The sequence below is a fragment of the Chenopodium album genome, chromosome 6 (assembly GCF_948465745.1).
Source record: "Chenopodium album chromosome 6, dcCheAlbu1.1, whole genome shotgun sequence".
Lineage (NCBI taxonomy): Eukaryota > Viridiplantae > Streptophyta > Magnoliopsida > Caryophyllales > Amaranthaceae > Chenopodium > Chenopodium album.
The window spans coordinates 75,896,482-75,958,072 of record NC_137839.1 but is presented as its reverse complement, the minus strand read 5'-3'; the positions used below and the strand labels follow the sequence as shown (position 1 = coordinate 75,958,072).

At 31.6% G+C, this 61,591-nt stretch overlaps 7 protein-coding genes across 7 annotated transcripts; 3 read left to right on the top strand and 4 right to left on the bottom strand.

Moving 5' to 3' along the window:
* Window positions 1–8,831: 8,831 nt before the first annotated feature.
* Window positions 8,832–14,254, top strand: LOC145635336 ((3S,6E)-nerolidol synthase 1-like). The gene is made up of 6 exons (XM_081686615.1): window positions 8,832–9,201; window positions 11,011–11,278; window positions 11,810–12,218; window positions 13,128–13,485; window positions 13,621–13,869; window positions 13,970–14,254. Exons 1-6 carry the CDS (start codon window positions 9,106–9,108, stop codon window positions 14,246–14,248), a joined length of 1,659 nt encoding a protein of 552 aa, XP_081542741.1. The 5' UTR covers window positions 8,832–9,105; the 3' UTR covers window positions 14,249–14,254.
* Window positions 14,255–16,097: 1,843 nt separating this feature from the next.
* Window positions 16,098–17,619, top strand: LOC145637280 ((3S,6E)-nerolidol synthase 1-like). Its single transcript, XM_081688748.1, has 4 exons — window positions 16,098–16,110; window positions 16,594–16,877; window positions 16,998–17,139; window positions 17,378–17,619. The coding sequence occupies exons 1-4, from the start codon at window positions 16,098–16,100 to the stop codon at window positions 17,617–17,619; spliced, it is 681 nt and encodes a 226-aa protein (XP_081544874.1).
* Window positions 17,620–26,218: 8,599 nt separating this feature from the next.
* On the top strand, window positions 26,219–28,832 carry LOC145635335 (putative terpene synthase 13). The gene is made up of 5 exons (XM_081686614.1): window positions 26,219–26,682; window positions 26,875–27,283; window positions 27,354–27,711; window positions 27,816–28,064; window positions 28,291–28,832. The coding sequence occupies exons 1-5, from the start codon at window positions 26,508–26,510 to the stop codon at window positions 28,570–28,572; spliced, it is 1,473 nt and encodes a 490-aa protein (XP_081542740.1). The 5' UTR covers window positions 26,219–26,507; the 3' UTR covers window positions 28,573–28,832.
* A 104-nt stretch (window positions 28,833–28,936) lies between these two features.
* LOC145635334 (uncharacterized) lies at window positions 28,937–30,520 on the bottom strand. Its single transcript, XM_081686613.1, has 2 exons — window positions 29,265–30,520; window positions 28,937–29,228 (listed from the first exon to the last, which is right to left on the bottom strand). Exon 1 carries the CDS (start codon window positions 30,491–30,493, stop codon window positions 29,291–29,293), a length of 1,203 nt encoding a protein of 400 aa, XP_081542739.1. The 5' UTR covers window positions 30,494–30,520; the 3' UTR covers window positions 28,937–29,228; window positions 29,265–29,290.
* Window positions 30,521–33,709: 3,189 nt separating this feature from the next.
* On the bottom strand, window positions 33,710–37,419 carry LOC145637278 ((3S,6E)-nerolidol synthase 1-like). The gene is made up of 7 exons (XM_081688747.1): window positions 37,195–37,419; window positions 36,515–36,776; window positions 35,700–36,105; window positions 35,201–35,419; window positions 34,772–34,910; window positions 34,377–34,625; window positions 33,710–33,970 (listed from the first exon to the last, which is right to left on the bottom strand). The coding sequence occupies exons 1-7, from the start codon at window positions 37,417–37,419 to the stop codon at window positions 33,710–33,712; spliced, it is 1,761 nt and encodes a 586-aa protein (XP_081544873.1).
* Window positions 37,420–45,442: 8,023 nt separating this feature from the next.
* LOC145637277 (putative terpene synthase 13) lies at window positions 45,443–47,988 on the bottom strand. Its single transcript, XM_081688746.1, has 3 exons — window positions 47,758–47,988; window positions 47,202–47,466; window positions 45,443–45,961 (listed from the first exon to the last, which is right to left on the bottom strand). The coding sequence occupies exons 1-3, from the start codon at window positions 47,986–47,988 to the stop codon at window positions 45,510–45,512; spliced, it is 948 nt and encodes a 315-aa protein (XP_081544872.1). The 3' UTR covers window positions 45,443–45,509.
* A 5,594-nt stretch (window positions 47,989–53,582) lies between these two features.
* On the bottom strand, window positions 53,583–55,529 carry LOC145637276 ((3S,6E)-nerolidol synthase 1-like). The gene is made up of 4 exons (XM_081688745.1): window positions 55,310–55,529; window positions 54,724–54,862; window positions 54,236–54,484; window positions 53,583–53,843 (listed from the first exon to the last, which is right to left on the bottom strand). Exons 1-4 carry the CDS (start codon window positions 55,459–55,461, stop codon window positions 53,583–53,585), a joined length of 801 nt encoding a protein of 266 aa, XP_081544871.1. The 5' UTR covers window positions 55,462–55,529.
* Window positions 55,530–61,591: the final 6,062 nt, after the last annotated feature.

Here is a 61,591-nt window from a genome sequence, read left to right as displayed (position 1 = left end):
GTTGGTGGTGGCGTTTGGTTAGGGTGTTTTTTTTTAATTGTTTATAAAATAATTTTTTAATAGTAAAAAAAAAATCAAAGGTTAACCATTTTTTTCATTAAGGTTAGCCATATTTTTCATTAAGGTTAAACATTTTTTTAATTGTTTATAAAATAATTTTTTAACAGTAAGAATTGCAATCTTGTCACGTGCCGCAAATTTCGTCATGTGGCACTATGCCATGTTATAATTGATCATTAATAATGTTTTCTCTGAAAAAAAAGTATAATTTATTAGCATTAATATTTGAACTCATGACCTCATATTCTTCATTTAATTTAAAATTTAACCACCACTCTAATAAACACATCTTATTGTAATTAAGTTATTCTAAAATGAGTTTCCCTAAAAAAAAAAGTTATTTTAAAATGAATTATTCATATTCATTAATTCTAAATTTTTAATTGTATTATATGTGTGTATTTTAACAGCAATATAATACGATTACAAAATCAATCAATCAATATACATTATTATTAAAACTCAATGGCAAGAATTACAATCTTGCCACGTGTCGCAAATTTTGTCATGTGGCACCATGCCATGTTATTATTGATCATTAATAATTATTTTTATCAAAAAAAAAAATAAAAAAAATTATTAGCATTAATTTTTAACTCATGACCTCATATTCTTCATTTAATTTAAAATTTAACCACCACTCTAATAAACACATCTTATTGTAATTAAGTTATTCTAAAATGAGTTTCCCTAAAAAAAAGTTATTTTAAAATGAGTTATTCATATTCATTAATTCTAAATTTTTAATTGTATTATATGTGTGTATTTTAACAACAATATAATAAGATTACAAAATTAATTTTATTTATTTCAATTACTCATTTATAATTCATACATGTTATAGCTATTTAAAATATGTTACCCAAAATAGTATAGCAAAATTTTGGTATTTTCTTTTAATCACAAAAGGAGTTTTTTTTTATGACAACTGAAGAATAAAAATCTGTTTAACAAATAAAAAAAAAAAAACTAATATATATGATAAAGTATTTAGGTTACCACATATTATTAAATAAAGAATTTTGATGTTCAATGATATTTGCAAAAATTAACAAATGTTTTTTTTTTAATAAAACCACCAATCCATTTCACTTTATTTTATTATAGTTTTTTTTATATATATGACCCGGAGTATCGCCCGAGCCAAAAGCTACTTTGGTTTCAAATAATAATCAAATGCCTGCCATCAAAGCTATGGAGGGACCCTATAGGTCAATAGTGTTCGTACAAAAATCAATTTTTACTTTGTTAGAAGTTTAGAAAATCACAAATTTTTGTATAGCCACAATTTCTATTATTTTTATTTTTTTAAAATACCACAAGTCTTCTCACTCCTCTTTTCTTAACTTGTTCTCCAAGCCAAACTACACCATACATCACCAACAACATATCTCTACTCCACCCATTTTCTCATCTTCTTCTTCAAGTCACACCACACATCACCAACAACCATATCTTTACTCTACCTATTTTCTCTCTCATCTTTGCCAAATTGCTGCAATTAAAGCCCGAAACTGTAGGAATTGGGTGTCAAATTACTGTGAAAACTTGCGATTAATTAACCTTAAGATCATCAACAACATTTGAAGTAGTGAAATTGATGAGAATCGGAGAAATGTGAGCTTGTTTTCTTTGTGAAATCTTAGATCGAACATTCTTCGTCAAAAATTCAGCAACATAAACAACAATAGTAATATGAGTAAATTGTAGAATCTTTGTGGGGTGCGACTGGTTTGGTCAGGGGTTACTTGTAGGGTGTTACCGGTTTGGTGAAGGGTTATTTGTATGGTATTACTAGTTTTGATCAGGGATTACTTGTATGGTGTTACTGGTTTGGGATAGGGCCTACAAGTAACCCTTGAATAAGTAACTCATATAAGTAACCCCCTGAAACAACTCATATATGTAACCCTTGAATAAGTAACTCATACAAGTAAACCCTTGAATAAGTAACTCATACAAGTAACCCTTGAATAAGTAACTCTTGAATTAACCAATACAAGTAACCCTTGAATAAGTAATCCATATAAGTAACCCCTAAAAAAAAAAATACAAGTAACCCATGAATAAATAATCCATACTTACAAGTAACCTCAAAAAAAAAAATACAAGTAACCCCTGAAAAATATAAGCAACCCCGAAATAAGTAATCCATACAAGTAACCCCTGAAAAAAAAATACAAGTAACCCCTGAAAAATACAAGTAACCTTTGAATAAATAATCCATACTTACAAGTAACCTCTTAAAAAAAAATACAAGTAACCCCGAAATAAGTAATCCATACACGTAACCCCTAAAAAAAAATACAAGTAACCCCTGAAAAAAAAATACAAGTAACCTCTGAAAAATACAAGTAACCCCTGAAAAATACAAGTAACCCTGACAAAACCAGTAACCCCGTTATACGCGTGAATAGTAACCCCGTTATGCACGTCTGTGTCTGTTATTTTCGCTGACTTGGTAGCAGGCGACACTATGTGGCCCGCTGCACTAAAAAAGCTCTATTAGAAAATTTATATTTCGTACTTGGTATATCTGAACTAATTCAACTAGAACGGAGTAATTTTTAGAACATTTGGTTTCAAATAACAACTAAATTCCCGTAATCAATGCTATGAAGGGATCTTATAGGCCAATAGTGTTTGTATCAAATTCTATATTGGTGTCGTTATTCTTGAATCTGATTGCCAAATTCTTGTTAATCGTCTCTCGAAGGCTGCGGTATTCTTTTCTGACTTGGATGGGGGTGATTGAAGATATATTGGTGTTGAGTAGTGCCTTTAATTCCTTTTCCTGGTCGCATGTGAAACGTGATGGAAACTTTGTTGCTCATCACTTAGCTAGATTATTGCCGTTTGGTGTCGAATAAGTTTGGATTAATCATTGTCCAAACGAGATCGCTCCCTATGTACTCTCTGATTCTTTACTGATTGATTAATAATTGCTCGATGCTTTTCTCAAAAAAAAAAAAAAAAAAAAAATCTATTTTTTCTTTGTTAGAAACTTAGAAAAAATATACTCCGTATTTTGCAAGTTTGCACTAGAAGTTGAATAATCAACGAATAATTTTCAATTTCTTCAAAAAAAAAAAAAAAAAAAAAAAAAAAAAAAAGCGGAGTAATTTTCAAAACATTTGGTTTTAAATTATAACCAAATGCCCGCAATCAAAGCGACGGAGGGACGCAATAGGGCAATAGTGTTCGTATCAAATTCTATTTTTTCTTTGTTAGAAACTTGGAAAAAAATTACATTTCGTATATCTGAATTGACTCAACACTCAAGTAGTAATTTTTAGAAAATTTGGTTTCATATAATAATCAAATGTCTGCAATCAAAGCTATAGAGGGACCCAATAGGTCATTAGTGTTCGTATCAAATTCTATTTTTTCTTAGTTAACTGACTCAACTCTCAAGTATATATATATATATATATATATATATATATATATATATATATATATATATATATATATATATATATATATATATATATATATATATATATACTTCTTCCGTTTTTTTTAGTTGACACCGTTTGACTTTTACACTATTCACACAACACACTTTGACTCGTTTTTATGGTTTATAGATACGATAAAACATGTTCATGTGCGATCTTGTTTGAATCGTTTCAATGTATATTTTATTAATATTTTCTTTTTATAATTTTACAATGTTAATAATTAGAGATATTAATAGTTAAAAACATACGTTGGCAAGTGTGATAATAGAAAGGTGTAAAAAAAAAAAGAGAAAGTATATATTTAAGGCGTATTTGTTTGAAACTTTTAAGGTTTGGTTGGGTTTGATTGTTTGAATGGAATTGTTATGGTTTTTCATACCAATTTGATATTATCTGTGTAAATTTATTAAATAAAGTTTGATTTACAAATAAATAATCATCCAACAACTACAGAAATATTTAGGGTTGAACATGGGACGAGTACATACCCGTAGATGGGCGGGAACCTAAAATCTACCCCGTCCCATCACCCATGATGGGTCCGCATCCAAGTCCCACCACCCGCCAAACCGAGATCTATTTGGGACTGGGATAGGGCGGGTCTCCTACTTAACCCTCTACCTAAATAATACCAGTAATATGCTATCTTGTCACTTGTGTAATCAATTAGTAATATCGTGGGAAGTCACTACTCCCTTTGTCCCTTTTTTTTTTATTGTTTCGTTTGTTATAAATGGATGTTCCTTATTAATTGCTCCATTCTATTTTGGACCATGGTCCCAATTCGTTTAACCTTTGTTTAAATTTTACTCTCTCCCAATGGTCCCAACCGTTTATCCAACTTATTATAACAAGTTACCCGACACGTGTCAGAACTTGGTTGGTAAAAAAACAATTTAAAAAAAATGTTTTTTTAAAAAAAAATTAACTAAGAGCTCACCAACCCCTACTCGACAGCTCAATCGCCCTCTCTAGCACCACACTCCCGCACAACCTAGAGTCCCCTGCCGCCCCCGGACTCACCTCCCTCGCGCCGATAATGACGTTGCCCTTTCTAGCAGCATTAACTTAACAACCACAATGTAAGCCAAAAACGCCGCAACCCCTAAATCAAAATTGAATTGAACCTCGTAATTGGCAGACGAAAGAGTCGATCGAAGAGACTGACATATAGCACGGCAGCAATTGCACCCGTATGCTTCATTTGATTGATGATTCGGTGAGTTGACTCAGTGGACCGGTGGACCGTTGCCTCAGTTGCAAAGGTTATTCAGCGAATGTCTGTAGATGAGTCTGGGGGCAGGCTAGGGGGGCCTGAAAACGGGGGTAGGGGCACAGGGGAGTGAGTCTGGCCCTCCGGGCTTAGTGGCCTGGGATGGGCGGTTGGTAGGAATTCGGGGAGGTGGCTGGCGCAGAGGTGTTGCTTTTTTTTTTTCTATACTGCTACCTCAGTTTCATATTATTTGCAACAATTAGACATTTTTCCTCTCTACTTTATGTCAAATCGTTGCAAATAATATGAAACGAAGGTAATAATAGTTTTTTGTACTACCCTTGTTTCACATTTTTTGCAACTACGGATTCCTAGGCAAAATTTGTTTGTGAGTGTAAGATAAAGAGAGAAAAATAGGAATGCGTGTGATGATGAGGAGAGAGATAGAGAGAAATGACAACCTTAAAAGAAAAGAAAACATTAGTTGCAAATAATGTGTAACATCCATTTTTGGCAAAAGTTGCAAAAAATATGAAACGGAGGTAGTAAAAAAATTAAAATGGTAACATAGTTAAATATATTTAGTTAAGATTTAATTAATAACTAAATTAAAATTTAAACTTATTTTAACCATTCATGTCGTGACACATGTACATAAAATTATATATATAAAAAAATTACCTATTCAATAGGTTATAGGTTACTTGAGACAATTGAAAGTAATTTTATTAAAGATCAGATCATTAAAAAACAATCAAGAGTTGACATTATTTTGCGAGTGAGGCAAAGTTGGGATAATTCCTGTCGATTTTTCCTTATTTAAATTTATAAAAAGTTTTGAGTTTCATAGAGTTTTAGAAAAATTAGTTAAATTTATTAAAATAATCGAGAGTGGAGTATAAGTTTAGTGGACTTGTGGTGATAAATAATGAAAGAAGAAAAAGAGGAGTGTTGAACCTATTGTAACTCACTTGTGAGTGTCCTACACTAGAGAAAGAAGAGAGATGGTTCCACTTTATAAGGAAGAGGAGTTACTCCTACTATTCCCAATTGGTTTAGTATGGAAGCTCACGAGCCTTGTTTGTGGATAAAACTCTCTTCCTCCTTGTTCGGGTTGTTAATGCCCATTTTACATTGTCTCAAAATTTAAAATGGTATCAGAGCTCGGGTTATGGGTTTTCTTCTAAACTGGGTAAAATAATCGCTACTGGATAAGGATTTACCTCGACAGGATATCCAGCCCCTAAGAGGATTATTGATGTTAGAAGAGTTACTCTTACTATTGCCAATGGATTTTAGTAATGGAAGCTCCTAAATCTTGTTTGTGGACCACAAACTCTCCTTAAAGGATGGTGGATAGTGAAGGTTAGAGTTGAAAGTTAGTGGTGGTGGTGGTGGCGATCAGAGCCGAATGTTGTTGTTGGTGGTGGTAGAGGTGATCAAAGTTGAACGGTGGTGGTGGTGGTCGGAGAAGAGGATGAGAAGGAGATGACATTTTCTAGGAGATTAAATAAAGAATGATGTTGGGCGAAAGTAATATTTTAGGGTATATTGGATGGAATCATTAGTTAAATTATAGTAGTAGTTGAAAACTTAATATTGTTGATTTGATGTGTTAGGTCCTGTTCACTTCACCTTAAAAAAATAAAATTCAGTAAATATAATTTCAGTTCAGTAAAAATAATTTCAATTTAATAAAAATCAGTAAATGTAAAGAAGAAATATAATAGAGATTCAATAAAAATAATTTCAGATCGACAAAAATAATTTCAGTTTAGTAAAATTAATTTCAGTTCTGTAAAAATAATTTAAGTTCAGCAAAAATAATTTAAGTTCAGTAAAAATAATTTCATTTCAACAAAAATAAGGTGAAGTGAATGGGGCCTTGAGTTTGAGAAATTTTAAGTAGAGTTAATGAAGTAATTTTTACTAAAAAAATTACAATAAATGTAAAGGTTTTTTTTTTTTTTTTTTTTTTTTTTTTCACATAACTTAAAACACCTCAAAATGACAAAACGTGCACAAAATAAGAAACGAAGGTAGTAGATAATAATTTCCTCCTCTTCATACTAAATGACACATTTTATTTAGACACATTTACCAATGCATAAAGTTACTCAATAAATTAATTACTATATAAGGAATTTTTTGTTGCAAATATATATAATTTAAAACCCCGTACCACCAATTTCAACTCCATTTGCAATTCGAAAATCACCACCAACAGTGGTGGCACACTATCTTTACATCGTATGCAAGGTTACTTCAACAATCGAGGGCCAACTGGAAAAGAATCTACTACCTTCATAGTTACTAGATATAAGCCCGTGCGATGCACGGTTCTAGTAAATCTTTTTAATTAATTTAAGATTTTTTTTATATGAAGATCATTCATCGGATATTTGAATAAAATTTCTAATATCATAAGATAATTTTTTTTTAAATTTTAAAACTAAAGTTATCTTTCGTAGGTTTATTTATTTTACGTGGTGCTTGAATTTAAAATTCCAAATCTTATTCTTTAATTTTGCTTGATAAGAAATAAATGACAAATCATTTTATTTATTGATTAAAATAAGTCCTTTGCAAATGCGTTTTTTTATATACTCGTTCTGTTTCAAAATCTTTTAACTATTAAAAAAATTATGGGGAATCTTCTAAATTTCTCTTTGTATATAAGGAAAAACATAGTGATATGAGATTTAGTTATATTCGTTTCGATGAGTACATTTTTAAAATCTAATTTTTATAATATTTGCTAGGGAAAGATTAAAGATATTTACGATCAAATTAAAGATTTACATCCATATATGTAAAAAAGATAATTATTAGTTTTTTAAATAATTTAAATTTTAATTGTTCACTATTCGTTATTTTTACCTATGTGGCAAAATTCTTAAATCTTATTCGTCACTTTTTCTTAGGTGGCGAGTGAATTTTTTAATTCTAAAATAATTAAATTATTAATCTAAAATTTTATTGGAAAAAATAATACATTTTCTTATGTGGCGCGTTAAATGCTCCCGAAAAATGCCTACTTTATTTATATATATTAGATTTGTATTTCATTTTTAAAAGGGTTTGTGACTTATGTAAGGGGTTTATTTAGCCTCAATAGTTTAGGTTGCCTTATGTTGTATTTGGTTACCTGTTTTTAATTAAATGCATTCTGTCGTCGTCGTAAAAAAAAAAAAAAAAAAAAAAACTGTACCACAAGATGACAAAAGTTGCACAAAATAAGAATTGAAAGTAGTAGATAATACTTGCTTTGTCTCATATTTAATACAATAGATTAAATTTTCAAGAGTTACTTCTAACTTCAAAAGCTAATAATTCTAACTTTTCATAAAAGCTACTTTCACCACTAAAAGCTACTCTAACCATTAATTTTCCAAACGCTTACTCCCTCCGTCCCCGAATGAACGACCCTTTTGGGTTGATTTTGCGGGTATTAATAAAGTTAAATAAAAGAAGTAAAAGTGTATTGGAAAGATAAATTTACATGGGGTTTACAAAAAAGTAAGGAGAGATAGTAATAAAAGTATATGGAAAAACAAAATTTTATATAGAAAAGCTAATTTTGCACAAATATTATTGCAAATTGGTGGGTACTTTAATGCTAATGGGTCATTATTTTTTGGACTAAAATTAGGCCAAATGAGTCGTTCTTTCGGGGACGGAGGGAGTACATTTTTTGTTAAATTGTGGTTTGACTAAGTCAAATTACTAAAACCTACATAAAAGCTACTCAAACTCTAGCGCTGAACACGCTCTACATATTAGCAAAAATTATAAACATTTTACATTTGATGTATAAAAAATAAATACTCCGTGTAAATGTGTAATGTTGAGACAAATCTAACAAGACTCAATATAAACTTACTTTTTCTCAACACAAAATAAAAAACGAAGTCAAAATAAATTATATGAATAATTGAATAGAATACAAATTCAAATAATATCATCTAATTTGGAACAGAAAAAGTGGTAAACTCAATACGGAGTACTGATTTTAGCCCCAACCTGATGGACCCATTAGATATGGACGTATGAGTGATTAATTATTAAACGGAGTATTTTAAACAGCTGGGACACCTTTCGTATGGGATCTAAAATGGTCAAAGGCATCAGGCTTAACAACCATTTAATAATTGACTAGTACTTTGTAATAGACTAGGATTGTCATTCTCATAATATTTGCTTCATTACTATAAACTATAAATAAGGCTGTCTCCTCTTCGTATTTTACAAACTAAAACAAAGAGAAGAAGAAAAGAAGTTATAATTTTTTTTCTTTTTTTTTTTAAATATAACCTTTATTATATTACTCTTAAAAATCCCATATTAATTAGCCACTTAAATTTCATTATGACGACCCAAATACAAGAAATTACATCATTTAAGGGAAAATCTGCCCTTGCAAACCAGAGCTTTTTCGATCAGTCCGATAATATTTCCTTTCCAGTTAAGTCAGCTAATCTTTTTTACTGTTTCTTCGAATATTAAACGGCAATGCAAATTACAAATGAGGCTAATCATTGCAACTTTGATATTCTATTATTGTATTTTACCACCCTCGTATATTATGAGAGTGAGGAATACCTCAAGTGGTTAGAGCTTCCCTCTCGATCCTAGGAGGTCCTAGAATCGATTCTCACCCCTGCCCTTGTTACTCTCTAAACACACAAAAAAAAAAAAAAAAAAAAACTTCGTATATTATAAATTGCAACAAATTTGAAATTATTTGTAAGAAATAAATAATTTCGGTCTTGCATGTCTAAATATATACTAAAATAACAACTGCTAATGTCATCATTTCCTACATGTCACTTATTTATTTAATTTTTTCCCTCCAAAAAGCAAGGATGATGTCATATTTTTTTCGTTTTTAAGCTACCCTATTTAACATACCTTTGAAAATATATTCCATTCGAATTTTTAAATTTTAAAATTTGGTTTTTCTATACATATTATGCTATTTAGTTATTTACGAGTTGTTAATAATAGTTGATAATATAATTTAATTGAAATTTCTTAATTAAATATGAAAATTATGCAGTTTCGGAAATTATTTATTCATATTTAATTATAAATTAGTTAGGAAAAATGAGGAAGTTATTTTCTTTCTGTACGTGTTAAAGTCTATAATTCAATTATTATTTTAAAACCGTGTATCACACGGAGTTAATCTAATTTTATTATTGTATTTTTCTCCTTTTATGATTCCATTTTTTTTATATTGTTATTATTATTAGGCAAAAGCTAACGGACGCCCCGGGGACGTTGGATAAGCTAGCAAAACGTAGGAAGATTAAATTAAAATAAACATTAATTACACCGATCGACGTGTGATTTTTTCATGCTTTCCCAAATTAATACCACTTTAGGCAATATTTTAAATGCTTATCCAATGCTTCGGGGGCGTTTGTTAGCAAGATCCTTTATTATTATTATTATTATTATTATTATTATTATTATTATTATTATTATTATTATTATTATTATTATTATTATTATTATTTATTTATTTATTTATTTCCTCTCATATTCATTATTTTTCAATAAATTATTAACCCATTATTTTTCTTTTACAATTTTTTACTACTTTAACTACACCATTACCTCTTATTTTATTTAATTCAATTAAATTGGCTAAAACTATGTACTAATCAAAGTGCAATACTTATTAAAATTAAATATGGTTAGAATAGCTCTAGAGCTACCTCAGTTTCATCTTAATAAGGATTTAACAAATACTTCCTTCATCTCAAAATATCTAAAACATTGGAATTTTTTCACTATTTATGTAGTTTTTGTTAAAGTAGAGAAGATGTGGAGAAAACGGCTTAAGCTTTTGTATTGATAATAACCACATATATATACACAATACAATAGAAGACCTAATTAACTTGCCTAAAACTCCTAACAAGATAAACTTAACATAAATAAAATATTAACATAAATACACCAAACCGACTCTAATTGTTTTGACTACAATTTTTTACTAACATATAATAAAAACATATTTTATCATAAAATATGTTTTTTTTTTTAAAGAACATAAAATATGTTGCTAGATAAGTATTAATATAAAGTTTAGTAAAAGTATAATTTTTAAAATAAATTTTTTTTATATTTAATTATAGAAAAATAAAGTCAAACTTGTGTATTGACGTGTGTGCTATGTTGACTATGTTAGATATTTTAGGACAGAGAGAGTATACAACTAATACAGGTTGTGAAACTGTCAATTTTTTTCCCCATTGTTTACAGCAAGAGTATAAGTTACAGCAGTTGGTCAAAAAGTTACAGGAAACAATGGCAAACAAATCAAGTGAAGGCAGTGTTGATCACGTAGAAGAGTTGGTTATGATTGATGCCATACAGAGGTTAGGACTCGAATGTTACTTTGGAGATGATATTGATCGTGTACTCAGAAAATGTAGCGAAACCGGTAGTGATGGTGGTGGTGGTGATGACCTTCATGGTGTTGCTCTTCGCTTTCGGCTACTAAGACAAGGAGGATACAATGTACAAGCAGGTTGATTGTCTTACATTTCATGCTATATATCTTAATCTTATTTGTGTTTAATTTGCAACGGTTATTTCATAGTTTTTGTTTTTTTTTTTGAGCCAAATTCATCAATTGTTCAACATTAAACTGTGGTAAATTATAATAAAATTTTTAAAATTGGTGATCTTTTGCAACATTTTTTTTAAAAAGGGATTATATGCAAGAAAAAAAGAAGAAAGATAATGGCTAGGTCAGTGACAATATGTAAAATTTTATCGACTTATTCTAACGTTATATGCAGAATGTTATCGACTTATTCTAAACGGTAGATACGTACAATTTGATAATGGCTAGGTCAATGATGGGTTACTTACGACTGTACAAGTGTACAACTATATACAAGTAGTACATTATGGATTAGAGAGCAGAATAAAACAATTATAAAAACAATTATACTTGTATATTGGTGATATTATGATATATGATTATTATCTCTACATTTAGAAATTATGACGACTAATAGTCTAATATGTAAAATTTTTGTGTCGTTTTACACAGACAATTTCAGAAAGTTCAAGGACGATAATGGGAGGTTCAAACATGAGCTTGAGAAAGACACAAAAGGGCTAATGAGTCTTTTCGAGGCATCCGAGCTGAGCATACCAGGGGATCAAATACTTGATGAAGCTAGTGAATTTACAAGGAATCACCTAAAGACGTCTTTGAAGAACGTCGAAAGATCTGATGAGACCGCGATAATAACAAATACGCTTAACAATACATTTCATAAAAGCCTTCCTAGACTTACTGCAAAAAACCAAATACACAATTTTGAGACTTTGCTAAATTCTCTACATGATGATTGTTATAGTACGAATGAGTGGATCGAAGATATACAAGAACTGGCTAAAATTGATGTCAAAATGTCTCAAACCACCCTTAAAAATGAAATTAATCAAGTTTCTAGGTATGTAACATAATTTCAAACAATTACCCAAATTAAATGTAGGAAAAATTGTCAAAAATAATACAAACCTTTACCCGTCCGCTATAAACAAGTTGAAATTTCAATTTTTTTCTAAATAATACAAACTTTGGGGTATTTGCTTTAAACAAGTTATAACTGGTTAGTGACTTGATTAACAAGTTATGACTGGTTTGATAATTTAATTTGATTTTTTTATTTGTTCTAACCCCCTACCCCCCGCACCAGCGACCCATTTCCAATATCCCTACCCTCTCGCTCCCTTCCCTGACTTCCACCCACCACATAAACCCACGAAATCCCCCTCCATCTCTACGAAGACCCACGAAAATCCCAAACTACCCCTTCGTCCACCACCGAAACCCTACCATCTAGGGTTTTCGAGGTTGGGCGAAGAGATAATCGGGGGTTTTCATGGATTTTCGTAGGGAGGGATATCGGGGGAGGGGCTTCGGTGATGGTGGTTTGGGGGTGAGGGAAGGGGACGACAGGGTTGTCGCCACTGGGGGTTAAAGTGGGGGAGGCCAGGGAAGCTGCAGGTAGGGGAAAGGAGGGATGGCTGGTGGTAGGGAGGAGGAGTGGCTGTGGGGAAAAGTGGTTGTTTTTAATTGTTAATTAATAATGGTTTGAGTGTTGATTATGAGTTAACTAAATTGTTAAATGAATTTTTAAAAAAAAGTATATTGGTCATTTAGGTTGTAGGTATAATGTCTTGTTTAAAGTGGATAATCCAAAAATTTATTATTATGAAAAAATAGAAAGTTCAACTTGTTATTAGCGGATGGGTGATAATTTGTATTATTGTTGACAATTTTTTCTTAAATAAATAGTTATTCATCATCACTAAATCACTAATGATAAATGATTGGAATTCTATGTTAAATCTATTAGGTGGTGGAACGAACTTCGCATGGCCGAAGTTTTGGAGCATGCAAGAAACCAACCAGAAAAATGGCATATGTGGTCTTCAGTCGCCCTCCCTGGCCCGGATAAGGCAGATTTAAGAACAGAACTCACAAAATCGATATCTTTTGTTTATATCATCGACGACATTTTTGATGTGTATGGGAAACTCGAGGAGCTCACTCTCTTCACCGATGCTGTCAATAAATGGGATTACGCCAACATCAAAGGCTTACCGGAGTACATGAAAATTTGCCTTGATGCACTTTTTGACACTACAACGGAGATGAGCCACAAAATTTACATTAAACATGGATGGAACCCTAAAGAGTTTTTACAAAATGCGGTATGTCCATGAATCTCTTACTAATCTTTTTGTTGATTGCGGTCATTATTATTAATTGTACGTACCTCCTTTCGAAATCCTACGTGCAATATTGTTACATAGGGGATAATATGTGTTGTATTTGTTGATAAACAGTGGGCAGAATTATGCAATGCTTTCTTAGTAGAAGCAAGATGGTTTGCTTCCGAGCATTTGCCAACAACTAAAGAGTATTTGAAGAATGGAGTGGTTAGTTCTGGTGTTTATATTGTTTTTGCAACCCTCTTCTCACTTTTGGGTGAAGCAAGAAACATTAAAAACACAAATCTTAGGAACAACCAACCTAGAATTGCATCTATGACGGGTACACTTCTTCGTCTTTGGGATGACCTAGGGAGCGCCAAGGTATGTACGGCTTTAATAAATTTTGTAGTTATTTATATTTAACTGTCTCATACGAGATTTTGTGTTTCGAACCTAGCTTATATGTTACATTTAATTTTAGGATGAGGATCAAGATGGTTACGATGGATCATTTGTAGCGTGTTACATGAATGAGTACCAAGAAAGCTCAGATGAAAGTGCACGCGAACAAGTTCTAGGAATGATTTCGGAAGCATGGAAGTACCTCAATGAAGAGTGCCTATCTCAGTCTCCATTTTCAATAGATATGAAAAATGCTTTGCTTAATTTAGCAAGGATGATTCCGATTATGTACAAATATGATGACAACCATCGTCTGCCAAGCCTTGAGAAACATATGAACTCATTGCTTAATGAGTAAACCAATTAAGATCGAAAATCTAGTCATTTAATCAATCTTAAAAGATTGATCTTTATAAGTAATTAAACCAAATTAGTTACAATCTTTTTCTTTTATCCATGCATTGTGGAGCAAAAATATTGCTATATAAGTGTTGTGTTTAGCAATAAGGTGTAATTCACTGCATGTATAGCTGGTGATTACAATGATGCGATTCCAAGACATCAATATCATAATTTTTTTATATTTATTTATTTTTGTCGAGTCATCTATTAATCATGAGATTGAGTGGCGTCAATCCAAAAGTTGCGCATGATTAATTGAATTAGGCCAGGTTGTAGTAGAATTAGTAGATTGATAAGATATTATTTTCTAATACTATTAGAAGATTCATTGTTTTAATAGGATTAGTTGTTTAGTATTTATATCTTATACGATTATATATTATTGTAGCTTTTAGCTATCCTGACGGCATGAGATGTTTGACTATAAATATAGTCTATATTTTCATTGAAGAAGGTAGAGCAGTTTTGGGTTATTTTTGATCAATTTGTACGAATTTTTTTAGCAAAAGAATTGCATATGATATTTGCTGAGAAAGTTACCAATTTAGTTGCTAATTAGTATTGCTTGGATTTAGCCATTTAGGTGTGTCTATTATCTAGATAAAAATCGAAATCCAATCCAATCCAAACCGAATTATTAATTCGGATCAGATACAAATATAAATGGATCGGATTTAAATTTTTTTAAAATTCTGATTTTTGGATCGGATTGGATTGACCGTGTTTGGATCCAAAAAAGAATTAACCGATATATAAAACCATGCTTTTACAAATAAGGATACTTTATATTAATAATGTAAAATTAAGTTGATAATTACATTAATATAAATTATGTAAAATTATGTTTATAATATTTATATTAATCATGTACAACTATGTATTTAAGACTACGCTTTTTATAATTGCATTTTTATTTTTATAATCACTTTAGTCCCTACAAATTTGCAATGTATTTTAATTTGGATTTTCGGATCGGATCCAAATAACCGAATTTTAATTCGGATTGGATTCATGAGAAATACGGATTGGATTGGATTTAAAAATAAATAATCAAATTTTATTTCGGATTGGATTGGATTTGACATAAATCCAAACCGAAAACCGAATAGACACCCTTTAGCTTCATATCTTTGAATTTCATGAAATTTTCTGAAGAGCCCATTAAATTACACATCATATAATGAATTGAAGTTTACTTATCTCACCTAGATTCTTGATTTTCCTAACTTTTTATAAGTTTAATATAATTATTAATAGTGTTTGGACAATTATACCTTATAAAATATCCTACCCTATTAAATTACACATCGTATTATGAATAGTGTTTGGACAATTATACAGTACCATATCATATATAATTAATTTACTTATTATTATCTCTTATTAATGTTAATTGCCTCCTTTTTTTTTTACTCTTTAGAACAATGTGTGGGAATCTATATCCCTTACAATATTTATCACCTTTTTTCTTCATTAATTTAGCCAACAACTAAATTTGTGTGAAATTTGTTCCATGGAGGCGAATGAACGATGCTCCATGCATTCGTGTTTTTTTAAAAAGGCGAAATGAACATTTAGTTGTTCAGCAAAGAACATACAGTTGTTTTGTAAAGAACATATAGCTATTTTATAAAGAACATCACATATAGTTGTATTGTAATGAACATATATTTGTTTTGTAAAGAACATATAGCTATTTTGTAAAAAAAAAAAAAAAAAAAAAAAAAAAAAAAAAAAAAAAAAAAAAAACCAACTTTATGTTCTTTATATATATCTAAAGAACATCCGTAATATTAATAAAAAACATGATAACTACAGGTGATCAACTTCGGCTTGGCCCGATTCGATGCGAAAATAGGGTGGGTTTGGGCAAACCTAAAAATGCATTTTTAGTTAAAAATCCAAACTCGACCCAAAAAGCCCGCTACATTTTCCGGGTTTGGGCACGTGATATTAAGTTAAGGATCGCCCCGACCCGAATTTTTTATCACCTCAAATGATAATATAATGTAATGAACATTATTTTTATTCAACCATCATAATTTAAATACAAAATGCAAAGAACATTTCAAAATAAACAATTAACATTATGTAACAAATAAAAGTACATTACAACTGAAATACTGAAATTCAAAGAACATGAAGATAAAGAACATTATTTAACAGCATGTTATGTTCTTTAAATTCTATAACATGTTCTTTTCACTTTAACTAAATGTTCTTTACAATTCTATACAATGTTTTTTAATTTACAATTCTATAGTATGTTCTTTTCACTTTAACTAAATGTTCTAAGAACAGAATTCAGTCACCCTCCCTGGCCAGATAAGGCGGATCTAAGGACAGAACTCACAAAATCAATATCTTTTGTTTATGTCATTGATGACATTTTTGATGTGTATGGAAAACTCGAGGAGCTCATTCTCTTCACCGAAGCTGTCAATAAATGGGAATATGCTAACATCAAAGGTTTGCAGGACTACATGAAAACTTGCCTTAATGCACTTTTTGACACTACAACGGAGATGAGCCACAAAATCTACATTAAACATGGATGGAACTCTAAAGAGTTTTTACCAAACGCGGTATGTCCATGAATCTCTTACTAATCTTTCATTTGTTAATGGCATAGTCATTATAAATAATCGTACCTCCTTTCGAAATCCTATGTGCATTATTGTTATATAGGAAATAATATGTTGTAGTGGGCAGAGTTATGCAATGCTTTCTTAGTAGAAGCAAGATGGTTTGCTTCCGAGCATTTGCCAACAACTAAGGAGTATTTGAAGAATGGAGTGGTTAGTTCCGGTGTTTATGTTGTTTTTGCAACCCTCTTCTCACTCTTGGGTGAAGCAAAAAATGTTAAAAACACAAATATTTGGATTAACCATCCTAGAATGCTACTATGACGGGTACACTTCTTCGTCTTTGGGATGACCTAGGGAGCGCCAAAGTATGTACGGCTTTAATTTTGTAGTTATTTATATTAAACTGTCTCATATAAGATTTTGTGTTTCGAACCTTACTAAAGTATGTTACATTTAATTTGTAGGATGAGGATCAAGATGGTTTGGATCATTTGTAGCGTGTTACATGAATGAGTACCAAGAGAGCTTGGATGGAAGTGTACGCGAACAAGTTCTAGAGATGATTTCGGAAGCATGGAAGTACCTCAATGAAGAGTGCCTATCTCAGTCTCCATTTTCAATAGAAATAAAAAATGCTTTGCTAAATTTAGCAAGGATGATTCCGATCATGTACAATTATGATGACAACCATCGTCTGCCAAGCCTTGAGAAACACATGAACTCATTGCTTAATGAATAAACCAATTAAGATAAAAAATCTAGTCACTAATCAATCTTAAACGATTGATCTTTGTAAGTAATTACACCAAATTAATTGGGTCATTTTCTTGATTATGGACCAAATTAATTATGGAGCAAATCTATTTTGTTAGTTGAGACGATTAATACAAGAGGGGGGGGGTGAATTGTATAGAGTTCCTAATATAATGACTACTTTTTGCGGATAAATAAACAATGCGTATAGGAACTTAAGAAAACACACAGATTTTACGAGGAAACCTTCCAGGGCCCAACTGGAAGTAAAACCTCGACCCTACCTTAGGGATTTCAAACACAAAACACTTTACTATAATAGGGCAAACACCAGGTTACAACCTATTAGACACAGACCTTTATTTCACAAGTTCCTCACTGGACTTGCTACTTGATAGGACCCTATCCTACCCAATCTAAGCACCACACTTAGATTCACTCGTACCACCAAAGCACTACACATCCTGCAAAGCACAAAACACTCGTACCACCCCAATACAAAACTCACAGCCTCACCAAGAAGCTAACACAAAACTGTATGTAATACAAACTATAGATATCACCCAAATAACCCAACCAATACAAATATAAGACGCCTATTATGATAGGTAAGCAATGCACAAAATCCGAAACTAATATGATAAGTTAAAAGCTTGGTAAACTTACTCAATTAAAGCACTGTGATTTCTCCACGCATAAACTCACAAAAAACCTAAATCATTTTGTTCTCTACTATTTATACAAGTAACACTTGTATAGAAAGTAGGTTTTCTAAAAAGATAAATATGTTAACTTAACTTATCTTTTAAACACGGTTTTAGCAAATCAAGTGAAATAAAATCTTTTCCGAAAATAAGTATAAAAAGATATTTATTAAGAAGACTTGTCTTTCTTAATAAACCGACTTTAGAGAAAAATAATCTTTTTAGAAAATCTTTTCCTAAAATCTATCTTTTATTTTTTTCCATATTTATTTTATTTACCAAGCAAACTTATCACGTTTCTAATAAATTTCGTGCACTAACCTACTTACCATATTAACAATAATTTCTAAGAATAAAACCTTGACCAGGTAAATTACTTGGGCTCCAAGCATATCAAGTTCCACCAAAGAACTTAACTGTCAGTCTTCAAGTTCCTGTTAGGGAACTTAGCTCTTGTTAGAGAACTCTTCCTCTGATTTGTTTAACTTCTTCAATAAAGATCTTCTTCATGTCTTCTTAGATTCAGATGGTTCTTCAATCACCAAGATTATTCTGCACCTTGACTAATCACACACTAGAGAATCTTTATTAGTTGAGTTTGCTTTTAGTTCAAGTTCCTCATCATCAAAACCATTATGCTTCAACATATTTGATAAAAAAAAACTGTGTTATGTTAAGCAGTAAGTTGTAATAATTCACTACTTATAAGTAGTGAATTGTAGTCCGGTAAGTAGAATGAATTGAAGTTTACTTATCTCACCAAGATTTCTAATTCAACATGGTAAGGTTTAGCCCTTTTTGGATTGACAAAAGTAGTGCTCGATCAAACTAAAACTAATTTCATACAGAATCACAAGGTCATATACCTTAATTTGCTTTAGGTTAAATGCAACTATATATTTAAATTGCAAAAATAACTTAGCTTAGGTGCATAAGCATGGCACGATCCGACATAGTGGCATATGATGATATGAGCTTGGAGTAGGCATATATGTATTGACCCTTGAAATTTTCAACACGACAAGATATTTAGATCATGAACCGGACCTAGCTAATCCCATTGTTCATAGTTTTGTTAAGAGACAACACGATCCATAACTATTTTAAGGGGCCGTTTGGTTGGGGTTAATAATCAAAGGGAATCGGAATGATCTGATATCATTCCCTTTGTTGTTGTTTGTTTGTCACTTTTTTGATTCCCTTTACCCATTTTTATTTTTGAGTTCACCCATTTTTAGTCTACATTGATTCCACACCCCCCTAGACTTTCCCATTCCCTTTCCCTAGCCACCATACCCACCACCGTTGTACTTGCCGGAACTAGCCCAACCACCTCACCGCGGACCTAGTTCCCACCGCCGGACTCGCCGCACTTTCCCCCACACCTCGCCCGCGCACCTCCCCCGCCTCTCCCCTCGAAAATTCCTCCCCTCCCCGGAAAAACTTCCACCACCCACGCAAAAACCCTAGAAAACACCATCCCTCCCCTTAAAACGCCGGCCGACCTTTCCCCCACCCTCGAAACCCTAGCGGCTAGGGTTTCAAGGGTGGGGGGAAGGTCGGGCGGCGTGTTTTTAAGGGGAGGGATGGTGTTTTCTAGGGTTTTGCGTGGGTGGTGGAAGTTTTTTTTGGGAGGTTAGGGGCTGCGAGGGGTGGGGGAGGTGCGCCCAGGGTTGACGATTCCCGTCGACGTTGTGGCTGGCCGGTGGGGTGGCTCCTGGTGGCTGGAAAAGTGAAGAAAGGGGATGTGTGGTGGTGGTGGTGATTCCCTTTGTTTATTGAAAACCAAACAACATAGTACTTGGAAAGGGTTTCATTCCATTCTCCTACACTCCCTTTGTTCATTCCATTCTGATTCCCTCGCGCGAACCAAACAACCCCTAAGTATAATGATTATATTAAAACACAAAAATATTATAAAGTGTATAATTAAAAATGACTGGTCAAAAGTAACAATATGTTACATACTTCGAATTTAATAATATTGATATATGATTTTATTTACACTTTAAAGAAATATCTTTTGAATTATATATCATATTTAAATAAAACACTACCTCAGTTAATTGTTATTTGTAACTTTAGAATATTTTATATTTCACAAATAATATCCCAGAGTTACAGATAACAATTAACGGAGGTAGTAATATTAATAACACAAATTCTTATATGTAGTATAAAAAAAGAATAAAAAAATTTATACAACATTTTTCAAAAAATTTATACAACATATTTAAGAACATGAATTCCCTGGCCTACCATACAAAGTTAAACTTTGAATTAAAGGTGTAATTGCCTATAATAGAAAAAAGCATCCATCCGACAATCCGATATGGTAATATAACAATGTATGCCCTATGAAAAGTAATATGACCTTATATCCTTATTATATTTCCGCCCAAGAAGTTTCATTTTCACCTTAAAGACCAGACTTGAGAATTTGACAATTATTGGTTGTTTTTTTTCCGTCCAATTCATTCTCTAAACTAACGTTGTCCTAATAATAATAATAATAATAATAATAATAATAATAATAATTAATGATGATGATGATGATGATGATGATGATGATGATGATGATAATAATAATAATAATAATAATAATAATAATAATAATAATAATAATAATATCTATGTGGCTGGCCACCCCGTGTGGCCGGGTGACACACACCAACACACTAATCTTATAACCCTTAATTGAGTAACGCCTAATAGAGTAATCCCTTGCCTCGGCCACACGCGGTGACCAACCATATATGAAACTTTGTAACAATAACAATTTCATATGTCATGTTCATGAGTATCATGACATTATATCTATTGTGTAACATTAGTGACCTACATATTTCCTCTATTACTTGTTTTTTCATAAATAATGGCCATGTTTGGTGGAAAGCTAAAATTGATTTAATTAGCTGATTTTGACTAAATGATTTAATTTGACTAACTTATTGTTTTAATTGATTGTATAAAAGTGTTTGGTAAATAGTTGATTACTTAAGACGTTTAAGTATGGAAAATGACCTATAAGGACATTGACATATTTATTTGAAGGATTAGTTATTTCATAAAAGAAAAATTACATTATAAACTTTGTAATGTTACAATCATTTTTATGATATTAAAAAAAATTGTTTATTAAATCTAACCTATTTCTTCAAAAAAAAAAATTATCTAACATAAAAAATAAAAACAGATAATTAAAAAAAACATGAATGATAATTAAAAAAAAAAAAGATTTATTTGGTTTGGGTTAAGGATTTTGAAAATTTTGGAGGAGATAAGAATTACTTAAAGTTAGATTAAAACAGATATTTTTATAAAAAGATGCATGACCAATAATAAAATATACTAAAATCCTTCAAAAAAAAAATACTTAAAAAAATGAACAAAACTAAGAAAATTAAAGAAAAAGATTTTTTTAAAAAAAATAAGGAAAAGAAATTGAGAAAATTAACAGAATTAGATCTACTATGGAGTATGTGGAGTGGAGGTGGGAAGAAGTGAGAAATGAATTGCAATTGCATGGCTGTATGTCATGGGGCTTAATAAAAAACAAGAGGGCAAATTCCTAATTTAAACTCACCTAACCAAATAAATAAGCTTTTTGGAAACGTTGCTCCCAATAAGCTTGCAACCAAACATTAATATTAGCTTATCTGACAAGTCAATGAGCTAAAATTTATCAAATAAGTTAATTTTCTCCCAAAAAGCTGTTTGCCATGGTCAATATATTTTTTAAAAAAAACTAATTTTATTTGTTTTTACATCTTCCTATTACGATGAAGCATAAAAATTAAAGGAAATGGAAGATTTAGAGGAATATATTTCTTCTAATGTGAGTCTGAACTCACACGACATCAAAAAGGAAAATATGCATATGAAGTGTCCAATTCAATGTTTGGTAGGGGGTGCGAATGAATGAATGCTATCGAATGATTCTTCTTGTGAAATTGACATTTGACAATCCATTTTTGTTGCCCAATTTTTAGCCATATAAAATATGATATTTTCTGGAAATTACATTAAAACTATAGCCTAATATTACTATTACGATGTAGTTTGTAATGTATGAAGTATATCCAATTAAATGTTTGGTGGAGATGGGATAATTGTACACCTATGGTTGTGTGGATAACCTTGATATTAACCATAATTAATGCATAAGTTTTTCTTTCAAAAAAAAAAAAAGAATAAGATTTTACTTTATTTTCAATGTGAGACCATTACACTCATTTACATGTTTTCAATAGGGAATGACATCGATTTTCAAGATAGTTTATTAAGACAAACTAGTTTTTTGCCCGTCCGGACGATGTCCCGGCCTCTCGGATCATTGCTTATTTTTTTAATTATAATTATTATTTTATATTACTCAATGTTGAATGTTTAATCTATCAATCTGATTAGAAATTAGGGGAGGAAACTAATAAATTTATGGTGAGGATATTTGATGCGTTTTCCCATTAATGATTACAATTTTTTTTGGTGCACATTAACATTAATAAATTTCAATGGTGAATGAAGGTTAAAAAGAATTTATGTTTGCTTCTTAATTGAATATGAGTAATAAATAATAAAACAATAACATATTGAGTAGGAACATTGCGGTAAAATAAGAAAGCTACAACGCATAATTTAAATCATTCTGCTAAACACAATAAGAATTAAGAGGCATTGATAATGTGATGGTAAATGTCGTTCTTAAGTTTAAGTTTAATGGTACAAATTATAACTCAATCATTAATTGACATTGATTTTTAGTATGTAGTATAAATGAATAGGTCTTGGACATGTCATTGCTTATGTGCTGCCAAATACATCAAAAAATGCCCTTTGAATTTTAATAATATTTGCTCAATTTCTTCATGCGCGGAGTTTTAGGAGAAATAAGAGAAAGTAATAAAATATAAAGGTAATAGACTAAGGGAAAGAATAAAAAAATGTAAAAAATAAAAGTAGTTGAGAGAATTGAAAGAGAAAGAATATGAAATTAATACTTCGTATAATATGATATATGTTCTAAATGAATTAAATATTGTAAAAGAATTCCAAATAAGAAAATGGAACAAGTATTTAAAAACAGCCGAAAAAGAAGAATAGAGAAAATATTTAAAAATGGAGGGAATAATAGCTTAGCATTCACTCATTTTATCCCTTAGTTTCTTCTGGCAACTTATTAGTCTCACGATTCCATTGTCAATTTTCAATACACAAGCTTATAGCCCCTTTGATAAATATTCCGATCTTATCCTCTTTACACCTTTGAGAAAATTTTAGATATAAACAATCCCAAGATTTAACCTAAGCTGTGATACCATGTCAGATAATCTAAACTCCTTGATTAGAGTGATTTCCATTGATCAATATTTATAGGGTTACAATGAGTAACCTAATGAGAATATTCTATGGATATTCTCTATCAGTAACAATTACATGATCCCATTAAATTGCAATAATATCGATCGTCCCATTAAATTGCAACCCTTAATACTTTTTTGTAACGAGTTTTGTCTTTTTTTTTGTCTCAAATATCTTCTACGGGTGAAAGATAACAATAATAAAGAAAGATAGATTGAAAATAACTAAACATTATTTACATTGATCTATACGTGTGTTTTTGTCGTCTACTCTCAAATAATTAAAGAACTTGTTAAAATAGGAAACTTATACTTCATGTGTATTTATGGAATTATGGACTACATAGTAAGCTATGAAAGCTGACATTGCACTAAATTTTGCATAATCACATGCAAGAAATTAATATACTTGTACTATGTAGCAGTGGGGTATGACTCAGCACTCAGGTGGGGTTCAGAACAATCAAAAAAATTTTGTATACATCCGATATACATAAGACGTAGTATTATTATTTCTATTACAATACTTTTCACAAAAACATCTAGGGTGGGGTATATATGTTGTACGACCAGTTAAGATTCATGAGTTACAACAACCAAATTGTTAGGGGTGTCAATTCGGTTAAACAGTTCGGGTTTGGGTTGGGTTTATCAGTTTCGGGTTATAACGGGTCGGTTTATAACGGATTGAAATAATAAACGGGTTGGTTTGGGTCGGTTTTGAAAATTATCGGGTCAGTTCGGTTTGGTTTTTTTAATTGCAGTTTCTATTCGGATCGGGTCCTTATCGGGTCGGGTTCTAGTCGGTTCGGGTCATAATCAATTTGGGTTGAACTGGGTCGGTTTGAAAACGGGTTTAGCCCATTTAATGTGGGTTTTGGTTAAAAATAGTTCGGGTCTTAATCAGGACGGGTCGTAATTGGTTCGGGTTATAATCAGTTTGGGTTTAACTGGGTCGGTTCGAAAATGGGTTTCGGTTCAAAATAGATCGGGTGAAATCGGGTCCAACCATTATCGTTTCGGTTATAATCGGTTTAGATTGAACTTGGTTGGTTTGAAAACGAGTTTACTCAATTTGAAACGGGTTTCTAATCAAATCATATCGGGTTAAAATTGAGTCGGATGATTACCGAGTCGAATTAGTCATATAATGGGTAGGAACGAGTCATGTTATAATCAATTCAAGTCATAAATAAGTTGGGTTTATCGAGTAGTGGGTTGAAACAGATTAGATCATAAACATATTGGGTAACAGGTTGTAAATGACTCAGTCATAACGGGTTACGGGTTTTAAACGGTTCGGTCATAACGGGCTACGGGTCGTAAACGGTTCGGTCACAACGGGTTACGGATTATAACCGGTTCGGTCACAACGGGTTACGGGTTGGAACGATTTAGGTTTATCGGATTTTTATCGGGTTTTAACGGTTTTCGGTTTAAAACGGGTCGGGTTACTATCGGGTTTAAACGTAATCGGTTTGGGTTGCTTTCAGTTTCGGGTTGTAACGGTTTGGCTTGATAACGGGTCGGGTTAGTAACGGTTTGCACAAATTCGGTTTAGTTCAGTTTCGGTTTGGAAAAAATTGGGTCGGGTCAGTTTTCGGTTTCCAAAAAACGGGTTTTAAACAGTTCAATTCCTTTTCGGATCGGTTCGAAACAGTCGGATTTAACGGTTCGGGTCAGAAACTGACAGCTCTACAAATTGTACATACTGTGGCTGTACGTAAGTATTGCCAGAAGCATTTTCCAGATGGTCCCAAAATCTCAATTCAAGCAAGGCACCACGAGATACTGAAAAACTTAAGTCTATTTGTTTTGCTAATTATTAAGTAAGATTAATCAGCTTTCCAACCACCAAAGAGAAACTAGGCTAGCCTTATCAATGAGCGTTAAATACCACATACTCCGTAGTTGGAAGTGCAAAGAAAGAAAACTCCACACTATGTTTGCTTGTTATGGTGCCCTTCCCCTTAACGTGTTTCCCGTGTTGTCGTTCCTCACGAAAAAGGAAACTCGAATAGCCATGGATACTTCTGTTGTCATCTCTAGTTATAATTCCATGAGAAATATTAGCAATATAAAAAATAAGGGATTCAAAGATTTTCATTGTATTGTGCATGCCATTACAAAGGATAGCTTCATCGATGATCAAATCTCTTGTACAGTTGAGTCTTCATTTAATACATATTTAACGTATGTTTAGTACTTCCTTTGGATGTTGTTTTTCATTTTTGTTTTTACACACTTTTATACAAGTACACAATAATATTGGCAGTTCCACTAGAGTGAGTCTAGGCTGGGCGAGCTATGTAAATAGGAGGGTAAGCAAGTAATTTTTGCTGATTCAATTTTTGCTTCTAGAAAAGTTGACTCTCTAATGGTACATTATAATGTATCATTATGCATGTATAATATACCACTAAAGTATAAGTTGTCTGAATAGTACTCTTTGTGGACTATTACGAGTGTAGTGGTACTTTTTAACATCCTATAAGTTTCAACTTCTGGAAAAAGTTGACTCTCTAGTGGTACATTATAATGTACCATTATGCATATATAATGTACCACTAAAATATAAGTTATCTGAATAGTTTTTTTAATTGCAAGATTGTCATCCTATATAAGCTGAAATTAATAGGTGCTATGCGCCGAGACTTAACCTGTTATTTGCATCATTTAACAAGTATTCTGTATGAGGTTTTATGTTCTTCCATTAGCAGCAGGAATATCAGCTTCAGCACACGGTGAAAAAGATTAAGAAGATACTAAGAAGCAAATTGAGCAGTTATAGTCAGGTAGAAGAGTTGATCATGATTGATGCCATCCAGCGACTAGGCCTTGAACATTACTTTCACGACGATATACATGATGTGCTAGAAAGGCATCATGTGCATTGTATCACTATGGTTGAAGATGGTTCTAATCTTCATGATGTTGCTCTTCGCTTTCGACTGCTGAGACAAGCAGGATACAATGTGTCTGCAGGTAAGCAGATTGACTACATACAGCCAATATACAAAGTATGCAGTTCTTAATACCAAACCCCCTCTAAAGTCATTTGGCCTCTGATATGGTTGATTACCTGTGCTGTAGAAAGATTATTTTTGTCTGTGTTGTTCTTTACCTCTTGTGAAATACTGTAAGCTTAATTGAATCAAGCTCGATTCTCTAAAACAGAAATTCTCAATAGATTCAAAAACAAAGACGGGAAGTTCAGCAAAGAACTTGACAGGGACATGAAGGGACTGATGAGTCTCTTTGAAGCTTCTCAGCTGAGTACTCCAGGGGATCACATAATGGATGATGCCATTGAATTTTGTGAGAGTCTCCTGAAATCCAACTTGATGAATGGAAGTGGACAATCTGATGAGGCAAGAGTAATACGAACAACATTGCACAATCCGTATCACAAAAGCCTGCCAAGACTTCTAAGACAGAATGAAGTTAACAATTTTGAAATTTCGATGAAAAATCTTCACGATTGCTGTGGTATTACTGACTGGATAAAGGAGGTACAATATCTAGCAATGATTGATGTCAACGAGTCTCAAATAATTCACAGAGAAGAAATAATTCAGGTTACAAGGTAATTGCAAAAGAATTTTTGTAACATAGTAATCCAATTCAGACACTAACTTTCTGCTGTATTCTATCAGATGGTGGAAAGAGCTTTGCTTGGCGGAGAGGCTGAAGTTTGCAAGAAATCAACCAGCCAAATGGCATATGTGGTCATTGGTCATTCTCCCAGCCCCCAATATGACAGAGTTAAGGACAGAACTCACAAAAGCAATATCATTCATTTATATCATTGATGATATCTTTGATGTGTATGGATCACTCGAGGAGCTCACTCTCTTCACAGAAGCCGTCAACAGATGGGACTATACCAATATCAAGGGATTACCAGACTGCATGTCAATGTGCCTCAAGGCTCTCTATGACACTACAGATAGCATAAGTGCCAAAGTATACAATAAACATGGATGGAACCCCAGAGACTGTCTTAGAAAAGCGGTATGTAAGCAGAATCTGTTAACGAGTAAGAACTGATTGTTGACAGCAAGTCTGGATAAGGAAATCAATTAATCCTTAACTGGATGGTTTATATGTTGTTTCAGTGGGCCGAGTTATGTAATGCTTTCCTAGTGGAGATGAGATGGTTTTCTTTGGGATACTTGCCTACCACTGAGGAGTATTTGGAGAATGGAAAAATTAGTTCAGGAGTCTATGTTGTTTATGCAAACGTCTTCTCTCTCTTAGGTGAAGCTGTAAACCATAGAAGCACAAACCTATTCAACAGCCATCACAGCATTGTATCTTCAGCGGCTGAAATTCTTCGACTCTGGGACGATTTAGGGACTTCTAAGGTACTCACTCTGGTTGCTGGATTCCTTTTCTAGTTTAGGTGCTGAGAATATTTCTAACTGCCTGTATAACTAATAGCAATTTCTATAGTTGACACCCTACGTACCAAGCTCGAATCCTAATTGAACCATAAAACTCAAACGGAAAAAGACAGTGGCAGAAGTTATCATTGTATATGGAATTGAAAGGCTAATTTTCATTACTTGTAATTTCAATCTTATTCTGCAGGACGAGAACCAAGATGGGTATGACGGGTCATTTATAGAATGCTACATGAACCAATATAAAGGTAGCTCAGCTGAAAGTGCACACGAATGTGTTCATTTGATGATTTCAGATGCATGGAAGTGCCTCAATAAGGAATGCCTGTCTCATTCTCCAATTTCAGCAGAATTCAAGGTTGCTTTCCTTAATTTAGCAAGGATGATTCCAATAATGTACAACTACGATGAGAATCAACGTCTTCCAAGCCTAGAGAAACACATGAAGTCAGTGCTTCATGTGCAATAGAGCATAGATATCCTATTACGACAATATTGCACGGTGTTGTCTTGTACATTTTCGTGGCCCAAAGCGAAAACTAAATAAGGGCCTCAAAACTATGGAGTCGTATATCATAAATAATACATTTATCGACAAAATTTTCATGAATTTTATGTTACAAAGTTCATCAAAATTATAAATAAATGATAGTCATTTGAGATTTGACTAACTCTTCTTTCTATTTTTTTTCATTTTAATCTTTTCACAACCCAACTAGGCACCAAACCCTTTACTCTTATTGTTCATGATTTTAAAAGAAAAAAGAACTTATGAAAAGTAAAGTGAAGAAATTTAAGAGACAAAATTATAAAAATTGGGAGGTAGTGAGAAATTGGAAAGTAAATAAAAATTGGGAAGTGATTATCATTCAATTAAGATACCACCCAAAAAGTTCTCCAAGGTTAGCAAATAATTCTGGTCTACACGATCAATTTAAATGCTAAACTTCATAGAGGAATGATTATAAAACTAAAAAAACAAATATAAACTACTAAGTCATGAAGCAATCGAAAATCAAACATTCTAATTAAGCATTATACTTCAAGTAAAATGACCACCAAAAGGAAAAGCTGTAGCACATCAAGCACTGTAAAGAAGATGGAGAATCAGTAGCACATCAAGCACTGTAAAGAAGATGGAGAATCAGTTTCAGTACTCACAAAATAGCCACGGCAAGGTGCTAACTTCACGGCGAGTTGTTCTGTTCTTGCTTCTCTGTGTTATCTGACGGCATCACCAAATCATATTGAACAAAGCTATTGGACTTCCCTAGCTCTACAAGTTCCTCAGCTTCTTGAATCTTCGATTCCTTCACCAACCCATTGACAACAAGCTGCAACAGAGCCTCATCAACCACAAACTGCCTCTTGAACATCTTCTTGCACAAATCCAATGCCAATTCATATTCTCCATCATCACATAACTTCGGAACAAGGTAAGAAAATGTAATGCTATTCGGGGTAATACAACTTTCACACAACTTATAGTACAACCTTTTAGCTTCTTCTATATCTCCTTCATCACAATATTTCTTTATGAACACATTAAAAGTACCCACATCCGGTTTTAACCCTTTAGTCTCCAATGATTCAAACAAAGCAACCGCCTTTTCAAGCTCGCCTTCATCAACCAAACCCTGCAACTTCAAATTATAACTTCGAATATCCCGAACCACATCATACTCATCCATAATACCCCAAATCAATTCACCTCCCTCGAAACCCCTCTTCCTATAAAACGCACCAAGAAGCGTATTAAACGTAACCACACTCGGGTTCACACCCTTCGCCTTCATCTCATCAATCATCAACAACCCCTCTTCAAGCTTCCCCACTTCACAAAGAGCATGAATCAAAGTATTATACGAAACAACATCACAACAAATCCCCAAATCAGCCGGAACCTCTTGAAAAAGAGTGAAAACCTCATCAAATCTCTTAGATTCAACCGCAGCCTTCAAAAGGGCATTAAAAGATTTAACAGTTCTAGGACAACCTAGTTCAGGCAATTCGTCGAACAGCTTGTGTGCATGATCAAACATCCCAGCTTTCGCATACAGCGAAATGAGACGAAGCGCGTAGCCTTCGCGGGAAATATCCTCAAAGTGTTTATGTTTATCGAGTACATATTCAACCAAATTATATCGCTCTGCATTGGAAAAACGAGCAATCGTAAAGTCGTAAATGTTGTGACGACTACGGAACTTGGAGGATATACTTGCATTGTGGTTAATCTTTTTCGCAAGCTCGTCGAGGTCGGGTTCCTCGGCGAGCTCCTTGATTGAAATTGGTTTAATGGGAGTGATTGGGGTTGGAGTATTTTGTGGAGAGAGTTTTGGTGTTTTGTGGGTTTTGAGTATCTTGCGAAGACGAGCTGCGGAGTTTGACATTTTTTGGGAGAAAGAATTTGGTTTGGTTTTTGGCGCTAATGTGTGAAAAATGAATGTGGAGTTTGAAATGGGTTATTTATACTTCACAAACTATTTGTTGGGCTGGGCTTATTATGTGTGAAAAATGAATGTTTTGTCTTTACATATTTTCCTAAATAAATAATTTTTGGATTGTATCTTTTAGTAATTGAGTAATTTTCTTACCAGGGTATAGTTTTATTTGATTCAAATTGATGACAATGATGATGAAATGTATATAAGTTTTCCAATGTAATATCAATTTAACTTGGTATGTAATATAATCTAACATAATTAAAAAGATCTTGAAGTATTGTGAATTAAACTGTCCATAGTTGTAATAAAGTATGGTGAACATTATTGACAGAGGTGTCAAAAGTTGAACTGCTACAAAACAATTAACCTAACTTAACGTGATCTGGTCAAAAGTTGGCATTTTCAAGAATTTGATCTGCATCGCCACAATAATTTAGTATGATCAAATTGAAATAATTTATCCCAATGTAAAACCGACATGTAACCCAAGTTGACCTCTATCTACTATGCAGTATAAGTAGGGGTGTCAGTTCAAATGATCGGATCGGGTCTGATAAGGTCGGGTCAGGTCGGATCGGGTCAATTTTTAAAGTTGAGTTATACTTAATTATTATATTATGTCCATGAAAGTCTAAATCTGAATCGGATATTTTTCTGGCCGGGTATGCTTTTGACACCTCTAAATATAAGTATAACATTCAGATTTCATATTCATTTTTTTTTCTAATTTACAAAAAAATGGCCCTTCAATAAGCCAGGATCAACCTAACCATCCTTTTCGGATGATAGTGTATATCATAGCTTTTAATGAAAAATCAGATAGTGCATGAAGCATGATAATTTCAAAGCGTGGTAATAACAAAAATTCACTGAAAATTTTGATAAAGTATAACGTATAAAAGTTAAAGTTGCCCTCTACACCAATGCAATTTCATTATCTTTCTTTTTTAAAGCATTTCCACAAGATTTGGTTAACTTTTTCTTTTTTGTTTAAGACTAAAGGTTGTTATAAAAACCTAGAGGTGATTAACTATGAAACGACCGCAAGCCCGGCCAATCCTCCCGAAGAATAGGCGGATTAGCCAAAATACACAATTTTAGTTAAAAAAAGCCCAACCAGGCCCAAAAAGTCCGTTTAAGCCCGACACTTTTTAACGGGTTTAGGCATGAGTTTTCTTAGTAAAGCCCGGCCCGGCCCGAATTTTGATCACCTCTATAAAACCCCCCTTGTTACATATTTGCTCCACATAAGCTTACACTATCTTAAGCATTATCATATACTACGTATATCATGGCTCACTCCTTGCTCACTCTTGTGTTTTTCTTGCTCCTCCCAAACTTAGCACAACCTACAACTAATCTAGACCGTCAACAACGGAGTAATCCCGGCCTAAAGTCGGTCCATTTCACCGTCTACCTTCACGAAACCTTCAACAAAACTGCCTACATCATAGTCAAAGGTGTAAAGAGTCCAAAACACATGATCCCTAAAGTATCATACCCCTTTGGCTCTATGTTCGCCGTAAATGACCCCCTCACTGAGACACCAAACCCGTCATCTAAACTCTTAGGCTACATGGAGGCATTCGCGGTCACCACAAACTTTGATGGCGAAAGAATGATTTGCACTTGTAGGACTACTTTGAACCTGAAAGGTTACAAAGGTGAGCTATTGAATGTAGGGAGTTGTCACTTTACCCAAGTTACGGAACTTCCTCTTGTTGGAGGTACGGGGGACTTTCGATTTGTTTATCATAATAAAAATATGTTTATCATAAAATATGTTTTGTTTTGTTTTGTTTTGTTATTTTAATTTTAATTTTTTTTTTATGAGATATCATAAAATATGTTATTAGATAAGTTTTAATATAAAGTTTTATAATATAATTTTTAAAATAATTTTCATTAATATTTAACTTATAAAAATAAAGTCAAAGTAGTGCATTGACATGTGTGCAATGTTTGACCGTGTCAAATAGTATAGGACAAAGAGAGCATATACTATTATGGAGGAACAAAGAAGATCAGAGGCTAGTTAAATAATGATAGTATATTACTATAGTAATATATTATAGGTGCATAGAGTGCACTTATCAACACGCATGTCACATGCGCCATGTAAATAAGGGATGCTAACAAGCTAATTAAGCACAACGAACTGTTTTTGCAGTGGCTTGTTTCGATCATTCCTTCTTTAAACAATATTTACAAAAAATAAAATAAAATTATAAATTTATTCTATGACTAGTTTTGGTCATACTAAGGAGTCACAAGAAATTAAGAATGATACAAAGAGGACGAGCTTCAAGCCTGGGTCTTATATATGCTCTTTAAATAATTGTTGTCCACTAAAAACCTTATTTTAGCTGAACTAGTTAACGCAACAACATATATCTATATACGAGCACTTCATGATAGAGATTAGATCAATGTACGAGTATGTATTTTGTGTAAATGTATCTATATAACGAACTAAATTAGGTTTCCAAACAAAGTTAGGAATGTAATTTTTATATATAAACCTTATTATATATTACAAGTATATATAAATGTAAATTAATTCGACCAAGGAGATTTATACAATCCAAGATGATTATATGTGAAAGTTACGTAGCATATCATTTTTCAATGAACTAAATCATGAATAACCATGCTACTTTCTCGCATTTCCCTAACTTTGTTATATGCTTTATTGAGAGCAAGTTTTAGCAACACTCCGATTTATCATTCAATTTTAGGCAATTTAACTCACTTCTTATTCCATTAGTAATCAATAGTAGAGTATGGAGTATTTTTTGTAAGCTTATTTTTTCTCTTAATAATATCATTAACATCTTATATGATTGATAATAAATTATTTTCCTACATATATACATTCTCATTACGATAATTAATTAATTAAGTAATTAAATTGTTTTTGACTTTATATTGACATAAAATAAATAATTTAATTTTATTCCATGGCATATATAAGTCAAAAAAATTTTGACTAAGTAAACTATTGTGTCCTAGGAACAATCCATTTGTTATCTCTAGGAAGTCATATAATTTTTCTTTTTTTACCCATCGGTCTTACTTTACTTTTTCCATCTAATTTCTTTTGTGAGAACTTTTTTAATCGAGTGGGTATGTAGAGTAACTTTAATCATGGGATTACAAATTTTAGGGTTCCACCATGAATTGAAAATGATCACTCTCATCCTGGCTATACATAATGGGAACCGTCCTCGCTAAATTAAGGCAGGCTTCCTTGAACTCTTTTGAGAACGGAGATGTAGACGACATGTACTCCTTATTGAGACACTTCCATGCATCTGAAATCTTTCGACTAACATGCTTCCTCGCGATATCATATGAGCTTATTTTATGTTCTTTCATGTACCAATCTACGTAGGAACCATCTTCACCATTTGGAGTCTTATCCTACAAAAATCATATTTCGAAAAGTTGTTACATGTATATACTTAGGGCCTGTTCTCATTGACTGAATTGAGCTGAACTGAACTGAACTTATTAGAGCTGAACTGAACTGAAATGAATATTTTTATAAGAGAAGGAAATTAGGAGTTGAACTGAACTGAACTTATTAGAGCTGAACTGAACTGAACTTATTAGAGCTGAACCGAACTGAACTTATTAGAGCTGAACTGAACTGAACTGAACCAAAAATAATCGTATGAGAACAGACCCTTAGTAATAATTAAAAGTATATTAGGAACTTACAATATACAAGTATGTGTCAATTAAAAGATAAACAAGGGACGAAAAAACCAGGTAGGATTTTTTATCGTGTTTAAAAAAGGGCAAAGCAAGAAACTAGTGTGCATACCATATGGTTCCCTACATCATTCCATAGGCGAAGAATGGTGGCTGTAGAAGATATAATTGAAGGAAGGCTACACAACTCTTCCAAACTCTTCTTGTTGATTTCTTTGCCTAGAAGGAAAAATGCATGTGCCATAACTACATGGGTTCCCGAACTAACTATCCCGTTGTTTAGATACTCCTTAGGGTTAGGTGAGTACTCGTTAACACTCCATTTCAACTCAATAAAGAACGCATTGCATTGCTCTGTCCACTGCATCATTAATTAATAGACTTAATAGCATAGTTTGAATTAATAACTTGACAATTAAATCTGAATATAACAATCTATCATCCTATTAATCTGTTCAAAAAAATGCATGTGTCACGTTGATAATATAATTTAACTTTTAATTGTACCAATTTTCGTAAGAATTGTTCTGGATTCCATCCATGCTTTGTTTGAATTTTGGAGCTAAAATCATTTGTGGTTTCTAGAAGAGACTTGAAGCAAACTTTCATGCAATTGGGTAATTGTGTAACATCAGCGGTTTCCCATCTGTAATAATGTAATATTAACATATAGTAAATAGTATGTTCAACATACAATAATGTACATACAACAATAACAATAATGTCGTATTATATGTTGAAGAAAGTTTAATTGTTGCAAAATAAGTTCATGATATGCGAAATATGTTCCATTTCAAATTAGTACATTAGGTTTAATTATTTAGATCTGGATTCAGTCAAAATTGGATCACCTAGCTTAAGGTAGGTAAAGTTATTATAAGTTGTATTTAATTATTCAAGTCGAGTCAGTTTTACATTCATGCATATAAAGCGTACCTGTTAATGGCTTCTGTGAATAAATAGAGCTCATCGTACGTTCCATAACCATCAAATATGTCATCAATCATGTAGCTAAATGATATTGCTTTCATAATCTCTAATCTCTCTTCGGACATATCGAGCCCAGGAAGAATTCCCATTGACCACATATACCACTTTAATGGCTCAATTCTTGCAAATTGCAATTCCTCCTTCAAATTAAGCTCGTTTACCCATCTAGCAAAATCCACAATTTGTTCTGTAATTAGATAAACATAGTAAATCACAAAAAAAAAACAAAAAAAAAAAAAAAAAAATCATTACTGTGCTTTTTTGGCTAATAAATGAAAATCTTAATCTCTTACTCCACTACACATACCCTAACCTTTCACTGATCTAAAAGTTTTTCTTATTTAGACATTAATTGTCTCGATGAAGAAAAAAAAAAGTCAAAATAGGAATAAGGAATCTAATTAAGGAATGGAGGGAGTACTACTTTATGATATAAATCATATACCTCGAAACTTGGGTTAGTTCCAATTGTTGTGATATTTGAGCCAAGTTGACGTCGATTCTTGCTAGATCGTGTACCTCATTTATCCAATCGTTGATATGATTGAAATCGTGGAGAAACATTAGGGATGATTTGAAACAAGGAAGAAACTTTTTGGCCATTAGTCTTGGCAAGCTTTTATGATAGGGATAACGAAGTGTGTTTCCTATTACCAAACCCTCATATTGTTCAACATTCTTCAACAACGAGGCCTTCAATAGTTTGCGACTAAATTTATTTGCATCATCAAGAACATAGTCACTTCTAGTTCTAAATTGTGACGCTTCAAATAGGCTCATCAACCCTTTTATGTCTTTTGCAAGTTCTTGATTGAAATTCCCATTTTTGTCCTTGAATTTTGCCAAAGCATCTACATTGGGGATTAAAAAATGGATAAGACTAGCTACCGATCTAATTTGGTACGTTATATGTTTGATTTGTACGCAACATATACAAAGAACAAAATATATGACATGGATTTAAGAAATTAAAGTAAAGAGATGAACAAAATGTAGGAAGCTTTGCTTGTTGATCCGTACTAAGTTGACCTGTGCGACTGGAAGGATCTTCATTGAGGTTTATAAGGGCCTGACACCGGTAATTTTTTTTATAAAAAAAAAATAGTAGGCATATATAGAGATGTAAAGCTATCATACAAAAGTTTAAACCTCAATCTTTTGTACTTTTTAGTCTAAAATCCGCCACTACATCAAGGTTTTAAGTCGTTGTAATTTTTTTTATCTAATCTTAAAGTATAAATAAAAATTAAAATAAAATACCTGAAGATACATAGTATCCTTGTTGTCTCAACAGGCGAAAAGGAAGAGCTAGATCATGAAGATTATCAGTACCTTCTTCGATTGTACTATAATATAAATTATAATGCTTTTCTAAAGTAGCACTGATTTCATCTCGAAAATAATATTCAAGACCTATTCGTTGTATAGCATCAATTATAACCAATTCTTCTATATTATTATATTTTTTGCTTGCCATTATTTTCTTAATCTTTTTCACCAACTCTTCAAGCTGATTTTCATCCTGAAAAAAGAAGAAAAATTGATTATTTGACTATAGATGTTATAAACACTAGGCAAAAATTATTCCATCTTCTGTAGAATGTATTGCCCTAATAGATAAGCAAAAATGTTGCAAGTGTACTGCATGCACTACATACATAGCTAGAAGCCTAGAAATTGAAGACAAAAACATCCATTTGTTCTTTTTTATTTGAAATCTTCAGTTTGAGATTTTTTCAAATGTGTTGTACCAATTATATATAAGAAAAAAACATATTCACTCTCAATATCCAATATATATTTTTTCAAATGTGTTGTACCAATTATGTCTTGATGAAATATAACATGTGCAATGTGTGTATAAAATTGTGTAAAAAACACAAATGAAACAAACAAACAAAGGAAGCACTAAACATGCGCTAAATAAGTTAAGACTCAACTGATGTAGAAGAGATTTGATCATCGACGAAGGTGATGTCCTTTGAAATGGCATGCACAATACAATGAAAATCTTTAAATCCCTTATTTTTTATATTACCAATATTTCTCTTTGAATTATAAGTAGAGATGACAACAGAAGTATCCATGGCTATTCGAATTTCCTTCTTTGTGAGGAACGGCGACACAGGAAACACGTTGAGGGGAAGGGCACCATAAGCAACCATAGTGTGGAGTTTTCTTTCTTTGTACTTCCAACTATGGTATTTAAGCTAATAATTCATAAGCCTGGCCAAGTTCCTCTATCTTTTGTGGTTGGAAAGCTAATTGATGGTACTTAATGATAGCAAAATAAATAGACTTAAGTTTTCTAATATCTCATGGAAAATGATTTTGCCAATTTTGGCAATACAAAGGTAATTAACTACAGCCACGTACAGTACAGTTTGATTGTGGTAACTTGTAAATTAACTGGTCGGATAATAAAAACCGGTAACTTGAAAGAATAAATATAATAGTTAATCAATTTAAATGAGTTTCATGTCATATCATATTCTATATACTATGTTAATTTTTATTTTATTTATTTTTTATTTTTATTTTTTTTGTATTTTGAGGAAAATGTGTATTCATTAAAATAAAAACTGTTGAAATCATCAATACTAGAGAATGAGTAAAAATTAAATAACTTTATATATATATATATATATATATATATATATATATATATATATATATATATATATATATATATATATATATATATATATATATATATATATTGAATGATGAAGTGAGTATTAATTGATCAGTATTATTATTAATTTACTACTTTATAATACTAAAATTTTACATTGAATAATTAGTAGAGATGATAGAAGAAGTACCCATAAATGTCTAATTTGTTGTAAAGCTAGGCAAATAAACTCAAGTGTTTTGTAGAGAGAAGTGTTCTACTGTACATAGTTTTTGTGATATTTCTCATTAATGCAAATAGCAATTAAATACAATTACGTTACAAACTTCTAACTACTAAATAATCCTAATTATTAGGAAATTAATATATGTCATTAAGGCACTAACTATTAGAAGTCAGTTAGTTATACTCCGTATATGTTAATATTTTATTTATGCCAGGTTTATCTAGTAAGGACTTTTAGGCATGTTCGGTTTCCTTTTAATTTGTATTGTGTATATATATTGTTGATTTGTTGTTATAAGCAATGTAAGAGTTAAGCCATTTTCTCCAATTGTTTTTGAGTTTATCATGGTATCACTTTTTCCTAGAGGATTTTTCGATCCTGATTTGCTCTTCCGCTTTGTTTTCTATTTCGCAAATTTGTGAGATTAGGGCTTCAAAATTCTTAGATTAGGAGTTTTAGGCATGTTAGGTTTCCTTTTTTATTGTTTATATATATTGTCGTTATAATCGATGCAATGGCTAAGCTATTTTCTCCAATTGTTCTTGAGCTTATCACTAACAACTTACCACTTTAGTTCATATATTTTGAGCAATAGTTGTTGTTTACACCCGATTTACAATAAGGGCATGTTCAGATTTATTGAACTAAGTTGAATTGAAATGAACCGAATTGTTTATATATGAGAGAAAGAAATTAGGAACTGAATTGAACTGATTTGAGCTGAACTGATTTGAGCTGAATTGAATGAAACTGAAATTAAGCTGAAGAGAAAGAGCTTTAACTAGCTTTTGGACCCGTTCTACACACGGTTTGTGCTTAAGTTATTAGTTTTATTTAAAACTACGTACTTTACAAATTACTTGAATAAAATCATTTCGTCGTGTTTTGATGTGTTATAAGATTTTATGAATTAGTAGTAACAGTTGTAAAAGATGGCTTAAAATTGTAAAATCAAATCTCTACCCTTTATAATTTTACATTTTTCCATGCATCAAACAAGCCAAAGAGCTAGTTATTATAGATGAAATAACTTACCAGCAATTGTATGATATCCATTTTGTCTCAGTAAATAAAATCTATGAATACCATCTTCCAATTCATAATATTTTGCTGGTTGCTTTTGTTGTAATTATTCCTTCATGCTAATAACGTAGATCCTTGCTTTGCTTGTCATTCCCGTAATCTTTTGCTGTGGGATCCGATTTTCGATAAATAACATGACCAATATTCGTAATTATTAAACTTTTACACATTAATTATGGTTGTTATGAATTATGATATAAAGAGATCGTATTCCTTTTTTTTATTTTTTTTTTTATTTTGGAGTTGGATATACTTTATTTTCATAGAATAAAACAAATTCAACCATATATGTCATATTGTCATATCACCTCCATTTAGAGTGATGATGTAGCAATTTGTTGTAGCCGCGAGACTGATAGATTTTGTTTTGATTTATAAGATTGTATAGTAAGATAAATAATTGTTGCAATCTCGGATAATTCTTAACCAACGATCCGAACCAATTTCATGATACTCAATATTATCTTTAGATTAAACTCACAAAAGCTAATTAAAAAATCTCATAGTAGAAACTCATTATATTATTTATATAATACATCCTATATTATATTAAAGTAGATTTTTTTTTTTTGAGGTTTTCCCTCCTAAACTCAATTTTACTTATTTTTTTTGTTGCAAGATTAATTTTATTAATTTATCTACAAACTTCATTATTTATGGTTGACAATTAGCTTACATTCGGTATTAATTTTAAAAATCGAGCATGCTCAGACATTATCTAGAAAAATTATATTCTATATTTTTTTAAATCCAAAAGTACAACACAAGCTTATATAATAAGTGAAAGGGTTGATCTTTCAAAAAAAAAAAAAAAGTGAAAGGGTTGACAAAATAGCCTAGAAAATTTGGCTATTTCTGGGCTAGAAAATCATGAACTTAAAATTGTAGAAAGATTATTGACTTGTTTAGTGGATTTGGAGGTGGGAATTAATATACTACCTCCATTTCAAATTATCTGCAACAATTTGATATTAAGAAAAAAGACTTTTTTTTTGTGAAAAACTACCCTATATACATAATTTTTTGTGAAAAACTACCTTATAAAAAAAATATTGTAAGAAACAACCTTATAAAAGCTACACGTGCTTTAAGACACGTGCTTTAAACGTGGTTTTTTTTGGCCGAAAATAAAAAAGTCAACGCCAGAAAATGGTCTAAGGACCCTCCTCACAACCCAAACATAATATAAAAACCTTTTGTGCCACCATTTTTGTAAAAAGGCATTTGTCACAAAAAGGTCTACTTAAAAGACCTTCTTCACAAATTTTCCTACTCTAAGATAAAATGCAAAGTTTCTAACTGCATATAATTTTCTTATTTTAACATAAAGAAACTAATATATATAAATAAAGTAGGCATTTTTGGAGAGCATTGGGAGCGCCACATAAGAAAATGTATATTTTCGACCAATTAAAAATTAGATGTCTATTTTATTTTAGAATTAAAAAAATCACTCGCCACTTAAACAAAAGTGACGAGTGAAATTTTAAATTTTTGCCACGTAGGTAAAAACGACGAATAGTAATTTATTAAGATTTTAATTATTTAAGAATACTAAATTTTATCATTTTTATTTGTTACAAAACTAACAATTATCTTTAGATATTAGGATTTATATTATTTAAAAAACTAAAAATTATATTTTGATATTTAAAAAATATAAATTATCATTTGATGTTAATGGTTTTATGTAAATATTTGATGATATGATATTTTCATACAAAATTTTAAAACTTATAATGCAAGAAAAAAAATTAAGAGATCACCAAAAAAATCTAATCTAATAAATATAAATAAAGTAGGCATTTTTGTATATAAAATAAGTCACAAATAAATATAAATAAAGAGCATTTGACGCGCCACATAAGAAAAGGTATTATTTTGTCCAATGAAAAATTAGATTAATAATTTATTTTAGAATAAAAAATTTATTCGCCACCTAAGTAAAAGTGACGAATAAGATTTAAGAATTTTGACACATAGGTAAAAACAACGAATAGTGAATAATTAAAATTTAAATTACTTTTAAAAACCAATAGTTATCTTCTCTAAAAAAAACAATAAAAAAAACTAAGTAATAATTATCTTTTTTTTACATATATGGATGCAAATTTTTGATCTCGAATATCTTTAATCTCTCTTTAGAAAATGTTGTAAAAGTCTAATTTTAATAATGTACTCATTGAGACGAATAAAACTAAATCTCATATACTAATTTCCCACAATATTTTATAGTTAAACGATTATAAATGAGACTAACATTTTAAACAGAATGAGTATATTAAATAAACACATAGGCAAAAGACTTATTTTGATCAATTAAAAAACGAGATTTGTCATTTCTTTTTTGAATTAAAAATTTAAATTGTCACATAAGCAGAATTAGTGAATAAGGTTCGGGATTTTAAATTCATGCGTAAGTGCGTCACATAAAATAAATAAAACAACAAAAAATAACTTTAGTGTTAAAATTAAAAAAGTATCTTATGATATTAGGAATTTTATCCATATAACTACTAAATGATCTTCATAAATATACACAATTTTAAATTAAATAAAATAATTACTAGAACCGTGCATTAAATTTTGAATTACTAGAACCGTGCATTACTAGAACCGGGCTTACATCTAGTAATTAAATTAAATTTTGAAGAATAGTGATACTTAACTTTATTTGAAGTGTGAATTCCACTGAAAAAATTCTCCCTTAAGGAAGTAGGAATGTAATGTGGAATACTTTTAATCTTTTATACATCTTGTGAGTAATATTTTGCATAAATCTAGCATTTGAAACAATAGCAACAACATTATTATTCATCTCTAATATTTTAATTCTTGTTTTTGGAATGGCTCTGGACATGAACATGGCTGATTTAATTAGAGCTGTAAAAATGGCAGTTGGATGTCTTTGTTTTGATATTTTTTTTCTATGAGATATTTATATTTTGAGGTGCTTATGTTGTTGACAACGAGCAAAGGAATATGCTAAGCCAGATACATTATAATAGTCCATCACCATTCATAATAATTTTTCACAAACTAATAGTCACCACACAACAAAAATCTACATTATTTACCACATGCAACAAATTAATAAAGAGCCGGGGAGAGGGCCAGGCCTTCACCAGCCCCAAACACTGTATTCCTTTATTTTGATTTAAAGATCTATCATTTCCTCTTCTCAATTTCTTAACACTAATATTCAAATATACTATTAAGAAATTTCTCAAAATATTCAAACTGTATTTTATTTAAGAAATCTCCTTCCAATAAATTTATGACAAAATTGAAAAGGTTCATAGTATATACAAGTTCTATGCTATAATTTTTTTTTATATTAAAACCATGCATCGCACGGCGATAATCTAGTATATAATACTAAAATGTAAGCTTTTCACAATGGCCCTGTTTGGGAGAAAGCTGAAACTGATTGAGTTAGCTGATTTTGACTGGCTGATTTTGTTAACTGATTTGACTAACTTATTGTATTAACTGATTATATAAAAGTGTTTGGTAAATAGCTGATAGCTTAAAAGTGATTGAGTATGTGAAATGACCAATAAGCTAATTGTGGGGTAGGTAGTTTAGATAGAATTTTAAATTAAATGAGGTTTTAAGTGTCATTTCACAATAATTAATGAATAAGCTAATTGATAAAGCTCCTAAAATGAGATTTTTCAAAAAGAGCTTATTTAGTGGAATAAGCTCTTTCAATAAGCTTACTACCAAACACTTGTATTAGCTTGTTTGACTAGTCAATCAGCCAAAGTTAGTCAAAAAGCTAATATACCCCCAATAAGCTAACTACCAAACATGGCCAATATAAAAATAATAACACTTAAAAAAAAATACAGAGAAATAAGTATAATAATTTAACAATTTTTTGTTTTTTCAACTTTCAATCACAAGCTTTGAAACTTAAGAAATTCAAAATCCAAGCACACTTATCACACTGCCCGAGTTACCCCTGTAAGGTTGTAACACTAATGAATTAACCTCAACCACAGATAAAAGTTGATGTTTTGAAAATTAATTATCATAATTTTTGTTTTTTTTTTTTTTTTTTTTTTTTTTTTGTTTTTTGGACTTTACACTGACGCAAGCTAAGTCGAATAATTTTTATTCCATGACATATATAAGTCAAATTGTTTGTTTTTGAGTTTATGTAACGTGTACTAGGATCAATCCATTTGCTATCTCTATGAAGTCCTATTCATTAATATTTTCTCGGACTTAATTTACTTTTCCCATCTTTTTTTTTTTAATCATGCGACACTAATTTTTTGGTTCCACAATGAATTAATGAAGATGATGACTCTCATCCTGGCTATACATAATGGTAACCATCCTAGCTAAATTAAGGCAGGCTGCCTTGAAGTCATTTGAGAACGGAGATGTAGACGACATGTACTCCTTATTGAGACACTTCCATGCATCTGAAATCTTTTGACTAACATGTTGCCTCGCGATATTATATGACCTTATTTTATGCTCTTTCATATACCAATCTACATAGGAACTGTCTTCTCCATTTGGAGTCTTATCCTGTAAAACAAATATAATTTAAATTTGCATTAATTTGATCTCAAATATACGAGCATATTTTTTATTTTTTTCTGTTATGTAAAAGATTGTACGCAATCGAATTAAGTTGTTACATAGTAATAATTGAAAGTATGCTATGATATATGATAGAGTATAAAACATATTTCTAGGCATCAACCATCAGCTTAAGCTTTTGGTTGATTTGGTCCTCTAACATGATATCAGAGCTAGCGTGACACAAAGGTCACGGGTTCGAATCTCATCCGCCCCTCCTTTAAAGTGGAATGTGAGGGGGAGTGATAGAGTTTAAAACACATTTATTATGTTAAGAAAGGGCAAAGCAAGAAACTAGTGTGCATACCGTATGGTCACCTACATCATTCCATAGGCGAAGAATGGTGGACGTGGAAGATATAATTGAAGGAAGGCTAATTAACTCCTCAATACTCTTCTTGTTGATTTTTTTGCCCAAAAGAAAAAATGCGTGTGCCAAAACTACATGGGTTCCACAAGTAACAATACCGTTGTTTAGATACTCTTCAGAGTTAGGTGAGTAATTGTCAACTCTCCATTTCAACTCAATAAAGCGTGCATTGCACTGCTTTGCCCACTGCATCATCAATATCGAGTTAATAGTGTAGTTTGAACTAATAAATTAACAAATAAATTTATAAATATGACAATAAATTGACAAATAAATATATAAATATGATAATCGTCCTATTAATTTGTTCAAAAATATGCATGTGTAAAGCATAGGTATAAATAAATAGTATGGGGCAGTGGGGCATACTGTCACGTTGATAATATAATGAACTAGTAAGGTGACTATACGGTCAGGGATGGGGATTATTCCTCAACCGTCCATTGATAATATATAGTGGTTAATAAGATGAATTCATATACGAAGTATATACATTTTTTTTGATAATGTGAATGATAAAGAGTTATATATGTAGGTAGTTGTACCAATTTTTGTAAGCATCGTCCTGGGTTCCATCCATGCTTTGTTTGAATTTTGGAGCTAAATTCATTTGTGGCCTCCTTGAGAGCCTTGAAGCAAAGTTTCATGCAATTGGGTAATTGTGTAACATCAGCGGATTCCCAACTGTATGAAATGTTAACATATCGTAAATAGTATGATCAACAATAATAATAATGCCTTAAATGTTAGTTGAAGAAAGTTTAATTATTGTAAATTATATTAAATAAGTTCATGATGCAAAAATGGATCACCTTGCTTAAGGTAATAATGTTAGAAGCTGAATAAGACTATTCAAGTCGGGTTAGTTTTATATTCATGTATATGGAGTACCTGTTAACGGCGTTTTTGAATAAATAGAGCTCATCATACGTTCCATAAGCATCAAATATGTCATCAATCATATAGATAAATGATACTGCTTTTGCAAGCTCTAATCTTTCTTCGGACAAGTCTAGCCCAGGAAGAATTCCCATTGACCACTTACACCACTTATATGGCTCAATTCTTGCAAAGTGCAATTCCTCGTCCAAATTAAGCTCGTTCACCCATCTTGCAAAATCCACAATTTGTTTTGTAATCAGGTAAACATGGTAAATCACTAAAAGGAAAGATATTTGTGCGTGACAAATAAACATTAAATAATATCTTTTCTTTTATAGTACTCCATATTAGTTTAGATATACATAACAAATTAATACTTCTCTTTTAGCTTCGTAAATATAGTCCTTAGAGTTATGAATAGCGTTTCCTTTACAAAAATATGAAGATATACATGGTATTTCTATGATATGTGCCTTATAAATATTAGACGTACATGTATATTTATATACCTCGAAACTTGAGATATTTCCAATTGTTGTGAGATTTGAGCCAAGTTGATGTCGATTCTTGCAAGATCATATACCTCGTTTATCCAATCGTTGATATGATTGGATTTGTGGAGAAACATTAGGGATGATTTGAAATAAGGAAGAAACTTTTTGGCCATAACTCTTGGCAAGCTTTTATGATATGGATAACGAAGTGTGTTTCCTATTACCATACCCTCATGTTGTTCAACATTCTTCAACGAGGCCTTCAATAGTTTGCGACTAAATTTATTTGCGTCATCAAGGACATATTCACTTCTAGTGCTAAATTGAGACGCTTCAAATAGACTCATCAACCCTTTTATGTTTTTTGCAAGTTCTTGATTGAAATTCCCATTTTTGTCCTTGAATTTTTCCAAAGCATCTACATTGGGAATTTAAAAAATGGATAAGACAATCTAGCGATACAATTTGGTTACGCAATATATATATGTTTGATTTGTGCACAACATATATATGAACAACATATAGACATAGATATATATAAGAAAGTAACGTATATACATGGTTTAGTGAACATGATTTACTCCTTGGGACAATGAATTAAAATTTTTCTAGTTTAAAGAGAGATACCATAAAAATGGACCAAGGGTGTCAAAAACAAAAAGGGTCAAAAAAAAAAAAAAAAAAAAAAAAAAAAAAAAAAAAAAAAGGACCACAATACAAATTCTTCTCTGAAATTGCTTTTTCTCTGATATATAAGCTAAGTGGAGTTATGACTTTGACTTAATTAAGTTAGAATTGAGAATTGACTGAAATAGCTTTGACAATTATGTGCACAACATAAATTAAAAATATTTTATATCAGAGGAGGAGTTACACAAGATATATAGGTCTAGCCGCCTAATTACAGGTGATCATTGGATAGGCCAGGCCTAGCCTGAGCCTTAAAAGGGAGCCTATCAAGTTGGGTCGGGCTAAAGTTTGGACTGAAAATGCTTTTTCAAACCCGTAGATTTTGATCGGGCCTGCTTCACAGGCCAATTCAAAGTAGGCCAAAAAAACAACTTAAAATGTGTGAAATGCACGTTCCAGGCCCGCCCAAAAAATAATTTCGGGCCGAAATTCATACCCATGGCCTGCCCGAAACCAGGTCGGGCCTTGCCTATGCTCATCAGGTCTAATGCATAGGTGCCGCTGCATGCCCGCCAAATTTAAGGCATAAGAAAAAACATAGGTGTTAATGCACAATTAAGGTAGCTGGCATATTATATCGACATGATTATGAGGGGTGCAAATAAAATTAAGGTCAGTACTAAGAACATGAATTGAGAACTCAATATAATGCATAATGGTTTTTGGTCCTTTATGGAGGCTTTGCTCGTTGTAATTAGTTGACCTATGCGACATGGAAGGATTTTCATTGAGGTTTATAAGGGTCTGAGACCGTAAATTTGTAAAAAAATTAGTAGACATAGAGTTGTAAAGGTAGCATAAAAGGTTGTCACAATAGTTTAGTCGATATACTTTAAATAAAGGTTAAAAGTTTAAATCTTAATCCTCTGTACTTTTTAGTCTAATCCGCCACTACATACCATACCAGGTTTCAACTTATTATAATCTTATTTTTACCTTATCTCAGATAAATATAAAAAATTAAGTACCTGAAGATACATAGTATCCTTGTTGTCTCAACAGGCGAAAGCGAAGAGCTAGATCATGAAGATTATCAGTACCTTCTCCGATCGTACTATAATATAAATCATAATGCTTTTCTAAAGCAGCACCGATTTCATCCCGAAAATAATATTCAAGACCTATTCGTTGTATAGCATCAATTATAATTGATTCATCTATATCACCATTTCTTTTACTTGCCATTATTTTCATCTTAATCTTTTTCACCAACTCTTCAAGCTGATTTTCATCCTGAAAAAAAAAGAAAGAAAAGAATTAAATATTTGACTATATTTGTTATAAACACTAGGCAAAAATTAATCCACTTTATGTAGAATGTATTCTCCTAATGGATATGCAAAAACATAAAAAATTGCAAGCAAGCGGTTCTACAATACATACATATATAGTTTTTATATATGGAAAAACATATTCATGTAGGATTTTTAATATCCATTTATGTATATAAAATCGTGTAAAAAAAATGAAAAAAAAAGTACTAATTAAACATGCGCTAAATATGTATTAAAGTGAAGACTCAACTGATGTAGAAGAGATTTGATCATCGACGAAGCTGATATCTTTTGAAATGGCATGCACAATACAATGAATATCTTTAAATCCCTTATTTTTTATATCACCAATAATATATCTCTTTGAATTATAAGTAGAGATGACAACAGAAGTAGCCATATTGGGTATTCGAGTTTCCTTATTTGTGATGAACGACGACACTGAAAGCACGTTGAGCGGAAGGGCACTATAAGCAACCATAGTGTGGAGTTTTCTTTCTTTGTACCTCCAACTATGGTACAAGTATATAAAACGTATGCAGGCATTATAGAAGCGATAAGGCTGGCCTAGTTCCTCTTTAATTTTGTACATAATTAGCAGAACAAATAAAAGGACATTAGTTTTCTAATACCTCGTGGTGCCTTGCTTGAGAGATTGGGAATAGGACCATGTGGAAAATACTTTTGGCAACATAAAGGTACGTATATTTTGGTTGTTGTGGTCACTGATGAATCTTAACTGGTCCTACAACATATATACCCGCGATATTTTGGCAAGTGTACAAGGGTCATTTTATGGGAACTACTACTACTAAATTTTAACTCCTAAAAAGTAGGATGTTAACGGGACGGGAGAAACAGATGGTTTTTCCATTTTATTCCCGCCTAACATTCTCATTCTCATCCCCATCCCCATCCCCGCAGGCCGCGACGGGCTCTAAATTCATCCATATTCGTGCTCCAACGGGTACTATTCTAAAACAAACAAAAAAAAGTACAAAAGTAATTTATATTCAACCAAAAAAAATTGAAGTGATGAAGTGAGCATTAATTAGTATGATGATTAATTTACTACTTAATGGTGCTAAAATTTTACATTGAATAACTAGCTTAGTACAGATGTAGAAGTACCCATGGCTAGGGTTGTACAGAGTGCGGTTTACAGATTGAAAATTGCGGTGTAGTTTTTGAAAATGATCAAACCGCGATTTTCGGTTTGGTGCGGTTTCCAAAAATATTTAGAGCTTAATGCGGTTTGGGTTTTTTTTTACTGTTTTTTAATAAAAAAAAATATATAAAGGAACTAAAATATATGAGCTAATCTTTGACTATTAGTTAATTAAAGGTTAAAAATAAAGTGTTTAATATATGAATTATAAATTAATAATTACAAAATAAAATAAAAGTTTTGTTTTACCAAAAAATATTACAGAGTATTATTTTTAATAAAATATGGTTAAACCGCAAACCACACCACACCGTATTTTACGGTGCGATTTGAAAAAACTATAAACCTCACCGCAAACACTCCTACCCATGGTTAATTTGTTGTAAAGCTAGGCAAATAAACTCAAGTGTTTTGAAGAGAGACGTGTTCTACATAATTTTTGTGATATTTCTCATTAATGCAACTAGAAATTAAATACGGTTACAATGCAAACTTCTAACTACTACAAAATTCTAATTTAAAATGCTATTTTTATTAGGGAATTAATATATATGCCATTATGGCACTAACAACTAACCACTTTAGTCGTCCATTAATTTTGAGCAAAATTTTTGTTTACATCCAATTTATAATAATACTCCGTATTAGTGTACATCAAATAGTCCTAGGATTTGTCCTAAGTCATATACTTCCTTCGTTCTTTTTTTTATTGCACCATAAGAGGTTTCACGCTTATCAATGCATTACTATTGCTATTAATATCTTTAATTATACTTTTGTACGGAGTAAAAATTATAAAAAAAAATTGATATTTGAATAGTAGATTTCAAGAATACGAATCCAACTAGATCCAGGCCACATAACTATGTTTTTCCTGATAGATAAATCACAAAAGATGGTCAAAGAAGATTAAGTGAATAGTATAAAAGTCCTTATGGTGCAATAAAAGAAAAACGGAGGAAGTATATTCAATGATAGTGGCAATAATGAATTTTAATTTTCTTTTTTTTTTTGATTAAATCTGATATTTGGATTTTATTAAAAAGTGATTTTAATAAAATAATTATGAAAATAAAAAAAGTTCAAAAAAATGAGAAAATAATTTTCAAATAAAAGAAAACTAATTAAAAAAAATAAAAAACACTCAAAAAAGAGGTTTGACCAAGCATTTAAAATAAAAGAAAATTCAGTCAATAAGATTTAAAAATAGTGATGGTCCATTTAAGCTAGGGGTGTCAATCGGGTTTTCGGTTCAGTTTTGGGTTCGATTTATCGGTTTTCGGTTTGTAACGGGTCGGTTTTTAACGGGTTGAAATTATTAACGGGTCAGTTCGGGTCGGTTTTAAATAATTTCTGGTCGATTCGGTTTGGTTTATTTTTATTACAGTTTCTTTTCGGGTCGGATTCTAATCGGGTCGGGTTATAATTGGTTCGGGTCATAATCGGTTCGGGTTAAATTGGGTCGGTTTAAAAATGGGGTTTGTCAGTTTAAAGCGGGTTTTGGATCAACACATATCGGGTCCTAATCGGGTCGGGTTGTAATCGGTTCAAGTTGAACTTAGTCGGCTTGACAACTAGTTTTTCCAGTTTTAAACAGGCTTCGTTAATGTATATCGTCTATTATATCCTCAATACTCTTTAATTATTATTTAGTAGGTCATACGGAGTATTAATTAGTTGTTTAACTTTATGTCTCTTTTTGTATAATGATTTTAAGGATCAAATAATAATAACAAATCTAGAGCTAGCTTTTTATTTAGATTTTTAATTTTTTTTTAATACAATATAGTGTTCCATAAGCCATTACTCGTTAGAGGACAATAATATTGTAGCATAAGAGTTTCAATGACATCAAAATTCCAAACCTTTTCAATATAAATACTTTATAATTCAAATTAAACCTTTTGTTTTACTATTGATAAAATATACCAAAAAAAAGAGAAAAAAAAATTATACGATCATAACGGGTTACGGACTTACGGATTATAAACGGTTCAGTTATATCCGATTACGGTTTGTAAACGGTTCGTTCATAACTAATTACGGGTTATAAACGGTTCAATCCTAACCAGTTACAGGTTGTAAACGATTTGGGTTTATCGGGTTTTTGTTGGGTTTAAACGGTTTCGGTTTACAATGCGCCGGGTTGCTATCGGGTTCAAAAGTACTCGGTTCGGGTTGTTCTTGGTTTCGGGTTGTATCAGTTCGGCTTGATATTGGGTACGGTTCATTAACAGTTCTCAAACATTCGGATCGGTTCTGTATCTGGTTTTTTAAAAATCGGGTCGGGTTGGTTTACGATTTTAAAATATCAGGTTCTTAGTGGTTCGGTTTACAATTGATATGCTTGGGAGATCTGGTTTATTGGAAGGATGGAGCGGAAGGTCGATTTACAATTAGATCAGCAATAAGCTAGAATCATGAAGCATGGCACAGACACAATTGATGATGAGTGCTAGGATGTGGTGTGGAAGGCTCTAGTGCAGCATCGAATTAGATCATTCATGTGGCTTGCTTGCCATGAGCATTTGCTTGGTAACTTGAATAGATTTAAGAGAAAAATAGCTCCAGACCTAAATGTTTTATTTGCGGGGCTGAAGAGGAGACTAATTTGCATATGCTAAGGGATCGCCTGGCTGCAAAAGTGGTATGGAGGAAAACTCTTCCACCTTTGGTTTATCACCAATTTTACAGTGATAACATAAAGGAATGGATAGTCTAAAACATGAAGGACCCTGATCAAGATGATGCCGAGAGCTGGGTAGTCTACTTTGGGGTCACTCTATATGTTGGATGTTTAATAGAAGGGATGGACTTCCTCTTTATTTTGTGCTTTTCTTCAAGTACGATATGAGGAAGCAAGGAGAGCTCTGATGAGCAACCTGGAAAAAAGTAGCAGCAGTAATCAACCGAGGGTACAAACCAATGTCAGTTGGATCAAGTCTGGATTTAATTGGGTGGCCGATATGCTTTGAATTGTGATGGCGCCGCAAAGGGGTGCCCTAGACTAGCAAGTGGTGGAGCAATAATCAGGAATTATACAGGGAAGTGTGTCTTAACCTTCGCCAGTAACGAACTTTAGCTATTGCACAGTGTTTCGAGCAGAGGTAATAGCATTAACTAGAGGCTTAGAAATTGCTCGAAATTTGCAAATTTCGAAGCTAGAAGTTCATATGGACAACTTGGCGGCCTGTGTTCAAGCATTGCAAAAACAAGAAGTGCCAAGAGGGGAGAACATCCATGACATTATCTATTGTCGTAATATGCTTAATGATTCAAGGTGGGAGGTAAAGGTGACACATGTGTATCGCGAAGGAAATCGAGCAGCGTATTGCTTGGCCAATCGCGGAGTAATTATATAAGACTCTCAACTTGGTTTCTTTAATAATATTCTGGTAGAACTTAGTCGTATTTTAGAGGAGGATACTAGGGGTGTGGCATTACCACGCTTTGTCCCTTCGTAATTAGGTGTCTTTTTTTTCCTATAGCTGCTAGCTAGTTGTTCTTTGTTTTTCGTTTTTTTCTCAGTTTGGTAATGTACCTCATTCGAATTTAAAAAAAATCTAACATTTTTGTAAGTGTTATATTCTGTTATATTTCCTTTGAAATAAGTCATAACCCCCTCAGTTATATAGAAGTTGATTTTTTTTTTGGAAAATGGCATCTATAAGTAAAATTGTTTTTTACTTTACGTAAACTAACGTTTCCGTCCTAGGATCAATCAATTTTTTATCTCTAGCAATTTCTTAATGATTTTCTCGGGCAAAGAGACGTTCAAAACCCGGAAATCCTATGTGCCCTATCGGGCATGGCCACGCCCAACGGGCAAGCAAGCTCAGCCAAATGATGTTGCTCGCGCTCGACTGGACAAGCTTGTCCGGTCTATCCGAGCACTTGGGAGTTCCCCATTTTCTTGAAATTGTACTTTTTCCCCCTCCTTTGCCCCTTGGCAACTAGAGCAAGTGGGATATTCACCAAAATACTCCTTTTTCTTGATGTTTAAAAATGTAATATTTGTTTTCTTTTCTTTAACACAACAAAATATATGTGTGTGTGTATATATATATATATATATATATATATATATATATATATATATATATATATATATATATAAAAGGTGAAATTACTATATGAGTCATGATCAATACTTTTTAAGATGAAATTCATGAAGTGGTAGCAAAACAATTGATAAAAATGATAGCTAGTTAAATAAAATAAAACTTTTTTGAAAGGAGTACTCTAATAAACTAATGAAAGAGAAGTTGTTAAACCCAAATTTCCCTTATTTGTAAGAAAAAAGGGTGGAAAATAATTCAATTTATATCTATTAACAATTAACATGATTGATATTAAATTATCTTACTACGTTTTTAGTCGTTGATAATTTGGTCCAAAATAAAACAAATTAAAATGTGTGGATCATTGGCAGATCTATGAAGGGGCCTGTATGGCAACGCCCCCCCCCCCCCCCCCCCCCCTCCCAAATTTTATTTTTTTTATTTTTTTATTGAAATAAATATGTAAATTTATAGGTTAAATATAATTTTAATGCAAAAAATAACATCAAATTTGCTTTGTCATAGTGGTAATGCATTGATTTTGGACTAAAAGTCTTAGGTTCAAGCCCTTATACAAGCATTTTTTTTATTTAGTGCCCCTCCACACTAAATATTCTACATCCGCCACTGGTGTGGATGGTCATCAGGATGCAAGTCAAATTGTTTTTTACTTTACTCTGATCTGTAGTCCTTTTGAACTAAACAGTACATTTGCTATCTCTAGGAAGTCCTATTATTTATTTTATCGGTTCTAATTACTTGTCCCATCTAATTTTTTGCGAGGACTTTTTGAATCAATTGGGCATCTAGACTAAGTAAATTTCATCATGGGCGCGGCAACAAATTTTAGGGTTCCACCATGAACTGAAGATGATGACTCTCATCCTGGCTATACATAATGGGAACCAACCTCGCTAAATTAAGGCAGGCTTCCTTGAAGTCTTTTGAGAATGGAGATGTAGACGACATGTACTCCTTATTGAGACACTTCCATGCATCCGAAATCTTTTGACTAACATGCTTCCTCGCAATATCATAAGAGCTTATTTTATGTTCTTTCATGTACCAATCTACGTAGGAACCATCTTCTCCATTTGGAGTCCTATCCTGCAAAAATCATATCTCGAATAATTAAATTAAATTTACGTTTGATATCTATATAATCCCTTTGTCCCAGTTTACCTGCAGCATTTTAAGTGGACACGGTTACATATATACATGTTTGACTGTCGATATATTTTATTATATATTTATAAAAGTTATAAAAAGTTTATATTAAGAAACTCTACATTAAAATAGACCCAACAACATGTTACATTATTAAATTAACTTTTATATAGTAGCTAAAAAGGATGGTCAAAGTGAGATATGTGAATAGTACAAAAAGTCAAATCGCTGCAAGTAATTTGGAACCGAGTCCCTCAATTAAAAAACAAACAAGGGACAAATAAACCACATAAAATATTATCGTGTTAAATGCAAGAAAAGAATGTGCATACCATATGGTTCCCTGCATCATTCCATAGGCGAAGAATGGTAGCCGTGGAAGATATAATTGAAGGAAGGCTATTCAATTCCTCAAGACTCCTCTTACTGATTTCTGTACCCATTAGAAAAAATGCGTGTGCCAAAACTACATGGGTTCCTGAACTAGCTATTCCATTGTTTAGATACTCCTCGGGGCTAGGTGAGTATTTGTCAACACTCCATTTCAACTCAATAAAGTACGCGTTGCATTGTTCAGCCCACTGCATCATCAATGTCGAGTTAAAAGTGTAATTTGAACTAATAACATGGCAATTAATCTGTTCAAATTAAATATGCATGTGGATGCACATCGAGCCTAGGTACAAAACTTAATACGGTCACGTTGATATATTATTAATGTAACAATCAATATAAGATGAATAATAGAGTTAACGTCCAGTACTCCAGTGTAATAAATACAAGTATATATTACAAGTATATAATAACTATAAAAATGTACCAATTTTCGTAAAAATTGCTCAGGGTTCCATCCATGCTTTGTTTGAAATTTGGAGCAAAAATCATTTGTTGTCTTCAGAAGAGCCTTGAAGCAAACTTTCATGCAGTTGGGTAATTGTGTAACATCAGCGGATTCCCATCTGTAATGCAATATTAACATATTCTATCAAATGTAAAACAATAATAATGCCTTATATATGTTAGATATTGCAAATTACACTACAAGTTCATGATGAAAATTTGTTCTATTTTACTACTAGATTATTTTCCTAATTATGTTAGAAAACTTAATACGATAATTAAGACCCTGTTCACATCACCTTAAAAAAAATAATATTCAGTAAAAATAATTTCAGTTCAGTAAAATTAATTATAGTTCAATAAAAATAAGTTTAGTTCAGCAAAAGTAATTACAGTTCAGTAATAATAATTTAATTTCAGTAAAAAATAATTTAATTTCAGTAAAAATAATTTCAGTTCAGTAAAAATAATTCCAATTCGGTAAAAATGGGATATATTTTGCATATCAATATTCAAGTAAGTCAAATAAGTAAATTAAGTTGGCAAGTCGATTTTACAAGACGTACCTATTAATGGCTTCTGTGAATAGACATAGCTCATCGTACGTTCCATAAGCATCAAAAATGTCATCAATCATGTAGATAAATGATATTACTTTTGCAAGCTCTAATCTCTCTTCGGACATATCTAACCCAGGGAGAATTCCCATTGACCACATACACCACTTGAATGGTTCAATTCTTGCAAAGTGCAATTCCTTGTCCAAATTAACTTCGTTTCCCCATCTTGCAAAATTCCAAAATTTGTTATGTAATTAGATAGACATGGTATCACTAAAAAAATTATGCTACTATCTTGGCAATGAAATATCACGTAAAGATCTTAATTTAATGTGATCGTCCCCACCCACCCACCCGGCTACTCCTTAAAAAAAAAGTCAAAACAGAAAGAGTTTTGAAGATGGCTTGAAGGAAGTACAGCTATTACTATGATTTATTATGCTAGAATAATTGAACATTAACTTTTTCACAATATGTAACGAACTTTTGAATTGTATTACAAAACATATTCTTATTAGCATATGCATATTACCACAGTGCGTACGCACATAAAGTTAAAAAGTTATGGATTTCAAAAATTAAACCAAATACATGTGTTGTTAAGCATAATATTGTATAGCTAATGGGCCAATTTTATTGGCCCCAATCTCTCGTTAGGTTGTATATATATACTTGTTCATATAGTAATACAACTAATGGTAAATTAATTCCTGACATGGTATCAGAGCCTCTAAACTTCTAAATCCTAAATTTTTTTTCATTATCCAAGTTTCAATTGATCTTTATTATTGTTAAACTTACTTCGAAATTTGTTGTATTTCATTTTTGTAAGCCGTATGAGCCATGTCAAAATTCCTTCTAGCTAGCTCTTGTACCTCATCCAACCATTCGTTCACGTTGTCCAAATCTTGAAGAAGATTCAAAGAAACGTCGACATTGAGAAGGAAGTTTTGAACCAAAAGGCTTGAGAAGTTCTTATGATAAGGATTATGCATTGATGTATTCTCCATTATCATTCGAGCTTTTGAGTGTTCCACAATGTAGTTTAATGAGGCTTTTAGGAGCAACTCACTAACATTATTACAAGCTTCATTTATTAACATCTCTTCTTCTGGCTCTTGCGTTATTAGCTGAGAAGATTTATCCTTGAATTTCGTTTCGATATCTGTTCAACATTTATAGATCAAAGGGGAGATATTTACGTAGTTGTATGTACGGACTAAAAAATCCAAATGGATGGTCTAAAGTTTCACTAACACCAAACATATCCAAATGGACGTTATCCATGATACTCAGCTCCTTGTGTAAAAAAATTAAACACACATTATTTCACAGTATTTAATAAATGTGAGTTTCACATAGCTAGATTTGAGAGATTATTAGAAGTGTAATTATGTAAGCCATGTATTTTTAAAAAAGGCAATAGTACAACTTTCAACTTTTTTTTTTCCGATTATAATGTTGCAAATATTGTGATATTTTCATTTTAAAAAAGTGTTGCAAGTATTAAAAACAGAGGAAGTATAACCTATACTTTGTACATGTCATAGTCATTCTAACGATAAATTTAGCAAGTACAAAAAATTATAGAATAACCCTTTTGACCATTAGATCAATACACCGTAACAAAAAGCTAATTTTCAAATAAAATTGCCCCTGATATAGAGGCTTTGCAGTGTGGACTAAAAATCTACAAAGTATTCGTAAACTCAAATTAGCCCATTGTCGTCACGTGTCACACTTCTCATTAATTTTTTTTTTCTCATTTATATAAATATTAGTTTAAATTATAAAAATTTATCCTTAAATCTAACTCATTACCTATGTTCAACATTATTTCGCTTGTATTTACTATCAATTTGCAAAAATATATAATCAAATGTTCACCCCTTCAATCTCTCTCCCTTGTAAACGTACTCTTTATTTGTTGAATAAGCATAGCATATGACAAACATAAAAACACATACGAAGTATATGCAAGTATATTTCTTACTCCGTTCTATATAGTTTTCGAGCCGAACGGGCCAAAAAGCTAGTTATTATAGATGAAATAACTTACCAGCAGTTGTATGATATCCGTTTTGTCTCAGTAAATAAAATCTATGAATACCATCTTCCAATTCAAAAGATTTTGTAGGTAGCTTTTGTAATGCTTGTAATTCCTTCATGCTAACGTACATCCTTGCTTTGCTTGTCATAAGTCCCATAATCTTTTGCTGTGGAATCCGATTTTTGATAAATAACATGACCAATAATTTGTAATTACGTATTAAACTTTTACACGTTAATAACGATTGTTAACTTGTTATAATTTTTTTTTTTTTTTTTTTTTTTTTTTTTTTTTTTTTTTGTGTGTGTGTGTGTGTGTGTGTATGGAGTTGGATATACGTAGTATTAATTTCATAGAATGTAAACATGTACAAAAAAGTATTATCGCTGGAATATGCATCAGCTTCATTTTAGAGTGATGATCTGATCTTGAATACAATTTGTTGTAGCCACGAGAATGATTTTTTGTTTAATTTATAAAATTATATAATAAGAAAAATAATTATAATTGTTGCAATCTTAGAAAATAATTTTTTATCAACGAACCAATTTCATGATACTCAACGTTATCTTTAGATTAAACTCACAAAACAAAACTAGAAGGGTTGACAAAATAGCCTAGAAAATTTGACTATTTCTAACCTAGATTACCATGAATTTAAAATTGTAGAAAGATGGAAAGAAAGATTATTGATTGTTTAGTGCGTGGATTTGGAAGTGGGAATTAATTTACTCGATTCATTCCAAATTATCTGCAACGATTTGATATATGTGAGTAAAAAAATCTCTAATTAATTAAAATGATTTAAAACGGAGGTATGGTAGTACTCTAAAACAAAATGCAAAGTTTAATTTCTAACTACATATAGTTTTACTATTATTTTAACATATAGAATAATTAAATTAAATTATCAAAAATAATGAAACTTAACTGTATTTGAAGTGTGAAGTCCACTGAAAGAATTCTCCCTCAAGGAAGTAGGACTATAATGTGGAGTACTTTGCATAAATCTAGCATTTGAAATAATTGCAACAACATTATTGTTCATCAATATTTTAGTTCTTGTTTTTGGTATGGCTCTAAACATGAACATGGCTGCTTAGAGGCTAGAGCTGCAAAATTGGCAGTTGTATGTCTTTGTTTTTGGTTTCTTTCTATGAGATATTTATATTTTGAGGTGAATATGTTGTTGACATCGAGTAAAGGAATTTGCTAAGCCAGATACATTTATAATAGTCCGTCACCATTCACAATTTTTCACAAACTAATAGTCACCACACAACAAGAACCTACGTTATTTACCACAACAAATTAATAAAAATCTATATAGTACTCCCTCTATATGTTCCATAATAATTGATACATAGACTTTGACTTTTTCACTACTTATATACTTCTAACCTTGATTATTGCTTTTGTGTAATATCACTAATATGTATCATCAAACGCAATTAGTATCATGTAAAAATGTTTGTACCGAATACTAATAATATGAAGTTTAAAAAAACTTAATTTTGTTAAACTTCATATTATTGATAGTCAAACTCATGCATTAACATATATGTGTAAAATTTGACAGGGGGCAGTTATAAACGGAGAGAGCATTAAATAAGTAGAGTCGATATATAAAACACAAAAAAAAAACCAATAGAATGTTTGTTGATGGTGAATGGTCAGTGATGAGTCCGATTAACATATTAAGATCTGTGCTTTCTTAAAAAAAATAAAATTTGACTACAACTAATAATTGTTACGGAGTACATATATACCAATTTTTTTAAATAACTGATCGACAGGTGATTAGTAGGTTATTACCCAACCATTAATGGTGGGTGATTTTACTAAGCTTTTGAACCGAGTATATTATTCTCTTCAAAAACTTTTGTATACATCCGGTTTACACTAATATTAGTGTACATCGAGCAGTATAAGGGTAACTTTTAGCTAATTTTAGGGTAACTGTTTGTCTTTTTTTGGGTAACTTTAAACATCATACAATTTTTATATAAATCAACAACAAGAAAAGTTTTATAAAGGTAATTTAATTACATTCAATCACTAATAATTGATTTTTAGTCATTTAAAATTTGATTCTTTACTAATAAAGCGTAGATAATTTTTATTTGAATTGGGTTACTTCAACTCATATTTGGGTAACTTTTATTCATTTCAGAGGTAACTTTTATTCATTTCAGAGGTAATTTTTAATCACTTTAGGTTATCTTTATAATGGATGTACAATAATTATTGTACACCCGATTTTTTTAAAAGTTTGTGTATTCTCTTTATTTCGTAGTAATTGCAATATTTTTTTTTTCATTTGTTTTCAATTAATTAATTACAACATTTTTTTGTACTAACATCAAAACAAAGGTTGTCACATAAAATTTTGTTAAATACTTGGTAAATATTAATATAAAATTTCATTATTTCAAATTTTCAAGATTTTAATACTACTATAAATTATTTATATTCAATAATAAACTAGTCCAATGAAAAATATGTCAAATTTAATCGTGTCAATTATTATAAATCAGAGTTATTACAGTATATAATTCGAAAAAATCACATAAAAAAGATTGGAGTATGTTAATCATTTCATTATCGCAAGGAGACATGGAGTCATCTAAATAGTACTCCGTATAATCATATTCCAAACCGACTAATTTAAACCGAATAGACCAAGTATAGTTTTAATTTCAAACTATTAATCAATCTTGAATCCACCAATAGAAATGCTTTACCAACTCAAAAGTTTTATCAACAAAAACTGTACTCCGTACTTAATAATGCAAGAAAAACCTGTGGATAATGCATTTACATGCTCCCAATTAATCTCCCTATTATATCAACACCCGAAATTGACAAGATGTCATATTTTTCATGCATCCCTTACATATTGCATAATTATTAATGAGGTGCTTGTACGAATTCTGTTTTCCATTAGAGTTAAGGTCTGTTCACATTTACTTAATTTCAGTTCAGTTCAGTTCAGCTCCAATCAGTTCAATTCAGCTCCAATCAGTTCAGTTCTTAATTTCTCTTCCTCATAAAATATTCATTTCAGCTCAGTTTAGTTCAATTTAGTTCAGTTCAGCTCCAATCAGTTCAGTTTAGCTCAGTTCAGTAAATGTGAACAAACCCTTACCAATATCTTTTTTATACAAAGTATAAGCAAAAGGGTGAGGTGATGGACTTATGGTGTTTTTCTAAAATATGGAATATATTGATAAATAAAAATAACTTCATCAATCACTAAAGAAAAGAAATGAATTAATTAATAGACATATAAATTTCAAGCAATTAATCAATTAATTAATGCACATATACATTTCAAGTAGTTTATCAATTTATATGGTGAGCTAATACGAAAAAAAAGAGAATTAAAAAAAAGAGAGATCATTTCTTCAATAAAATACTACCCGTGACATGCGAAGAGATATGAAGGTAGATCAGAAATTTTGGTGGGACAATTTGTCAATTTTGGGTGGGATTTACACCACAATTGATCAAAAGTAGCATTAAAAAGATGTAAAAAATATAATAGTCCTTTATGATAGACAGATAGAGTGATAATGATGCTGATTAGCCTTTCCCCACCACCCTTTAACCCCACACATTACCACAATTTAAACGATCAAGACTTTGCTCCACGCAGCACAAAGCCACAGACCACTGGACCACAATTAAGGATACTTTTACATGTCTCAAAATAATTGGTACCTAGTACATGGGAATATGGGATTATTATTATTATTATTATTATTATTATTATTATATCTCAATTAAAAACATACAAAGTTATACAACCCATAGAAAGTTAGTGGGAAGCCGAGATACAATTTGGGCCCCCACTCCTCTAAATATAGAAAAGCTTATTATTATTACTTCCTCCGTTACGTATTATGTGCAACAAACCTTGTTGCACGTTTCCCAAGACAAAATTTGATAATGATGATTACCAATGTGAAGGGTGTGTAATTAAGGATAGGAGAGAGAAAGGGGGATAATTAATTATTTAAGGGCCACCACTACCAACGGCCATCCTCTCCACCTACCCTTTTTAATAACATGTAGTTAATGTGTTAATTGGATTGAAGTAAGGGTTTTTTAGTAAATTTACTCAAAAAAAATTTCTATATAAGGAAACTTTTTTTTGTTGCACATAACTTGTAACATCCTAAAATGGCAATTGTTGCACATAATGCGTAACGGAGGAAGTATTATTATTATTATTA

Coding starts and splice junctions, on each gene's coding strand:
- LOC145635336 (XM_081686615.1), top strand. CDS start 9,106: ATGACGACCCAAATACAAGAAATTACATCATTTAAGGGAAAATCTGCC. Junction 13,486..13,620: donor AAGAGTTTTTACAAAATGCG/GTATGTCCATGA, acceptor GTTGATAAACAG/TGGGCAGAATTATGCAATGC. Junction 13,870..13,969: donor ATGACCTAGGGAGCGCCAAG/GTATGTACGGCT, acceptor ATTTAATTTTAG/GATGAGGATCAAGATGGTTA.
- LOC145637280 (XM_081688748.1), top strand. Junction 16,878..16,997: donor AAGAGTTTTTACCAAACGCG/GTATGTCCATGA, acceptor AATATGTTGTAG/TGGGCAGAGTTATGCAATGC. Junction 17,140..17,377: donor AACCCTCTTCTCACTCTTGG/GTGAAGCAAAAA, acceptor GATCATTTGTAG/CGTGTTACATGAATGAGTAC.
- LOC145635335 (XM_081686614.1), top strand. CDS start 26,508: ATGATTGATGCCATCCAGCGACTAGGCCTTGAACATTACTTTCACGAC. Junction 26,683..26,874: donor AGGATACAATGTGTCTGCAG/GTAAGCAGATTG, acceptor TCTCTAAAACAG/AAATTCTCAATAGATTCAAA. Junction 28,065..28,290: donor ACGATTTAGGGACTTCTAAG/GTACTCACTCTG, acceptor CTTATTCTGCAG/GACGAGAACCAAGATGGGTA.
- LOC145635334 (XM_081686613.1), bottom strand. CDS start 30,493: ATGTCAAACTCCGCAGCTCGTCTTCGCAAGATACTCAAAACCCACAAA.
- LOC145637278 (XM_081688747.1), bottom strand. CDS start 37,419: ATGGTTGCTTATGGTGCCCTTCCCCTCAACGTGTTTCCTGTGTCGCCG. Junction 36,106..36,514: donor AGGATACTATGTATCTTCAG/GTATTTTATTTT, acceptor TCCCCAATGTAG/ATGCTTTGGCAAAATTCAAG. Junction 34,626..34,771: donor AACAATTCTTACGAAAATTG/GTACAATTAAAA, acceptor TTAATGATGCAG/TGGACAGAGCAATGCAATGC.
- LOC145637277 (XM_081688746.1), bottom strand. CDS start 47,988: ATGGTTGCTTATAGTGCCCTTCCGCTCAACGTGCTTTCAGTGTCGTCG. Junction 47,467..47,757: donor ATCAAATCTCTTCTACATCA/GTTGAGTCTTCA, acceptor TTTTTTTTTCAG/GATGAAAATCAGCTTGAAGA. Junction 45,962..47,201: donor AGGATACTATGTATCTTCAG/GTACTTAATTTT, acceptor TTCCCAATGTAG/ATGCTTTGGAAAAATTCAAG.
- LOC145637276 (XM_081688745.1), bottom strand. CDS start 55,461: ATGTGGTCAATGGGAATTCTCCCTGGGTTAGATATGTCCGAAGAGAGA. Junction 54,485..54,723: donor AGCAATTTTTACGAAAATTG/GTACATTTTTAT, acceptor TTGATGATGCAG/TGGGCTGAACAATGCAACGC. Junction 53,844..54,235: donor ATGATGCAGGGAACCATATG/GTATGCACATTC, acceptor TGATTTTTGCAG/GATAGGACTCCAAATGGAGA.